General features: G+C 38.0%; 3 protein-coding genes and 1 long non-coding RNA gene across 5 annotated transcripts; 2 read left to right on the top strand and 2 right to left on the bottom strand.

The window, feature by feature from the left end:
- The first annotated feature begins 10,564 nt into the window (after window positions 1-10,564).
- Window positions 10,565-16,577, top strand: LOC143856525 (very-long-chain aldehyde decarbonylase CER3-like). Of its 2 annotated transcripts, none has more exons than XM_077366775.1 (12): window positions 10,565-10,820; window positions 10,964-11,052; window positions 11,170-11,390; window positions 11,484-11,716; window positions 11,813-12,032; window positions 12,369-12,490; window positions 13,464-13,720; window positions 13,825-13,932; window positions 14,540-14,746; window positions 15,055-15,165; window positions 15,267-15,440; window positions 16,185-16,577. In XM_077366775.1, the coding sequence occupies exons 2-12, from the start codon at window positions 11,002-11,004 to the stop codon at window positions 16,338-16,340; spliced, it is 1,860 nt and encodes a 619-aa protein (XP_077222890.1). In that variant the 5' UTR covers window positions 10,565-10,820; window positions 10,964-11,001; the 3' UTR covers window positions 16,341-16,577. The 2 variants fall into 2 exon arrangements, with proteins under 2 accessions (XP_077222890.1, XP_077222889.1); XM_077366774.1 differs by having other exon boundaries at window positions 10,566-10,862.
- A 22,006-nt stretch (window positions 16,578-38,583) lies between these two features.
- LOC143856658 (protein FAR1-RELATED SEQUENCE 5-like) lies at window positions 38,584-39,642 on the bottom strand. Its single transcript, XM_077366923.1, has one exon. It carries the CDS (start codon window positions 39,640-39,642, stop codon window positions 38,584-38,586), a length of 1,059 nt encoding a protein of 352 aa, XP_077223038.1.
- A 16,922-nt stretch (window positions 39,643-56,564) lies between these two features.
- LOC143856780 (uncharacterized) lies at window positions 56,565-62,931 on the top strand. Its single transcript, XR_013238350.1, has 4 exons — window positions 56,565-56,638; window positions 58,454-59,403; window positions 62,348-62,508; window positions 62,638-62,931. It is a non-coding gene; the product is annotated as an uncharacterized LOC143856780 (long non-coding RNA).
- A 7,739-nt stretch (window positions 62,932-70,670) lies between these two features.
- Window positions 70,671-71,836, bottom strand: LOC143856415 (transcription factor IBH1-like 1). The gene has a single exon (XM_077366615.1). It carries the CDS (start codon window positions 71,407-71,409, stop codon window positions 70,873-70,875), a length of 537 nt encoding a protein of 178 aa, XP_077222730.1. The 5' UTR covers window positions 71,410-71,836; the 3' UTR covers window positions 70,671-70,872.
- Between the last annotated feature and the right edge of the window lie 253 nt (window positions 71,837-72,089).

The following is a 72,089-nucleotide window of genomic DNA, read 5'->3' as shown; positions in this document are numbered from 1 at the left end:
AGTTTTCTTAAACAACCGTATTCTCCCTCCTCATAGTTGCCATTTCTATTTCAACTTGGGACCCCCTATATCGGATTTTCACTTGGTATCAGAGCCTTGGCTCTTAAAAGATTTTAAAATTTTTGTGAAAGTTATTTCAAAATCTAACTAGGGAAAGATTTTATTTGGCAACCTCTAATTGTGAAATGGCACACCAAATTGGAACCGGACTTCCGGAAGGCCATTCCACAACTAGACCTCCTTTCTTCAATGGGTCAAACTATGGACATTGGAAAACAAGGATGCGCATCTATCTTCTTTCGATAGATGTGGAACTTTGGTACATTGTTGAAAATGGATACAATGTACCTTCCAATCCTTTTGAAGAATGGAATGTGGTAGAGAAAAGGCAAGCTAATTTGAACTACAAAGCAATAAATTCCTTGTTTTGTGCCTTAGCTACCGAGGAGTTTAATAGAGTTGCTCTTTTTGATTCCGCCAAGACTATTTGGGATACCCTTGCAACTACCCATGAGGGAACATCACAAGTCAAGGATTCCAAAATAAACTTGTTAAAGAGCAAGTATGAAATGTTTAGAATGAGTCCAAACGAGAGTATTTCGGAAATGTATACTCGTTTTTCTATTATTTCTAACGAACTAGCTAATCTTGGTAAATCTTATCCTAACGATGAGCTTGTGAGTAAGTTACTTAGGTCTCTTCCTCCCCATTGGGATCCAAAGGTGACCGCGATTCAAGAGTCAAAAAATCTCAAGACGCTAACCATAGAGGAGCTCGTAGGATCTCTCATCACCCATGAGATGCTCCTTACTAGCCGACAAGAGGAAAAGAAGCCAAAGGAGAAGGAGAGGGAATTTAGATCCCTAGCACTCAAGGCTTCCAAGGAAGACTCATCAAGTGAAGCGGATAGTGACGAAGAAGAAGCTTTACGAAGATTCAAGAGCTTGTGGAGAAAGAAGCATAAGAAAGATAAGAAAAAGAAAGAAGAAAGTGATGTTGATGGAGCCTTAAGATGCTTCAATTGCAAGAAGATAGGACACAAAAGACCGGATTGTCCACTTCTAAAATCAACTTCCTCTAAGTACAAGGGTAAGAAGGATTGGAAGAAGCATAAGGCTCTTGCCGCCGGTTGGGATGCGTTAAGCACATCGGGCAAAAGCTCAAGTGAAGGGGAAGAAAATAAAAAAGATGATCTTTGCTTCATGACATTCGCCCATGAAGTTGAGGTAAACTCTAACCCCTCATATTCTTCATCTAGTAGTAAAAGTAATAGCATACCTTATGATGAATTATGTGAAACCTTGCATACCCAAATTTCCAAAAACAAAGTTCTAAAAAAATCCATTTTAAAGTTAGAAAAAGAACTTGAATTTTTGAAAAGTGATTTATCTTCTTCCATATCTCAAGAACAAGTTACACTTGAAAATCATAAACTTGAGATTAATACCCTTAAGGGTAGTTTGGATGAGAAAACTTGCCAACTTTTAAAATTTCAAAATATGGCAAGCTCCTCCAATTCTTATGAAGATGAAAGAAATGAGCTTTTAGTTCAAACATCCCATCTTCATAATGAAAATGAAAGACTTAGATTATGTTTACATGGATTTCTAAATGGAAATAAAATTATTGACATAATACTAAGTAAAACTAGTCTTAGACCTCAACATGCTTATCATGATAGGACTAATGTATCTAACCCTCTTGTTAGATGCCATTTTTGTGGAATGAATGGTCATTACCAATTCCAATGTGCATCCAAGAGTAGGGCTAGATGTGGGACCAAGAAATCTTGGGTTCCCAAAACCCCCATATGATGATATTCATATTGTGTAGATTAGGGGTTTTTGAACTTAAAATTGAATATATTTCATTTGTATGTTTTTTTTTATAACCCCTCTTGTATTGTAAAATTATTTTAACTAGGGGGAGTTAAAATTGAATTTTTCTTTGAAAAAGGGGGAGCTTTAAAATTGTAAATTTTAAACCCTTGTTTTTCTTACCCCTTCTTTTTGTTGATGACAAAGGGGGAGAAGAATCTAGAGTAAAGTCTCTAGTGTAAGAAAAATGTGAAAAGAGTATATGCTTTGATTTGTAAATCTCTTGTGCTTGTCATCATCAAAAAGGGGGAGATTGTAAGCCCAATGGTTTTTACCTTGGCATTCCCATCTTGTTTTGATGATTCCAATACACAAGTGATCATTAATCACTAATGTGTTTGTTTGTCTAAGTTGTAGATCTTGATAAAGTAAGATCAAGGATGCTTGGATTGAAGGCCAAGAAGCCCACATTGGACCACTAATTGGAAGGCCAAAGTCATCAAGCAAGAAGTCATGAAGACTTGAAGACATGAAGAAATTAATATTGAAGACCATTTTTTAATGTAATTGATCCAAACCTAGATTAGGTTTTTAGAGGCATAATTAAGGTAATCTCACACACCCTAAATAAACAAGTGATTGTATTTGTGGAATTCCAACACCTTGGAACCCTCATAGCAATCCCATCTTGGTTGAGAACTGGAAGCCCAAAAACAGAATTGAAAATCTGCTCTGCATAGGCTTCTCGGAACTCCGAGAGTTTTTCTCGGAACTCCGAGAATTCTCGGAACTCCGAGAAATGGTCCAGTAGACTTTTTCCAATTCCTGTGTGGCTTCTCGGAACTCCGAGATTTTTTCTCGGAACTCCGAGAAGTCTCGGAACTCCGAGAATTATTCTCGGAACTCCGAGAACACTCCAACGGTCTGAAAAAGAGCCGTTTGGAATTTTGCTGGAATTACCGTAATGCCACTAAACGGTCATATTTTGTTTTTCCTATAAATATGGGTGTTCTAAACATACAAACTATCAATCCTAACACTCTTAAACTTCATTGGAATACCCAAGAGTGAATCAAGCTTCAATTGTGCCTCTCATCACCATCTTTAGGATTTGGATCATAGGCTCTCAATTGTACATCTTTTGTAACCCTTGTGAAGGGATTTTTTAGTTCTTTCTTTCATCTTTCAAGATTTGTATTCGGGCGAGTATTCGGAGAAGCGGAGCCCTTTTTTCTCCGTGGTGAGGATTGCCACCAAGGTTAAAGCAATTGTAATTGGCACCGATCTTCGCCAAGGTTAAGAAGATCAAATAGTGAAGCCATCAACGGGTTTGGTTGGTGGAGTGGAGTAGGCCTCGGGTTTGAGGACCGAACCACTTTAAATCTCGGGTGCACTCTTTCTATCTCTTTGCTCTTTCATTTGCATTGCACCATTAGATTTAACTTGTAAGCTTAAAATATTGTTTTTGATCTCTTAATCGGTTTAAGTTTTTCAAATTGGTAAATTCTAGTTTTCTTAAACAACCGTATTCTCCCTCCTCATAGTTGCCATTTCTATTTCAACTTGGGACCCCCTATATCGGATTTTCAAACCCGTTAAAGTATAAAAGATAAATAACGCCTTTCTCCAACAGCTTAGCTATTGGAGAAGTTGGTAAGTTAACATAGTATCAAAGCCAAAGGTCTCGAGTTCAAACCTCCCGAATAGCAAAAATCCACATGCGATAGTCGGCCCAAAGTGGGACCACATGTGCCACGTGTTTGCCAAGTGAGCCCTTCCTCCAACAGCTTAAGCTATTGGAGAAGTTGGTAAGTTAACAACCATCCTTTTATTTTCAAAAAATTTCAATTCAAAATATTCCTAGATTTGATTAACGAAAAGATCATAAATCATTTAAAAAAATTTGCAACATAATTATTTGATAAAAAATAAATTTATTTAATAATATATTAACTTTGAAAAAATTATGTCACTAATTTTCGGCAAAAATATTTTCTAAACAAAATCCTATTTTACCATGATCATTGTCAAGTATGATCAGGGCAAATATATTCAATTATCATGCATTGATTGAGCACTCTAAACATATTTAAACTAAAGAGTCCTGCTAGGGATATGACTATGAGGAGTTGGGGACCCCTATAATCCTTGCTGTCCACCAAGCTAGCATTTTTAGGTTTCAATTTGGATTTAAAAAGAAAAAGAAAATTAAAAAAAATTAAGAACATCATTTCTCCAAACAACATAGCACATGGTGATTGTTGGTTTCTTTGCTACTTATTCTCGGTTCCCAAACCATTTTCCCTGATTAAATATAAATTAATTAAGAATTTCACAATTAATTTCTTAACTTCGATAGTGTGTGGGCAATCGTTACTCTATGTGTAGTAGCCTATGTTCCACACTAAATTCATTGCAATGGCTTCTCTAGTTAAGTATACTGCGTATAAATTGTTGTATATAATTAGTGCATACACAATTCAACATATTCTAAGGATTGAACCTCTAGTTCAATCAAGGCTATATTCATCAACCTTGAGGCCGGAGGTTCAATCCTAGCGTACCTACCAAAAAAATCAACATATTCTAAAAAAAAAATGCACATGAGATTATACTTTTGTTGAATTATTTTTCTATCCCTCTCTCACGTGTATATTTTCACATGTTCTGAATGAGAGTCGCTCAGCATGAGAAGTACACCTACACACAGATCCATGTATTTTCTTATATTCAGAGGGCCTCACTGTTCATGAGTCGATCCCATGAGACAAACTTCAGAGGAATATGTTAGGAATTAACAACATAGCAGAATAACGATGCAAAGATAAAACAAAAGATCACACACAAAATACACAGATTTACGTGGTTCACCCAACCAGTTTGGTATGGGCTACGTCCACGGCAGAGCGACAAGCCAACGATTCCACTATTCTGAAGAAAAAATTACAAACCCTCACACCTCTCTGTAGCGTCTCCTGATATCACATCCCTTTTATATGGCGTTCAGAAACGCGTTACAATAAAGAAAAATCCTAATTCATGAAAGTACAAAACTACCCACAGATTAGACTGAGATCAGGCTTCACCAATAACAATCTCCCACTTGAAGACTGATATTTGCACTTCCACTGAGTAGCTTCACTCCTTATGACTTATCGCTCTCGCATCTGTCAATCATACATGAAGATCAATCAAAGTTGAGCAAAGGCTCAACTTTTCCCTGTCAATCACCTTTGTCAACATATCTGCAGGATTTTTGTTGCCATCTATCTTGTCAAGCTTCAGTTGTCCATCCTCCAAAACTGACTGAATGAAGTGATACCTCAACTGAATATGCTTAGTCCTCGAATGAAATGATGAGTTCCTTGCTAGATGAATAACACTTTGACTGTCGCTCCACAGTATGTTGTTCTCTTGCTTTCTATCCAACTCTTCCATAAATCTTTGAAGCCAAATCATCTCTTTACTAGCCTCAGTAATAGCAACATATTCTGCTTCTGTTGATGAGAGAGCAACCACCTTCTGTAAATTTGAAATCCAGCTAACTGTTGCTCCACCTACAGTGAAAACATATCCCGTGGTGCTTCTTCCTCTGTCTCTATCACCTGAATGATTTAAGTCAACATATCCTTGCACATCTGTGTCAGCTCCCCCAAAACATAAGCAATAATTGGATATACCTCTGAGATATCTGAGTATCCACTGAACTGCCTTCCAATGCTCTTTTCCTGGGTTCTGCATATACCTGCTGACAACTCCCACTGCATGTGTGATGTCCGGTCTCGTGCTTACCATTGCATACATCAAACTTCCAACGGCTAAAGAATATGGCACTTTTGCCATGTACTCTTTTTCTTCCTTTGTTGATGGACACAGATCCTTTGAAAGTTTAAAGTGACCTGCCAATGGAGTAGCTACTGGCTTCGCCTTATCCATGTTGAACCTCTTTAATACTTTCTCGACATAAGCTTCTTGAGATAATCACAGTTTCTTCTGCTTTCTGTCTCTCCTTATCTGCATGGCAAGAATTTGCTTCGCCTCACCCAAATCTTTCATGTCAAAGACTTTGGAGAAATTCTTCTTGAGTTCATTAATTCTTTGCATATTTGGTCCTACAATAAGCATATCATTTACATACAATGCAAGAATTATGAAATCTCCATTTTCAAATCTTTAAAAATAAACACAGTGATCAGACTGACATCTAGTAAAATTTGAAACCTGCATAAACTTGTCAAATGCAAATACCACTGCCTTGGAGCTTGTTTGAGGCCATACAAACTTCTATTTAATTTGCAAACCAGATTCTCCTTTCCCTTGACTTCAAACCCTTCAGGTTGATGCATGTAGATCTCTTCTTCCAAATCACTATGGAGAAAAGCAGTTTTAACATCTAACTGCTCAAGATGTAGATTTTCTACGGCCACGATACTCAACAAAATATGAATTGAAGTCATTTTAACAATAGGAGAAAATATTTCTTTGAAGTCAATACCTTTCTTTTATGCAAACCCTTTTACCACAAGCCTTGCTTTGTACCTCTTCGTTCCCCTGATTTCATCTTTCACCCTGTATACCCATTTGTTGTACAATGCTTTCTTTCCAGCTGACAGCTTCACTAAATCCCAAGTTTTGTTTTGTTTCAATGAGGCTTCAATGAGGCCATCTCCTCATTCATGGCTTGCTCCCACTTTATTCTGGAATCATCTTGCATTGCTTCCTGAAAATATTCTGGCTCACCCGAATCAGTATACAAAACATAATTTAAAGCAGGAGAATACCTTTCAGGAGGTTTACTCTATCTTGAAGATCTTCCAAGAACAGAAGTTTCTGGTTCCTGCACTTGAAGATTATCACCATAACTGCTTGCAGACTCAACATCTGCATTTCCAAAATCATCATCTGAACTTTCTGGAATTTCTTGCACACTAGGTCTGACCCCACCTTCAATCTCATCGAGTTCTAAAAACTCTGATTCATCTTTTCTACTTTCCTGTTGCCTATCTTTGTACGTGCAATTCTCATTGAATATAACATCTCTACTCCTAATGATTTTGTTATGTTCATAATCCCATAAACGATAACCAAAAGCATCACCACTATATCCAACAAATGCACATTTAATAGACTTACGATCAAGTTTCTTTCTATTTTTTATCAACATGAGCATAAGCAATGCAACCAAAAGTTCTCAGAAAAGAGTAATTTACCTGTTTCCCTGTCCATACCTCATCTGGAATCCCTCCATCTAATGCGCTAGATGGACTCCGATTTATCAGAAAAACAGCAGTGTCAACTACTGCTGCCCAAAACTGTTGAGGTAACCCCGAATGAATCCTCATGCTCCTCGCACGCTCCAGGATGGTTCTATTTATTCTCTCTGCAACCCCATTCTATTGTGGTATCCTTGGAACTGTTTCCAATCTTCTGATTCCATTGATTGAACAGTAGCTCTTAAAGCTTCCATCATCATACTCTTTGTCATTGTCCGTCTTAAGACATTTGACTTTGTTTCCTGTTTCAGTTTCTACAAGAGCTTTCCACTTCTTGAAAACATCAAACACATTAGATTTATTTTTAATTGCAAAAACCCATGTTTTTCTACTTGCATCATCTATAAACGAAACAAAGTAAGATTTTTCACCAAAAGAATTTACCTGAGCTAGTCCCCAAACATCTGAATGTACCAGTTCTAACCTTTCCGTTTTCTTCTTGTTCTCTCATTTCAGAAAGCTAACTCTCTTCTGCTTTCCATATGCACAATCTTCACAGGACTCAAAATCCACCCCCTTCAAACCAGGTAACAGATTTCTTAAGTGTAGGTTCTTCATACCAGTCTCACTCAAATGCCCAAGCCTGTGATGCCAAAGTGTAGTGTTCCCATCTGTGGAAGCTAATGAAACATCATAATCATTAGTGCCAGTAAACATGTACAAAGTACCAACAAGATTACCCTTGGCCACTACTAGAGACCCTTTTGTAATCTTACATTGACCGTTACTGAAACCAACATAGTACTCTTCACTGTCCAGCTTGCTTGTTGAGATGAGATTTTTCTTTAAGTCGGGAACATGGCGTGCCCCTTCCAACTTCAAGTGGCCACCATTTGAAAATTTTAACAAAATTGTGCCTTTTCCTATAATCTTACATTCTTGTCTGTTTCCCACAGTTACATGTCCATAATCACCATGAACATAATCATGAAAATAATGCTTATGAGAAGTACAATGAAAAGAAGCAGCAGAATCTATAAACCAAACTTCAGATTTAACATCTACTGATGCAGATAAAAACAAATCACCATATATGTCTTCATTCGTAGACACCATGTTTGCTTCGTCATCACTATTCTGCTGACCTTTTTTCACCTTTGTTCTTCTCGTTCCAGCAATCTTTCCTCATGTGTCCAGTCTTGCCGCAATTCCAGCATTTTCCTTTGATTTTTCCTTCAGTTTTCCCTTTTCCACTTGACTTTGATCTGCCTCTGGATTGTGACTTTCTGCCCTTCGAAGTATTTCCTCTATGTTGTTGTCTGCCCCCTTGTTTCAACTGACAGAATAGTGCCAGATGAGATCTCTAAACTTTTTCTGCACATCTCATCACTCAGTATACAACCAACAACATTGTTGAATACTAACTTTCCTGTGATTGTATTACTTACAGCCATAACCAAGTTATTCCAACTTTCTGGCAAAGAACACAAGAACAACAGAGCCACAACTTCATCATCAAAAGTCAAATCAACAGATTATAATTGACCAATAAGCATATTAAACTCTTTTAAATGATTGGCTACGGAAACGCTATAAGACATCGTCATATTAAATAACTTTTTCAAGAGGAAAACTTTATTTGACGGAGAGGGTTTTTCGTATAACTTAGCTAGGGTTTCCATGACTCCAGCGGTTGTGGTTTCTTTGGAGATATTGAAGGCCACCTGCGACGTGAGAGATAACCTCACCGTAGCCAACGCCTTTTTGTCCAAAATCTTCCAATCTTCAGCCTTCATCGCTTCCGGCTTCTTGCCCAACGGAAGATATAGATCTTTCTGATAAAGACAGTTCTCGATCTACATCTTCCACCACTGAAAGTTCTGCCCGTTAAATTTCTCAACTTTCGATTTTTTATCTTCTGGCATCGCTCCCACTCAAGCGAAAAATCTTGTCAGATTAGCTTTCCAACCTCGGCTTTGATACCAGTTGTTAGGAATTAACAACGCAGCAGAATAACGAGACAAAGATAAAACGAAAGATCACACACAGAACACATAGATTTACGTGGTTCACCCAACCAGTTTGGTATGGGCTACGTCCACGGTAGAGCGACAAGCCAACGATTCCACTATTCTGAAGACAAAATTACAAACCCTCACACCTCTCTATGGTGTCTCCTGATATCACATTTCCTTTATATGGCGTTCAGAAACGCGTTACAATAAAGAAAAACCCTAATTCATGAAAGTATCAAACTACCCCCAGTATAAAAATACCTTAAAAAATTCGGGTCGGGGCCTACCGCCCCCGAACCCTCGCCTTCGGGCAGGGGGGCTCCCGCCCCCTGCAACCGTCCGGCCCGCTCCCGAAGTCAAGATTAGATTGAGAACAGGCTTCACCAATAATAGAATATTATAAGTACCATGCTTAGAGGCTATAATTGCATTGACAAGTATCATCGCCACAAATTACTTGATGTTTTCTTTGGACTTATCTTGCCCTAATTAGGCCAGTACGCATTCTTGGCATCCCACTCACCGTAAAAAAATAGGCTCCGACCAGCTAAGAGGACTTTCAATAATTTCATCAATGGCATAATGAATATTAGAGTACACATAATGTATATTAGAGTACAATAGGGGAGAATTAGATTGCTAACAATAAGAAATTTTGAAAGGCCACACTATATGTCTTAAAATCCTAACAATACGTACATACATAGGCATCAAGTTATTCCTCCTCAAACTTTGAGGGTTCAATTTCTAACCTCCAAGGGCATGATTTGGGAGTTCACACATGTGCTTGCCCTTGAGGTCTCCTCTTTGATTATGATACATATCAAAAGCTTTGCATTTCTGTAAAACCTCAAGTCCCTCTTCGTTTCAGATTATGACAACCAATTGTCAGCCCTAAACCTATTATTGGACTCGAATTTAAATGTAATTTTGAGCCCAGTAATAGGTTTGGGGCTGACAATCGGGTGTCATAATCTCAAACGAACAGGGCTTTAGCCTCTAAAGCTTCTATTGAGTGTGAAACAATGTCGGTGAAAACTCGAAGACAATTTCATAGTCCTTTTTTTTTTGGAGCCCGGAACTGTACACTACGGCCCCAAAATTTTTATTAATATTTAAACGAACGATAAACTGATTTTGTGGAGCCCATGTAGACGGGACCCGAAACTAATCTAAAACAGATCTACAGTAGACACATATAGAATCTGATTAAGGAAATACCATTAACAATCTTATATATTCCATTCCAATTTTGGACCACTTCTAAAGCCCCACCCTAACTTTGCATGGACAATATTTATCTCTTATTTGAACCTTGGAAAGCAAAGATATAAGTTACCCAGTACTACATTCAATTACAAATTAGGACTACTAGTAGTAAAAAAGGGTGGGAAAGGGAGAAAAGGTGAGAATCAAAGGAGTAGTTTTGTACTTTTGTGTTGTTAGGTAGGGTAGTAGTTAAAGCTTCTTTTATTGGTTGTTGAGCTCCCCAATGAGCCACACAAAACCAATGAAGGCCCCCCACCCTCTTAGACCCCTTCTTTGGTTTGGTAAAAAATGGCATTTCCCAAGTAGTGTAGAGAAATCCAACCCAAATCCCTCTCTGTCTCTCATCTCTCTCCCCCCTCTCTCTCTAAAATTGATTTCTTGTCATCTAACCAGCAATGTAGCTTAATGTTGGCTGGCTCGTGATGTGAAATAATTCTGAATAAAGAAAAAGAAAAAGAAAAATCAACGCCAGGAAAAGCTTTAAGTAGGGGGGTTTGAACTTTGAGGTTAGGAATGGGGTGGAGCATTGAAAGCAAGAGCTTGAACAAGTATCTTATATTTAATCTTTCTCTTCTTTTTGTGCTTCTGTGAGTCTCTGTTCATATTTTTTGTTGTGGGCTCATCATCTTTCTTCTGGAACATTATTTAGGGAGGTGTGAAACAGAAGATCTCACTCTGCAGGGAAATATGGCAGCTCCCTTATCAGCTTGGCCTTGGGATAATTTGGGTAGCTTCAAGGTATGTAAATATGGGCTCATCATCTTTCTATTTGTGCTTCTTTCTCTTTATCTGTAGTGTTATTCTTCTTTCTGTCATGTCTGATTAGATGTGTTTTTTGCCTTTCTTATTGGGCAGTATATGCTATATGGACCTCTTGTGGCAAAGTTTCTTTATTCTTGGGTATATGAAGATGGCCAAACAGATAACTGGTGCCTACATGTTCTCATCCTTTGTGGGCTAAGAGGCCTCATTTATCAGCTTTGGACCTCTTATAGCAACATGTTATTCCTTACTAGGAACAAAAGAGTTCTAAAACAGGGTGTGGATTTCAAGCAAATAGACAAAGAATGGGACTGGTAATTTCATTTAATTTTATCAATTAAAGGGGCTATCTATATGGGTTTTCTTTACATTGATGGGATTGTATTTTGTTAATCTTTTTTGGGCAGGGACAATTTTTTGATCCTTCAATCTTTCATAGCAACATTGGCATGTTACAGCTTACCAGTCTTTAGAAATCTTCCCCTATGGCACTTGGGAGGATGCATCTTTGCACTGTTTCTCCACATGGGAGTTTCAGAGCCTTTGTATTATTGGATACACAAACATTTACACACAGACTATTTATTTACCAATTACCATTCACTCCATCATTCATCTGCAGTACCTCAGCCCTTCACTGGTACAAACCACTAAAACCCCATTTTCTTTTTACCCATTTCAAACTAAATCCTACATTTTCTTTCTTTATTCACTATTTTTTACTTTTGTTATGCAGCTGGTCATGCAACTCTCTTGGAGCACCTTATTTTGAGTGTGATCATAGGGATCCCTATACTTGGAGCTACTTTGGTGGGATGGGGATCTATAAGTATGATCTATAGTTATTTCTTCATATTTGATTTTTTGAGAAGCATGGGGCATAGCAATGTTGAAGTTCTTCCACATGAGCTTTTTCAGTCTTTTCCATTCCTTAAAGATCTTATCTACACCGCAACGTAAGTGACTATTTATTCACACTTAAAACTCACATGTATATATGTAGAGAGTATGGGAGAGAATTCAATTTTCCTGAAATTCCAAGGCATGATCTAGATATGACTTACTTTCTCCATTATTAGGTTAAAACCTATAGGTGGGTTGTTTTTTTAGTTAGAGGGGTCTAAGATTGTGATCATGGTAGCTAGTGATTAGTTAGTATTGATATTTTAAACGTCTAAATTCGGAAAATTTTCCAGGATTAGAACTAGCCCCCAAACCTACAAGTTCAAAAAAATATGCATATTCAATTCCACGATCACATTTCATATTTTCTCTTTTGATTATGTATGCAGATACCATAGCCTACACCACACCGATATGAAGACGAATTTCTGCCTCTTTCTGCCTATCTATGACAAGTTGGGAAACACTGTGAATCCAAAGTCATGGGAGCTGCACAAGAAGACAAGTTCAGGTTCATATGAACTAACCCAAACCACTGTCAATTTTTAAGAATCAATATTGATATCCATGTAAATTCAATATTAGATTCAATTTGAGTATAAATACTGGATACCCAATTTCCTATTTCAGTTGGACGATTCGAAATAGTATTTGCAGATCAGCCTCTGCATACCTGTATATATTATTGGGTATAGAATTAAAGATAGAGTTAAAGAAAATGCAATGTCACTGTCTTTGTAGGTTGGTTTTATTGCTTTGGTGTTTCAACTTGCAAATCTCAGCTCATTTTGTTAAGCAAGTAATATCTTTTTAGGTGTAGAATTAAAGATATTGTTAGAGCTTTACGTACAGACATCATCACATTATTATTACATCAAAGAAAAAGGTGACATCACTGTCTCTGTAGGGTGGTTTAATTGCTTGAGTTGTTGTAGTTGCACATTTCTCTTTCTTCTACTGATAAGCAAGTGGGTTTTTCTTTTCCATTTTGTTAACATTGTTAAATTCATTATATGACTAAAACCTTTTCTTGTGATGGTTCTAAAATTGTTATAAGTGTTAAATTTTCAGCGAATTTCTAAAATTACCCTTATTTGGTGTTGAAGTGTAAATGATTAAATAACACCAACTCTAACAGCTTAAGCTTTTGGGGTAATTGGTTGCTTCACATGGTATCAGAGCTATTGCCTCGCGGTATGTCCTGGGTTCAAAACCCAACAAGGCCTTGATATTAAAAATCCACGTATATGCCAACCCAAAAAAGTGGGGCCACCGGTGAGTGGGAGTGTTGAAGTATAAATGATTGAATAACATCAACTCTAACAACTTAAGCTCTTGGAGTAATTGGTTGCTTCACATTTGGTTTGGTTTTCTAAATCTGAAATTCAGAATAGTGGATAAATTGATCGAATTGCACAATATTTCAAACACCAATAATCTCAAATTAAAGTCCAATTATGATTAACATACACATACAAATGCAGGGGAAAATGATAGAGTGCCAGACTTTGTTTTCTTAGCACATGTCGTGGATGTAATCTCATCCATTCATGTGCCTTTCGTACTGCGATCCTTCAGCTCATTGCCCTTCGCACCACGGCTGTTTTTGATTCCCATGTGGCCCTTTGCCTTCCTTGTCATGCTAGTGATGTGGACTTTATCCAAGACCTTCTTGATTTCCTTCTATATGTTCAGCGGTCGATTGTGCCAGACTTGGGCTGTTCCTAGATTTGGTTTTCAGGTTGGCTTTGAGTAGCCTCTTTCAAGTTCAGATTTGCTAAATTTGGAGGAAACCAGTATTTATTTAGGTGCTGATGTTTGTTTCTTGGTTTACTCCTTTTGCAGTATTTCTTACCTTTTGCTACAGAAGGAATTAATTCCCAGATCGAACAAGCAATTCTAAGGGCGGATAGAATTGGTGTCAAAGTTATTAGCCTTGCAGCATTAAATAAGGTGAGCTTTTTCTTCGTTGACCCTCTTTGATTGTGACCATTGTTGGTTGGGGTGGCACCATTAAGAAGGAAATAAATGAAACAGGCCTCTCTCTCTCTCTATACTTTTTTACCTGCTCTTGTACATTGAATTGGCATATGAAGATGGTTGTTTTGTTTTGTTTTGTTTTTTTTTAACATGGCTTGTCTATATAAATCAATTGGGCCATGACAAGTTATAATTATATGATAACGTATAAATGATTAAATAGCACCAACTCTAATAGCTTAAGCTTTCGGAGTAATTGGCTGTTTGACATGGTATCATAGCCTTAATAGCAGTTCCTGAGTTCAAAACCCAACAACTCCTTGATATTAAACATCCACGTGTACAGCCAACCCAAAAGAGGGGGTCACATGTGCCACATGTACAGCCTACCCAAAAAAAAAAGAGGGGCCACATGTGAGTGGGAGTGATGAAGTAGAAATGATTAAATAACACCAACTCTAACAGCTTTATCTTTTGGAGTAATTGGTTGTTTCACATTATAACCATGTCACAAATAAAAAAATTAGTTCTATTTTTCAGTGTTAGTTTAAAAATGCGTGAAATTTGATTGTGATTACAGAACGAAGCTCTCAACGGAGGCGGGACCCTTTTCGTGAAGAAACATCCGAATCTGAGAGTACGAGTCGTTCATGGAAACACCTTAACAGCAGCAGTCATTCTCAATGAGATCCCAAATGATGTCAAGGAGGTGTTCTTAACTGGGGCAACTTCTAAACTAGGAAGGGTCATAGCTCTGTATCTCTGTCGAAAGAAAATTCGGGTCATGGTAATCCCTCAACACCTTTATTTCTGTTTTGTGTTGCCAGTAAAATTAGAGGTATAATTATCAGATGATTGATTAGCATTACCAACTATTCACCATTATTTATTCATTCATGTACTATCATCTCAAGATTATGTACTATCTGAGTAACTTTTGGATAATCTTGGTTGTTAGAGTATTGACTACAATGAAAAGTGGTGTATGATTCATGCACAGTTATTCCTCCTATTACTATTAGAAAGATGAACAAAAAATTGCTTATTTTTATTTTCATAATTGGATTTTGTAAAATAACATGATGGGCATGGCAGATGCTAACACTATCCAAGGAGCGATTCCAGACGATTCAAACGGAAGCGCCCATTGAATTCCAGCAATATCTAATCCATGTAACAAAATACCAAGCCGCGCAAACTTGCAAGGTAGAAAATCAAGGAGCATGTGATCTTTGCTTATTTTAACATCCATTGAATCTAATCTAACCTTTCCACATTTTTTGTCTGTTTCACTTCTCCTAATGTAGACATGGATAGTTGGTAAATGGCTCAACCCAATGCAGCAGAGGTGGGCGCCACGGGGTACTCACTTCCACCAATTTGTGGTCCCACCCATCTTATCCTTTCGGAGAGACTGCACGTACGGAGATCTCGCCGCCATGAGGTTGCCTAAAGACATTGAAGGGCTAGGATCATGCGAGGTAAACATTTTTTCGTTACAAAATGTATCCATAATGTGTTGAAGTATAAATGATTAAATAACATCATCTCTAACAGCTTAAGCTTTAGGGGTAATTAGTTGTTTCACATGTATCAGAGCTATTGCCTCACGGCTAAGTCCTAAGTTCGAAACTCAACGACTCCTTGATATTAAAAATCCACGTGTGGGCCAACCCATAAAAGAGCAGCAGACGTGAGGGGGTGTGTTAAAGTGTAAATGATTAAATAACACAAATTCTAACAGCTTGAAGCCCTGTTCGTTTGAGGTTATGATAACTGATGGTGAGCCCCTGAACCGATTATTGGACTCAAAATTAATGAAAATTGAGTCCAATAATCGGTTTGGGGACTCACCATCAGTTGTCATAATCTCAAACGAACAGGGCCTAAGCTTTTAGCGCAATTGGTTGTCCCACATGGTATCAGAGCTATTGCTTCACCACAGGTCCTGGTTTCAAAACCCAACAACTCCTTGATATTAAAAACCCACAAGTAGGACCAACCCAAAAGAGCGGTCACATGTGCCACGTGTATTGCCAAACCCAAAAAGAGGGGCCACACGGGGGGGGGGGGAGTGTTGATGTATAAATGATTAAATAACACCATTTCTAACAGTTTAAGCTTTTGGAGTGATTGATTGTTTCACATAATGATCTTACAAAATTGAACTACTGTCTCACTTAAATTCCTTTGCTTCTCTTGTGTCTCCTTTGAAAATTGGATAGTACACTATGCCGAGGGGGATGGTTCATGCGTGCCACGCGGGTGGCATGGTTCATATGCTAGAAGGTTGGACCCACCACGAGGTCGGCGCCATCGATGTGGAAAAAATCGATTTGGTGTGGAAAACTGCCTTAAAGTATGGTTTAACGACAGCTTGATTATTTCTCTATTACGCTCTTTCTCTGGGTTGTTCACATTGGTGTTAAAGATAGATGGGATTCATGAATGTAACCAATCTCACAGGGAACAAGTCCTTGTGGATTTTATTTAAGAACAGACAACAATAATTTATGTAATGAATCTGGTGGTTGTGATTTGTTCAGAATATTGTGTTACGTGTACTTGTGTTTTACTCTAATAAGAAAGCAAAGCGTCTTTTGTTTGTATTTTCCCAACTGATCTTTTCAATGCGATGTGGAGTTAGGTTTTCAGGCATTTAATTTTGTGGGCTTTTTGTTTTGCATCTCTATCATTGATTTTAAAAATAGAGCTGTTAGCAAAAAGTAAATCCTATTTGCAAAGAAAGATGAAGTGGGCACAAATCCCGACAAAATTCCTATGGAATGCCAGCACGAATCCCCACAAAATCCCCACGGAATGTTAAAAGCACGGTGGAAATGACCAAATTGCCGGTCATTTCACTTTCATTTTTATTTTTTAAATGTGTTCTCCTTCAAAACAAATGGTAATCATGTAGTGTGAAACTAGAACATGTAGCCAAAGCAAATCTTAGTAGACAAGGCGTGGCCCAATTAAGTACTCGGTTGATGCGACTGAGTCCTTGGTTGGCATGATTGAATACTCGGTCGATGCGGTGGAGATAAGGGTGTCAATTTTGGCTCGAGCTCGGCTCGAATCCTTAACGAGCCGGCTGTCCAGGCTTGTTAAGCTTAACGAACTGAGCCCAACATAGGCTAGGCTCGGCTCGGCTCGGCTCATTAAGGCTCGTTAAGCATTTAATATATTTAAATATATATGTTATATATTAATATATACACTAAAAGGGTTGTCAGTGAAAGGGAGAGGCAAAATATGTCACTTCTTTTTTGGAACCCCATTTGTTACTTGGACCACCCCCCGTAGTGTAAAAAGAGTAGTCGAATTACACTAGATAGGGCTGTCCAGGGAAGATGAGGGGTGTGAACTTAATATAACAAAAGCTCGTTAAGGCTCGCGAGCAGCTCGCGAGCCTGGCCGAGCCTGACCGAGCCGAGCCTGGTTCGAGCTCGAGCCGAGCTTTGGAGCTTAACGAGCTGAGCCGAGCCTGGCCAAGCTCGGCTCGGCTCGGCTCGGCTCGTTTACACCCCTAGGTGGAGAGTTAATGGTGTTTGGTTAACTTTGTAGGGCAAAAGGCGGACTTATACAAGAACATAACAAAGGTAAAGGGATTTGGCTCCAGCGAGTCAACAATGCTGTGGGAGAGGTTTGAAAAACATAGCCGCCACCATGAAAAATATTCCATGAAATATTTGTTTGGCTAGTTGTGAGCATGGTTTTAAATTTCAGTTTCGGATTAAATTTCGGTGTTGGCCGAAACCAAAATTTTGGCCAAAATCTGGTAATAATAATAATAATAATAATAAGGGAAATGATATATCCGCCCCTTTTGATCACCAGGACACCCCCTGTCAGTGTATCAATGACTAAAGAGGGGATGTTGTACTTATGTCAGAAGAGTTCAATGCCCCTGATTGCTGCATACACTGACAGGCGGTGTTCATGGTGATGAAAAGCAGCGGATATATCACTTTCTTAATAATAATAATAACATTATTTAATTAGTAAAACTTTAAAATTTCGGATTTCAGCCGAAATTAAAACCACGGTTTTGAGAGATGGCTAGAAATTGAGAGAATTGAGAGGGTGGGAGTGAGGAGAGCATGATAGCTCCTAAAAACAATCAAAAGAAAAACTCAATTCTAAGTAGGTATTATATTTTCACTAGTCGTCAAGGATTTTTTATGCATCTCTAATCGCCCAACTTAATTTTCTCTCTCTCTCTCCTTCTCAACCCCTCTAACACATTGGACCGACGAATATTCAATGGAATATTCTTAGGCGAACAAAATATAGAACATGATTAAAGTACCCGAGCTTATGAAAAATGAACAAAATATAACCAGTAGGAAAATGAACACCTTACTCTTATCTCATGGAAAATATCTAAAATACAGTTATCTCATTAAGATACCCCTATCAAATGAAAATTGACCAAAGTACTATTTTCACATGAAAAACCCCCCAAAACCCAACCTCATAGAAAATGACCAAAATACCCTTGGGTTATAAAAAATGACCACTCACCATTTTTTAAATGGGAAATGATAAAAAATGACTAACGATTTCTGACGTCAAATCATGTCACAAGGGGCGCATTATCCTACAGGGGGCGAAAAATTCATCTCCCAAAAAAAAAGGTACTTGATATTCCCATTCCCCATGAAGCAAACTCACCTTACCTTTCATTATTTATAAAGCTATCAAACGCTGTAACTAGGGGCGGACACGGTTCTGGTTCAACCCGAAGAACCAAATTGAACTTGCCTATTTGGTTTGGTTCGGTTCGGTTCTAGGATTTGGTGGTTCGGTTCCAGTTCCGGTTCTCGGATCTTGGAACCGTGAAAATTCGGTTCAGTTCTGGGTTTGGGATCCTAGAACCGAGAACCGAACCGAGAACCGAGTAGGATTATATATCCCCCCAAGTCATAGTCATAAAAAGGACTCCTTACGATCAGTGGAGAACTAAAGTCCTGACGATTTGAATGCAAACTTGATTATTTGGTGGCTTTGCTATAGAGATGCTCTAATGTATTGTTTGGATCTTGTCCTAACCCGTAATCATAAAAAGGACTCCTCGGGATCGAGAACTCAAGTCCTAATGATTTGAATTTCAATTTGATTATTAGGTGGCTTTGTTATAGAGATGCTCTAATGTAATGTTCAGCTAAGCTATCTACTGACAGGAGAAATTTTTTCAGAAAAACCTGTATGCTATATTAAATTTAGTTGAACAGGTTGATACATGATTACATGGTGGTTTATTAAACTTACATGGTGCTTTATTAAACTTTCGGTTCTGGTTCGGTTCGGTTCCAAAGATATATGGTTCGGTTATGGTTCCAAATTCTGGGAACTGATTGCATATGGTTAGGTTCTGGGTATACCCCGGAACCGAACCGAACCATGTACACCCCTAGCCTGTAACAATTCCCTAAAAACTCTCAGCATTCAATTAAAAGGAAAATGACAAGGTAAGTTTGTCTCTTTGTCAAAACAAGGTAGTGAAAATATCAGTAGCCCAAAAAATATTGAAATAGATCAAGGCTACTGATATTTTCACAACCATGTTTTGATATTTTTTGCGCTGCTGATATTTGCACCATCTTTTTTGATAAAGAGACAAACTCACCTTGTCTTTTCTTGTTTAATTGGCTACAGAGTAGGGGTGCAACTTGGGTCGGGTTCAACCAAAAAAAAAGTTGGGTCGGGTGGGGTTGAGTTCGAGTTGGGTTCGGGTTCGGGTTCGGGTTGAGTTTGCTTTCCCAACCTGGGTTGGATTCGGTTGAAGGTGTGGGCAACTTGACCCGAGTAAAACCCTACATTTTTTATCAATTTTTTTTTGTAAGCTTAAAAACTTGCGTTGGGTCGAGTTTGGGCTGGAAAAAAGGGTTCCTTGAGTCGGGTTGGAAATCGGGTCTGGGTTGGACCCCTACTACTGAGAGCTTTTTAGGAAGTCTACTAATATTCGCACTACCATGTTTTGTTAATTGCGCCTACACAGTTTTGTCTTTTATTATTTAACCAACTCTCAAAGGTTATTAAAATTTCTAAAAAGCTTTTTAAGGCCAATTAAAAAAGAAACAGTGAGTTGTCAATTATTAAAACATAGAAGTGCCAAATTGCCAATATCTATAGCCTTAAGGAAATGTAATAGCTTTTTACGTCCGTTTAAATACTATAAGACAAGGTGACTTTGTGTCATTATCAAAAGGGAAACAGGGGATGAGCCCCGGTTCCTCATAAATCAGCCTTTCTACCTGACATTTGTTATTGAAGTCTTATACCCTCATCATCATTTACTAAGACAGTCATAGCCCCCATTGAGAAAAGTGAACACACATGCAGAGATTGAAGACTCCCAGCAACACTTCTAGGGCTAGAAAATTTCACATCTGAGTAGAGAAGCTAATACAGACTATCTTTCAAAAACAGTGCCCTTGTAAGCAAATGAATATTCCTTTCATATCCCCTCCCATACTTATAAACACTGTATACTATGCAGTGAGAGGAGTATGCAAGAATGCAACTCATATTTCATTTTCATTACATGCGGCAGGGACGAGCACATACAACAAACCTCTTGCCCATCAAAGAAATGAGAAAAACCCACCTCTTGAGAAAAGTTTAAGATACCCTTGTCCCGTGAAAGTCACCAAAATATGGTATACTCGTTGAAAATGAATTTGTCAAGAAAATGACCTATGTATCCATGTCTCATAGGGGTGCAAGTTTGGCCCTGTGAGCCAGATCCGCCCTGAGCCCGAACAGGATACGGGCTAGATTTTCCAACCCACAAGGCGGGCTTGTGTTCACTTTTGTAGGGTCGGGTCGGGCTCAGGGTTGATACTTTGAGCCAGCCCGACCCTGTTTAAACTATATGCCATTTTTTGATATTTACACCTACCCATCTTTTCTTTTAGCACTTTCCAAAATGCCTCACAAGCAAAAGCCAGCCATGAAATGGCTTTATGCGAAATTGGCTAGTAAGTCATTTGAAAATTTGAAACTATGTTGAATAGATATATATTCACTTTCGGGCCGACCCCGGCCTGGCCCAATCAGGATTGGCCCGGGCAGGCTTGGGTGACTCAGAATCAGGTCAGCTAGGGCTAAGATAATGGGATCCAGAGTTAGGCTAGAGTTTTGAAAAGCCGAGACCAACCCGACCCTCGTGCAAACTTGCAGTCTTGGAGCTCCTAAACTAACCAAAATACCCATATCTCATTTAACACGACAAATATACCCTTATAAATGACCAAATTAAAAGTAAGAGACATTTGCATTTGACCAAATTAAAAGGAGTTGGGCATTCGCATTTCGCGTTCGGCATTAGTTTAAAAAAAAGTGGCTTTTGTATTTTCTCCGCGGACAGGTGGTTATTTATTAATTCGTCGTACAACCTGTGGCGAAAAGTTAAAACCTGCATAGAGAAAGAGTACGAGTTTCCACATAGGATTCCTTTTTAATGTAAGAGATTTGATTGGACGGCTCAGATCCGTAGAGAGTGCTCTTCCGCAGTCCTAATGGATAGACACGTGTCAACATGTCACAATTGTTCCTGATTTGGTTTTATGAGTACTACACACATATCGGGGCACACATCTTATGTATTATCTAATGGAAGCTGATAAATTGCACCCACTGTAGGATAATTCGCACCCCTCTATCGTGACAGGGGAGCGACTTATCCTGTAGGGGTGAGAATTTATCATAGCCTTAATTTAGGCATAAATAAGTTTATGAAAATACATTGGGAAGTGATATTCCTCCCCCGCCCCTAACAGTTTTCGTTGACAGTCAACTCACAGCCAGAAGGGGGGGGCGGGGCGCGCCTGGGGATATCACTCCCCAATTACATTTCGCTCCCTTAGTTTTGTTATTAAATACTTTAAGGGCCCATTTGGATGCCAAGAAGATTTTGAATTGGAATTCTCACATTTGCAGCCCTTTCTGGGTTGACATTTGGATCCGGATCAAATCCTTGAATTTCCAATTCAGCGGCTGATAGTGAAAAAAATCAAATTTCCAAATAAGCTGTGGAAATAAGTAATTAGAAATCCACAGATATGACAGTTTCCTTCACCCTCTTGGCTCAACCTCTCCGCTGCAGGAGGAAGTACCCCCTTCCCTTGCCTTCTCCCTCAACATGAACTGGCGATCTATTCATTTTGTACTCAAAACTCAATTCCAAATCAACATTAAAGGGGGGAAATATCATATCCCTACTTTAAACCTTATTTAAGACATTATAAGGCAAATATCCTACTAATTATTAAATGCCTTATGACTTGTTTGAAATCATATGGGCTCTGTTTCTTTCAACGTAAAAATGGATGTAAAGTTTGTTTTATATTGAACATAAAACAAATTTTACGTCCGTTTTTACATCGAAAGAAACGGAGCCATAAATGTAAATTTTTCATTAGTTATTTAAGGCTTATCTATACCACATGTGATTTGCGAGGCAATTCCACATTTAAGCCATTTCATAACTTAAGTTCCACATGTTTTGAGATTTTATTATCAAATTGATTGCATTTTTTTCTTTTCCAATGCACCTTAACGAGTGCCCTTAGCAGAACCCATCACCTTCCATGGAGGGTCTATTTATGTGAGACATCTGCACTTTTATGATTAAATTTTTATGAGTTAAAAATAGAGTTGGAGCTTAAACAAGTAAGGTATTTGACAGCTATTGTTTTACATCTATAATGTATTTATAAACTACAAAGAATTTCTATTTATATGTATACGATATTTAATATATATACTAAAATTTATGTGCAAGGCATTTACAAATGGAACTTTACATTTATAAGGTTTTAAATAACATTAGTGTCACCTGTTTCAAACACACATGGTATTTGATAGTTATAAGCTATTTTAATAATTAAATGAAAGTGTACATTCATAAGGTTCTAAATAACCCAGGGTGGCCACTGATGCAGATGAAAATGATAAAAAAATGTGTGGTGTGAAACAAGTTCCTTATTCTTCAACTTTTGTTTTTATTTGTAGCCCAACTTTTTAGGTATCAAATCTTGTTCGTTTAGCTTGATTTTGGTAAGGGTGCAACATGAGTCGTGCTCAACACGAACCCGATGGATCAGACCTGATTTTGGCTCGGGTTGGTTTGGGTTAAGGGTGGAAAAAGGCCAACCTGATTTAATTTTGGATTGGCTTAGGGTTGATACCTTGGAAACCCAACTCGACCCAAACCCGACTTCTGTCCTCTAATTTTATGTGATTTTCTTATATTTTCTGTTTGGCCCTAGATGAACTCGAACCCAACCTGACCTAGCCCGACCCAATTTGGGAAAAACATGTTAGATGGGTTGGGTTAGGGTTGAGAGATTTAGAGGGTTGGGATAGGGGCTAACCATCCTCGACCTGAGGTTCGGGTCGGGTCGGGTTAGGGTTGAGGGAATGTTGTCACGGGTTGGGCTAGGGTTGGCCTCAACCAGCTCCAACTTGTCCAAAGTTTTACCCTATATCTTTTTTTATCATTGGAAAGGTTTACCATTATATATATGATATATTTTGGGTTGCCGTGTTGATTGTCCTAATTTATTGAAAACTTTATAACTATAAATTTCTATGTATCTATTGAATACTTTATAGATGAAAATTTCCAAGTAGCTATAAAATTATTATGGGCCTCTTTGGATACGGAAAAAATTGGTACCTAATGGTTGGAAGAAACTTTACATTTATAAGGTTAAAATAACCTCGGGCCACCCAAGTTTTCCAATTATATATATATATATATATATATATATATATAGAGAGAGAGAGAGAGAGAGAGAGAGAGAGAGAGAGAGAGAGGAAACTGTTGGTGCGCTTAAGCTCACCAACCTTATGGTGCGCTTAAGCGCCCAATCACATGGGTCCCACATTTTCTGTGGTGATCCAAACCATTCATTTGCAAGGTCCTTACATAGATGGGGGGTGTACCAAAAATCAGCTCCATAGAATCATCCTAACCCATCCATTTTTGGAGAATCATCCTAACCCATCCACAAATCTGCCCAGTTTTGTCCTTCACAAATGGAGGGGTTAGGATGATCCTATGGAGCTGATTTTTGGTACACCCCCTATCTACGATAGAACCTTGCAAATGAATGGTTTGGATCACCACAGAAAATGTGGGACCCATGTGATTGAGCACTTAAGCGCACCATAAGGTTGGTGGGCTTAAGCGCACCAACAGTTTTCTCATATATATATATATGAGAAAAATGAGGAAAATGATTGTGAGCTTGAAGCTCATATAGCTTATATGAGCTTGAGGGCCCAAACACATGGGTCCCACATTTTTTTGTGGTGATCCAAGCCATTCATTTGCAAGGCCCCATCATAGATAGGGTGTGTACCAAAAATTAGCACCACTGGATCATCCTAACCCGTCCAAAATCAGAGGGCAAAAATGAGCAGATTTGTGGCAAACAGTGTCTGTCCATTTTGCCCTCCACTTTTGGATGGGTTAGGATGATCCTATGGAGCTGATTTTTTGTACACATTCTATCTATGTAAGGACCTTTCAAATGAATGCTTTAGATCATCCTAACAATGTGGGTCCACATGTGTTTGGGCCCTCAAGCTCATATAAGCAATATGAGCTTCAAGCTCACAATCATTTTCTCTCTCTCTCTCTCTCTATATATATATATAGAGAGAGAGGGAGAGAGAGAGAGAGAGAGAGAGAGAGAGAGGTTCCTACACACTTTTGTAGATAAGTTATCTACACACTAGCTTAAAATACAGTGAGGCCCACATTGTTTGGGTGATCCAAAGCATTCATTTGAAAGACCCTCACATAGATAGGGTATCCACAAAAAAATCAGATCCATAGGATCATCCTAACCATTTGAACTGTGGAGGCAAAAAATGGACTAATTTGTGAAGGTTTATACACGTCCATTTTACCTCCAAAAATGGGATGATCCAATGGATCTGATTTTTTATGGACACCCTATCTATGTGAGGGCCTATCAAATGAATGGTTTGGATCACCCAAACAATGTGGGCCCCCACTGTATTTTAAGCTAGTGTGTAGATAACTTATCTGCACAAGTGTGTAGGAACCGTTTTCTCATACATACATATATATATATATATATATATATATATATATATATATATATATAAACACACACACACACACACTTATGCCCTATTTCCTTCCCACTCCAAACAAAAAACACGTAACTCCAGTTGAAGAAGATAATAGCAAAGGTGAGTTTCTTAAATACAAAGTGATTTTAAATGTTAGCTCCCAACCTCACTTTGTAGCACGCAAATTAATTTTTTTCCCCTAATGTTCTGCTTCACAAGACAGTTTTTGGGACTTTTCTTGGAGGAACCAACCTTTTTTAAAGGCTTATGGTCAACATATAAACAAAGATTCAGAACGGTTTCCTAGGTTCATTACGATTTTTTTTGCAGGAAAAGAGTTGAAGACGCACATCAACTGAAAACTACTGGGATATGCATCTCCTTTCAAAAAGCTTTTTCTCTTCTTGAAAATCATTTTAATTGGAATTTTCTGCCCTCTGAGTTATCCTAATTCATATTTACTTACTAATTCAGTTTTGATTTGCTATTACCAATTGGGCCCCTAGAATTTTGTGTTATAGCTATTAATACGGTGTTGAGGATAACCAAAAGAATCGCCTACTAATTTAGTTTTTATTTACCATAACTAATTTGCCACCTTCAAATTTGTTTTCTAAAACTGTTTCCTGCTACTAATCATATTCTGGGGCTAATATTAATTTCCTATTGACCTTCAGTTTACTACAACAAAATCCGGTTCATAGGAACCTGTATATTCTCGGAATTCATTATGCAGTTGTAAATGCACTAATATTCAATTTTATGCAACTAAATCTGTTTTCACTGAAAGTGATATATTAGGCAACGGCAATCGACAACCATTTGATGTAATACGTGTAAGTGTTCATCACAAAAGGGACACGGGCAACGGATCTTTGGCGGTCCAACTTTGAGAAAATCACAATTAACCATATGGATTGAAATTGAAACAGTAAAGGGAACATACCGAAAGCCGAATATCGTTTTGCTATCACGTACTGGAAGGATTCCATTCCGGTATTTCTCCTCACTCCACAACAGACGGTGATGGGGACCGACTTCCTCTCTCTTTTTGCCGTGGATTGCCGAGAGAAGGATGTATAAATTGTTGTGTGCAAGTAGGGACCGGATGAGAGAATAAATAGACATTTATGGGAAGAAACACAACTCCTCATCACGCTGGTTCCCTCCTCAAAAGTCTCTTACATTTACACTCCTTCTTTTATGGCTTTTCACTTAATGCCTTTTCACAAAACCAACTAACAAAATGATCTAGGCCGTTGATCTTGCACATGCCACATCCACCGTTAGGATAATTTCCTAACATTCTCCCACTTGGCCAGCAAGATCTTTGAGCCAAACATAAGGATCATATCTTTAAGTTAGTTAGATAATAAACACAACATTCCGTTCAGCAAAAACTACTAACAATAAACCATGTAACCATTGGGTCACCAACTCTACCCAATAGCCTACCCCACGATTATATCATTAGTAATACTTACCAACATGAATGTAAATGCATACATGCATAAGATGTAAATATGGTCCAAAACAGTCTACAGACATTCTACCTCTTACTCACAATCCATTTACGTAATGTGCACAAAATGGAGCGGTAGAAAATAATATATATCAGAATCATAAAATAAAATGTGATCACAACAGTGTATCTCAATACCTAATGCAAACTCCCACTGTCATAGGCTATCAAAAGTGTCAACCAACCTTATGGGCGCTACGTGCTCTCTGAAGAGCTTTAGTGACAAGCCCTCAGTCAAAGGATCAGCCAACATAAGTGCGGTGCTTATGTAATCTTCATAAACACACTGATTCTGAACTTCCTCACGACAATATGCCAATACATTGACCCCATCACTTGATTTGTCGTTCTTGGAACTGTAAAACCGCAGCTGAATTATCACAATACATTCTCAGTAACTTGTCGACTATCAACAAGATAAAATCCTGAGACAAAATTCCGCGACTTCAAGGCATAGTACAAGGCCTTGAAGTACACAATAAATTCCGTACCCAAGGTGGAAGCAACTGAGTGTCAATTTGACATTCTTCCACGATTTAAGACTTTCTGCAAAATATACTAGAGCAGAACTCTAGGTGTTCCGACAACAGTCGGAATTAGATTAACCAATCACACTAGGGTTATCTCATTTACTTTATGGGAGCATTAAACCTTTAGTCCCTTACAGACAATATATAACATTTTGGCAAATTTCCAATGATCCATACATAAATAACATTGGCACTTTCTAAATTTGCCCACCATATAGGTTATACACAGATAGGTGCAGATTTAAACATTCAATAGACCCCAATTGCGGAACTATTAGGGAACCTCTTTATCTGCTCCTATAATGAATCGATCCTGGGACCTTGGAACTGACTGAATATATCACCCTTAACTATAGGAACACTACAAATGGAGTAATTTATCCATGTTCAATACTTAGGACTTTACCAAGATAGGCTTTCTACAATCTTAGCAATCCTCGAGTCCCAACTAGGTGAATCTAAACTCCTATTATGTAGGACGCTTCACCTGAATTCTTTTGTATGAATATCATTGAACATGGCTAAGTACTATTAACAAGTAGTATACCATCAACACATAACACGAGGAAAATAATATTACTCCTCTGACCTTAAGATGTATCCATTATCCTGTGACAATTTCTTAAAACTTAACATAGAGAGTACTTGATGAAACTTTATGTACAATTGTCGGAAAGTCTGCTCTAAACCTTAAGCAGAATCTCTAAGTCTACAGACTATGTGCCTCTTTCCTTAGCCTCAAGGATTGTTAGGTAGCCGTCACTACCAAAACATCTATAATGTGGGTTGTTAACTTATATGTGTCTTTTAATGTTCCAATGAGCATTGGTACCACCTTTTCTTGGATCACCAGTACCTGTACTACAATCTGGTTCTCCTTAAAGGTGATTTTACTAAAGACACTACACTCCCACTAAGGTCACCATCCTTTAGAAGTCTTGGCACATTTAACCCGACAATATACGTACTATGGGTCAATCAATAGAACCTAAAACCGTTAAATACTTTAAGATAATCTACGAAATTATAACTTATGGTCATAGAGCATAATCACTATATTCGTGGGTTATAAACTTTTTCCTCATATAAACAACCCAAAGTTGCATGTTTCCCAATTTCAGCTTCCTTATGACCCATAAATCTTAAAGGGTCTTAGGCACAGCCTTACTTGGATCACAAAATACATGGGTGTTTTAAGAGTTTTAACCCACAATCTTAGGCAACAGAGAGTTGCATAAATGACCCTTATTGTTTTGATCGTTTATATCAAGTTAATTCTCGACTCTTACCTTATTGATCACAAACAAAGATAGGGCCTCCTACTTCTGATTAGAGAGACACATTTAAATATGGCTAGAAAATTTAACCAAAAGGGTAACACCTTCCGCCACCAACTGTCAGAGTCCAAAGATCCAAGATGTCATTGTGAATGACCTTTAGTAGATCAATACTCTTGGTGACACCCTAAACCGATTAATCTTTGTATATTTCTCCTTCAATGCACCCCGTATCATTGTTTAAATCGGTAAAATCAAGTGAATCTAGAATTCTTCTTTTACCCAACTATCCTCAGATATGTGGTTAAAAAACTTAAGCCACTGATTGGATAAATTCTTGTTCACGCAATTTCATTTATTTCTACAATACTGATTATCTCATTCTAATGCAAGGTGGGCCAAGTCTGACCTTGAGAGAAGTGCAATCCAAGTCAATAAGGATTGCCCTGAAGAGAACCAAAATTACTAAATGGGAAATGAAAAACTAGAGAGAATCCATTATACTTCCAGACCTTGATAGCCAAAGGAATCAAGTTTTTCTAGAATAAGGTTTCTAGTTCATATGAAACCAAAATTTCAGAAAAGAGTGGCGAGTAATAATGGATTCAACAGCCACCTTTATTCTATTTCCCGATATAATGGTATACTCTCCTCTACTAAGCACCTAACTCGCACCAAGACCTCACATAGAATTCTAAATGTGAATAGTAATGCCTTAATCTATTCACAAATTTTTTTCCGGAGTACTTACGAAATAGAAATCATAATATACAAAGATATGGTATTAATTCCAGGCCATATCGAACTTAAGGGATCCATACTTTATGTGTCATTTATTATTCAAGATAATGACACTTGATACTAAGTTCACTCTCTTTAATTGATAATGCTAAGACTAGTCTATATCTTCAGGACTCTAATGTTGCCATTTAAAATAACCAAGAGGTGTGTCGAAAGTGAGCACAACCAAGGTTCTGAATCTAAAGCCTTTCAGAGTGTGCTCAAAACTACAACTTTGGTGAATATACTTTAAGGTTATCAAAACACATCATAAGGGTGTTTGCAAGTGCTTCCAATGATCCTCTAAAATATTCACTAACTACATTCAAGAACTCCTTTGCATTTTCGAGTCTTAAAAACATCTCGAATTGCATAAAAAATGGAGGTCTACCATTACTACTAAAGTGATACTAACATTGAACTCCCACTATTCATAAGCATCTTTTAGATGTGGGTTTAGTGAGCCTGTCATTCAATGATACACAGTCTAGCCTTTTGTAGTCTTGAATTATGCAGATCTATTCTATCACTTGCTAAGGTTTCTGACCCACTAAAGTAGTCACCATAATTTGTATCTAGAAAAGACACTAAGATACCAACAACTTCAATGTCACAGACACAGACTTGTAGTTCCAAACATGCTCACTTCTTATAATACCTATTCAGTCCACAAATGGAGTTTAATTAACTCAATCTACGATTTTAATCAATCCAACTGAAAAGAATGACTAAAATGTATAAAATTAAACTCAAGGCCCACTTTAAAAAATCCAAAAGTTATAAAATTACACAGGAATTTTAAAATCTAGACTCCGAACACCAAAACAGACCTTGAAAACGGGTTCAGAATGGTCTAAAAAGATAGGAATGGTCTAACCCAAGTCCAAAACCCCAAAATATTTGACTTAAAATCAAACTAACAAAACCAAAAGTCTTGATTTTACACTGTAATTGTATCATACAGTGCTTAAATACAAAAAATGACCTCAAAATAGGTCTAGAACGGTCTGTAACCTTAGGAACCAATCTAATCCGAGCCCAAAACTCCAAAACTTTTGACTCAAAACGAAATTTATAAAGTCAAAAGTGTTAAAAATACACTATAAGTGTATTATACAGTGCTCAAATGGCAAAATGGATAGCAAAAATGGTTTCAAAGGGTTGCAAAATGTTCAGAACTAGTTTTACTTGGGCTAAAACCCTAAAATATTTGACTCAAAAACCAACTTGAAAAATCAAAAGTTTTTGAATTTACACTATACCTATATGATACAGATACCAAATGCTAAAACTGACCCAAAAAATGAGTTCAGAAGGGTACAAAACCTCATGAACTGCTATAATCAGGCCAAAAATCTCACAAAAATGGGCCAAACCGAGTCAAACACAGATTTGGGCCGTTTGGGCCAGTTCAGGTCAGGTTGGGCCAAGCGGTCTGGTGGGCTTATAGGGTCTACTGGGCCCTTTTTAATTGAAAAGCGCCTCGCGAATCCTTGATGGGCCCGCGCGGCCTGGTTCGGCCCGCCAAGCCCGACACTATTCATCGTCTTCTTTATTAAAATAGTGAAAATTCCAGCAAAATCAGAAAAAACACTCAAAGTTCGATTTATTATTGCGGCTTCGTTTGAAGTCCGATTGAGGCTCACAATACGTTGTTGGACTCGTCTCTCGACGAACTTCGCAACCACGCCGGAAAATCTCCTGTCGGACAAGCCGGTCGCCGGCGGTACACTGTTTTCCGGCGAGGTCCAAAACTTCCCCAAAAGTTAAAATTTTCATCTTTAAATCGCCGCCAAACGCAATCCAGACATCGGATCGACGAACCGTTTGTTGTGTTGGATTCATGGGAGCACAAGCAACGTTTCAGTGCCCTTTAATCATCGATCTGACTCCAGAATTGATGGCGGCACTCAAAATACAAGTTTTCACAAACCCTATTTCAATAACTTTTAATGCGATTTTCTCGCCATTTTCTCGCCGGAACCGTGGCTCTGATACCACATGTAAGTGTTCATCATAAAAGGAACACGGGCAACGGATCTTTGGCGGTCCAACTTTGAGAAAATCACAATTAACCATATGGATTGAAATTGAAACAGTAAAGGGAACATACCGAAAGCCGAATATCGTTTTGCTATCACGTACTGGAAGGATTCCATTCCGGTATTTCTCCTCAGTCCACAACAGACGGTGATGGGGACCGACTTCCTCTCTCTTTTTGCCGTGGATTGCCAAGAGAAGGATGTAGAAATTGTTGTGTGCAAGTAGGGACCGGATGAGAGAATAAATAGACATTTATGGGAATAAACACAACTCCACATCACGCTGGTTCCCTCCCCAAAAGTCTCTTACATTTACACCCCTTCTTTTATGGCTTTTCACTTAACAAAATGATCTAGGCCGTTGATCTTGCACATGCCACATCCACCGTTAGGATAATTTCCTAACAATACGGCCCACCACTTTATACGGTGCTTTGATAAGGTGAGGCCTCCCCGTGGGCCCAACCATTTTATACCATTTTTGGTGGGTGGATCTCACAGACTCTACCCTTACCCATGCATCGTGATATCCCAACCATTTTATATGATCCTTTGATGGGTGCCACAATGATCTCCACGCAAGCCCATGCAGAAGGTGGGCTCCACCATTCTACACCTCATGTTTTGATGGTATGGGGGCCATCATTTTACACCCACGCATATCATGGGACCGGAACACTAGTGTGTGTTTCTATATATATATATATATATATATATATATATAAGAGTGTGCGGTCGAGCGGGCCTAAACACATGGGTCCCACACTTTTTGTAGTGATTAAAACCATTCATTTGCAAGGCCCTATCATAGATAGGGTGTGTAAAAAAAAAATCAGCTCCATTGGGTCATCCTAACCCCTCCAAAAGTGGAGGGAAAAAATGGGCAGATTTGTGGCAAACGGTGTCTGTCCATTTTGCCCTTCACTTTTGCATAGGTTAGGATGATCCTATGGAGCTGATTTTTTGTACACACCCTATCTATGATGGGGTCTTGCAAATGAATGCTTTGGGCCATCCTAACAATGTGGGCCCACATGAGTTTTTGGCCCTTGACCGCACCTAAGCTTGGTGCGGTCGAGCGCACACTCTTATTCCTCTATATATATATATATATATATATATATATATATATATATATATATAGAGGAAAATGATTGTGAGCTTGAAGCTCATATATCTTATATGAGCTTGAGGGCCCAAACACTTGGGTCCCACATTTTTTTTGGTGATCCAAACCATTCATTTACAAGGCCCCATCATAGATAGGGTATGCACCAAAAATTAGCTCAATTGGATCATCCTAACCCCTCCAAAAGCGGAGGGCAAAAATGGGCAGATTTGTGGCAAACGGTGTCTGTCCATTTTGCCCTCTACTTTTGGATGGGTTAGGAGGATCCTATGGAGCTGATTTTTTGTACACACCCTATCTTTGTAAGGGCCTTTCAAATGAATGCTTTGGATCATCCTAATAATGTGGGCCCACATGTGTTTGGGCCCTCAAGATCATATAAGCTATATGAGCTTCAAGCTCACAATCCTTTTCCTCGTATATATATATATATATATATATATATATATATATATATATAGAGAGAGAGAGAGAGAGAGAGAGAGAGAGAGAGGAAAAAGTTTACACGGTTGACCGTTCTAATGTTGGGTACGCTTGAGGTTTTAAACTCTCTTCCATTGGTTGTTCGACCGGGCTCCACTTATTCCTCATATGTAAAATAAAAACCCAAAAACCCAACATCGACGAGCCTCTCTTCTTCTCTCGTCCCTAAAACAGTGTCACCAATGCTGCTCTCTCTCTCCGATGACCGCTTTGGCTCTCCGACGAGCGCCCCAAAGGTTATAGCCATTATTTCCTCCGACGGGCCTCAGGTATGTGATTTGTTTTTTTTTTTTTTTGGGGAAGAAACCTATCTAGGGTTTCATTTTTTTCTCTGGAAGTTGCAGAGAGAATGAAACTCTCTCTCTCTCTCTCTCTCTCTCTCTCTCTCTCTCCAACTCTGCTCTCTCTCTCTCTCCAACTTCCAGAGAAAAAACAAAAAAACCCTAGGGTTTCATTTTGGGGTTTTTGATGTCACATCCTATTTGGGGTTTTTCTTTTCTTTTGGATTCTTATTTTTTTTTCTTTGGATTAAATGGGGTTTTTGTTGTGTAGGATTTTTTCTTTCTTATTAAATGGGGTTTCGTTTTTTTTATTTGCTTTTTTTTTTGGCAAGAAACCTATCTAGAGTTCTGTTGTTTTTTTCTTTGGTTTAAATGGTCGCCATTGCAAGTGTGAGAAATCCCGAAATCCAAAAAAAAAAAAACAAAAATGGAGAAACTATTGCAGGTTTAGTCTTTAACCACTTGCTATAGGCCTTGTTTGAGAAATCCCTGAAAATTCTTAAAAACATATTTTTTCTTTTTTCATTTCTCTTTTTCCTCCAGAAAGCCTCTGGTTATATATAGATTTTTCTTAAACCATATGGGTTTCTAAATTTCGGGATATCAATTTGATTAATTGCTGATTATGGTAGAACAGATGCCAACTTTTCATACTGCAGACAATCAAATGAACACTTGTAAATTGAAGAAAGCTAGGACCGAAAGCAAGCTCTAATGGCATGGCTTGATTTAGTTTGTGAAGTCTTGAAGAGTAAGAGTTACAAAAGGTTTGAATCAGACGATTCTTTGTTTGTGAAGGGATCCAAATTTGGTATGGTCCTTCAAAAACAAGAGCTACAAAAGATCTATGAATATTTCATCATTCATTTTATTATGAATTCACTGTATGTGCAGTTTAGCCCATTCCAATTCATTTTATTACTCGACCCAAATTGCACCCTACTCCCAAGCTTCGAATCTTGAATCTTTGGTCAAACCCTATGCTTTTATCTCCAACCTTTAGTTAAGCCCGGATCTTCTGATCTCTAATATTCAATTAAAATGACTGCAACTTTGATTATGTGCCAGATTGATTTCTGCCCTTTGGCGGCTGGTCCCTAGTTTATTGTGCTAAGCCTTCCGATTGATGGTTTTGTTTTTTGGTTGTATTTTTTAGTCTTGTTCTGTAGGGATTGAAATATGAGGAATCCTTGGGGAGATTTCTGACTATTTCATGTATCTAGGGTTTTGTTATCTGTTGGATTCCTATTTTAGGATTTTTTGTTCTTATTCTTGTTCTGTAAGGATTGAAATATGAGGAATCCTTGTGTAGATTTCTAGCTCTTTCATGATTTCTTTGAGGCTACAATGTGGTCCACTTTATCTTATTTTTTCTGCCTATTTCACAACTAGTTTGAAGGTTTGCTGTGCTTGGAGAATGTTGTTCTGTTTACTAACAAATTCTCCCTTTCTTGATTTGAATGTTAGATAAATTAAGCATATGGATTCTTCAAGCCACAACAGTGCAAACACATGCAGCACAAGAGCAACCTCCAGGAACTGTTATTGTGAAGTACCAGCAGTTCGAAAAATTACGCATAGTAATAGAAACAATAACAGAGGCTGTTCGTATTACAGTTGTGCAGGAACCAATGTAAGTAAACTTTGTAAAGAACCTACTTTGTTGCGGGAATTGTTACTTTGTTGCTAATGTGTCAAAAAGTTGTTGGTAACATGTGAAATTGGTATTTTTGGAACAACATGCAGGGGTACCCGTGCAAATATTTCCTATGGGCTGACCTTGGGGTAGACATGCCCGAGGCAAGTAGGGGGTCATCATTTCACAACGAACACAAAGTTAATGGTGAGAATAGGGTGATCGAGGACCTCATTAAAGCACTCCAGTATGAAGTTAAAGCACTCCATGATGAAATTTTCATGCTGAAGAATGAAAACAAAATGCTTAAAGTTTTAGGAATTGTAGGGGTTTTATTTTTGTTTTTGTTGTATCTTTCACTTGTGTTTGTTTTTCTTGTATCATTCTAAATATGGATGTGGTTTGTAATGGATGAATGTAATCAAACTCTCTAGGATGTGGTTTTTGTTCTTAGTATGTTTTGTAATCAAACTCTTGTGGATGAATGTCACCCTGGTTTGCAGACACTGTGCCTGTTCCACCTACTTGCTTATTCGAATGTGGTTGGTTACAACAAATGTTGATTCTTAATTTGTTGTATTTGATTAATAGGAATATGAGTTTTTTTTATGATCAAATAGGCCTGCAGTTTTTGTTCTCACTGGCCCTCTTAAGTTTTTGGGAGAGGGAGAGAGACTTGAGAGGGTACTAGTGATTGGAGTACTGCCCTTGATATTTGATCTAACAGCATGCCCTTTAAAAGATGAAAAAGAGGGCTGCTGCTGGATCAAATATGAAGGGTGGCGCCCAATTTTGAGCCAAGAAATTAGGTTCGGTGTATCAACAGAAGAATTACATAATTGTGAGCCAACATAACTGTGAGCCAACAAATGAACCCTTTCATCTTATTATATTGTTAAACAAAAACTCATGGGCTTGTACTTGCAACGGTTACAAACATGGTGCCATGGTCTAGACTATCAATCAAGTGAGCCCAAGACACACCAAACATAGGTGTACTAGCATTGCTGGTCTTCAACCATTTTTGAACCATTGACCACTAGCAGACCTGACTTCCTAAATTCAAAAATATTCCAAGATTTACAATAATTGTCACAAGTGAAGGTTCCACATGCCCTCATTTTTAGTTTCATTTTACCTTTTCTTTAACTTCTATGTTGTATTAGGTTTTATATGCCCACTTCCATAAACATGAAGGAAATCATGCAATAGTACAATGTACTCAATTTAATCCTAAATGGCATACATATTTTGACTTTTGATTTCTCATTTTTAAATGTTTACATTTTCCAGCTCTTTTAGACAGAAGAGATTCCTATTCACCCAATTATTTCTATTATATTTACGTAGTCTTTACTCTTTACCACAAAAAGGATACTGCAACAACCTTCAAGGCTACTCTAGGCTTCGATCTTCAACTCCTTGCTTGCAGTTTGAAAAGATAATCTGTTGCCTTTCCACCAGAAGTTAATAAAATGATCTAACTCTACTCCGAAATCACTTTGAAATGATGCAGAAGATAGCCCCAAACCTCTGAGTTGGACTAACCGAATGAAGCTAGCTCTGGGAGCTGCTAAAGGATTAAATTATCTTCATGAAAACAACATTATCCACAAAGACATGAGGCCAAACAGTATTCTTGTAACCCATGACTATGAACCATTGGTAATAATCTCAAACTATTAAAGCTTACAGCATAGAAAATCAACCCAAAACAGAAGCAGATAATATGTTCTAAAGTATGTTGGATGCAATTCCATTCTTTTGGGTAAAAAATATAATCTGTTGCTGGTATATAAGTGTTGGATGCAATTCCATTCTTTTGGAAATGTTTGTCTGCAATTCCATTCTAAAGTCTGTTGGATGCAGTATTCATAAATTACAAAATACTAATAATATCAGAATCTAAACCTGTTCTCAGAAATACTAATAATATCATTTTAAGAGTGCCAAATCCCACTCCATAAGCTTCTAAACCTGTTCTCAGAAACCTTCTTAACAATCCTCTTTGCTTCTATGACTTCAGTCTCTGCAAGTCTTTCCAAGTGTTTCAACACCCAAAAATTGCAGCATCAGCCATCAACACCCAAAAAATGCACCAGCAACAGGTTTTGATAAGTCTTCTCTAGCCCAAAATGCCTGCAAGGATGGAGAAAGACAGAAATATCATCACCAAGACAAAACATTCTGACATAACATTCACAGAACAAGATAATAGTGATTGTTGGAATGGAACATCCATGTATTTATGATACTAATAACATCAGAAATCGAAACAAAACACAGACTAACCTGCTTGGCGTCTACTCTTGCACCCGCTCATCTTCCTCTTCCTCCTCCTCCTCACCCTCTTCTTTCCCTTACCGCTTTCCTTTTTGTTTCTATTACCAAAAACAAGAACAAATTATTATTAAAAAATAGTTTAAGGAGTACAAGGGCCTTATTGTTGTAAGGCCTTGCACCATATAATTTCTCCGCTTTAAGAAACTTATAACTTAAAAAAACACCATATATAGACCTTGGAGTTCTTTTTACAAGTCAAAGCATAATGTCCTTGTTTCCCACAAGATTTGCACATCCTCTTCTTTGGTTGCGTTGCAGAGGTTTCTATGTTAGATTTCAAACGTGTAGCATTCTTCGGTCGGCCATTCGTCTTAGCAACTGGGGGGTCTCGAATTGTAATTTCAGGCATTTGACTGACACAAATGTTAGACTGGACTTGGCTACCAATCACTGCTGACTCACTTTGCACCAACTCATCTTTCTTCCTTTCTTCTTCTTCAACCCAAAGTGCACTACAAAAATCTTCCATCCTTTTCATTACATCTTCCCTCTTACCTGGTCCATCTATAAGTCGTTGCCATATTGAGATTAGGCACCACCTCTTAAACGGATTCATGCCATTAGTCATTTGTATGCTTGTAGGTAATATACCCCCCTCGATATCTTGCCTCAATAGACTACCTCCTTAACATGTAACGCTCAGGGATCTTTCTCAATTGTTTAAGGCAAAAAATACGAAGGATATGTTAACATAATATCCCTTCCATCTCAAACATAGCGCACTCACATGTCACTGTCACTCCGTCAGAATCATCATACTGTACCCTGCACCATCTACTTTTCTGATCATTTCTGCGACCTACAGAATACTCTTCCATTGTCCCTTCACTGCTCAAATAATCATGCCAACAGTTGGTACTACCCTTCAACTCATCCTGAAATTTGTTAAAGATAATACTTGTATAGAATTTACCGGCCTCTTCTTCCAGTGGGCTATTCGTTGCATCATAGGAATCAAATATTTTGACTTGAAATCTTCTTCGGCTTCGGCTTTACGGCGTTGAACAAGTGCCCTTTCATAGGCATTCAAGAACTCATGTAAGCTAGTGTTGTTGTTCACAAATCCATCGAAGAAGGAATTCATTCTTTCGCTGTGCTGACTTGATTTCATGCCTGCAGTGAAAGTGATTCTCCAATATGCCCACATCCAATGCTCTCGCTGCTCCCACATCCTACACAACCATTCATTACCATCAATTCCATAATTGACCACCAATTGTTGCCATGTGTCCTCACACTCCCCTATTTTTTTCGAATGAAAACACCGATTATAATCACGGTAAAAATCACTATCGGTATCCCGCATTTCTACAACTTTCTCAAGTAGATGCTTCCATATGTGTCACTCGCAAAACCTATGGCGTGTATCTGGAAAAACTATTTTAATTGCGTTTTTCATAGCCAAGTTCATATCGGTTATTATTGCACTCGGAGCTTTACCATGCATGCACGTCAACCACTGCTCAAATATCCAACAAAATGTCTAATCCGTCTCGTCGGCTAGCAGTGCAGATCCAAAAAGGGTCGACTGTCTGTGGTGGTTCACTCCTGTAAACGGTGCAAATGGCAGAGAGAGTTTATTTGTTTTGTAGGTAACATAAAAAATAATGACATCATTGAATGTCATGTACGCATCCCTCGCCCTAGCGTCAGCCCAGAACATGGATCGGAAGGTCCCATCCGTGTCTAACTCCATCGAGAAAAAGAAGTTTGGGTCTTCCGATCGTTTCTTTTGCAGATGGTTGGCCACTAAGACTGCTTCTTGCCCCAAATTGTTCTTCCTTTTTGCTCTCAAATGGGCAATAACTTGATTTGTTGAGAGCTCACCTGTTACTCTATCGTGGGTCGAATTAATGGCCTTTACGATCCTAGATTTAGGCATTTGTGTCTCATTGAGACAATCCATCAAAACCTTAATACCTTCACTCTTATGAAAGCGGTTATGGGAACGAAGCATTTTGGTTTTCAGTGGGGAGGTCAACTCATGAGAATGGATGTCTTCAAAACTATTCACAACCCACTTCTGATTTCTAAGTTTAATGATCATCCTAGCTTTACAATTTACTCTCACAGCGCGACGCTCCCTCATTTCCTTGACATTATCTATCTTGCCCTTATCCCTTTTCACCCCCTCTCTATCACTTACAAACGTCCTCGATATGACCACCTTTCTCTTCATTGAAGAGGATGTACTCCACTTCCGTACCCCAAACCCAGTGGCCAGCCCATAAGCATTGTAAAACTCATAGGCAGATTCCCATCTATCAAACAATCCTACAAAAGGCATATTTACAACACCCTTCTCACCATCAACCCTCTTGGGGGTACTAAATGTTCTACTGCCAACCTCATCTCTGTCATCCACATCTGTCTCGGCCCATTCTCCAATATCTTCATCCAGATTAACACCATCATCACCTATTAGTAAACCATGAGCATCAACTTCTTCAATAGCTAAGCCGCATGCTTGCGACATAGCGTCGTCAACCAAACCACAAGGTCTACCATCAACTCCTTCAATAGGTACCTGTAGACACCCCATTTTGACCGTGCCCTAAATCTCTCTTGTTTGAGTAAAACCTAACCAAATCAATCAACTAGGGTCTCAAATTTCACCCCAAGCTAGCTTAGGGTCCTATTTAGGTCCCTGCAAAATTTCGTCGACATCCGAGCCCGTTTGCCTAAGCGAACGAACCAAATAAGTCTCTGTAGTGTAAACCAGAAAGGGGGGTGAATGTATCCAAAAAGGGGGGTGAATGTATCCTGAAAGGGGGGTGAATTTATCCTGGAAGGCTCGCGGCCTGGGGCAGAAAGGACACGATTCGGGCGTGCGCTCATCAACTTTTTGAGCGCAAATCCGCACGCCTCATCCACTTGGAGTGTCAATATCAATTTCCAAAATGCCTATAAATACCCATTTAACCCTCATTTAAAGAGGAGGGAAAAGAAAAGATTTTCTAAACTAATTCTAGAGAGATAAGCTCTGAGAATTTAAGAGAGAGAGTAGATCTTATCATTTTCTCCGATCGAATTCCGGCGGGATTAAGAGCTCTGGCCGGCCAAATTCTCTTGCTATTCTTGTTTTTCTCCTTTTAAATTCATCTCCTACACTAATTGTGAGCCAAAGGTCTGTTGATTAACAGAGATCTGATCTTTCTTCATCTGAAAACCTAACCTTTCTTTCTCTTCTCCGACAAATTGCCGGCAAGATTCTATCTGGATTTCTGCCATTTTTGCCGTTGATTAGCTTCTCTCTATCTCATTTTCATCTTGTTCTTCCTTTATACTCTATTTCTTTAACCTCAAACCCTAGATTTTCTAACACAAGTTTGAAACCCTAACCTTTGGTTCTTCATTTTTCTGATTTGATTTGATTTTCTTCGGTGAATCCTATCGGATTTCGGCCAACAATTTCGGCCATTTTCTGGAGGAGATTGTAAGCTAATAGACGAAGAAGAAGGAGGAGAAGGTCTGACTTGTTTCTAGCTTGATATTTTTGGTAAGTATCATCATCATATATTTTAGATTTGTGACTAAATTCATGCAATTTCTAGATCAATCGCTTATATAAGTTTAAATTTGTTATTTGCTTTTCTTAGATCATGAAATTTGTTTTCGTTTTGCTTTAAATGAAAAAAATTTAAGTCTCTGTATTTCTAATTTCATTCTTCAACGCTAAAACCCTACTTTTCCTTTATCTAATGGTTCTTGTTGAAAATCATGTAGTTTGAGTAAAAATTTTAATCTAATTTCATTAGATGTAAGCGCTAGCTTTTATTAGACCTCGTTTATTTAGTTTTGATAGATCTCGCAAATAGAAGATGTGGAATATTTGTGTGAAATAGCTCATTTTTGTGGAGAATCTTTGTTTACGGAATAGTCAAAGGGTTTTCATACAAAAGGAGTAAGTTCTGATTTGGTAGTCATTAATTTATCCTTTGAATTGTTTGCGTTGATATAAAAATAAACGTGCATTTAAGAGATTTTTTTTTATAAGAAGAGTATAAGCTTTAAATTGATGTTATGTGTTGGAATTTAAGAATAAAGGAAAGAATTGATGTTCATAAATACCGGATATTTATATAGCCTTCAAAGAAGATTTAATTCATATATATATATATATATATATATATATATATATATATATATTTTTTTTTAAAATTTTTATGAGAGCATACTAGTACAATGAAAATTGAATCCAGTCTTTTGTTCTCTTTGTATGTTACATTAGAGTTATGTATTGAAGGTTCAGAAGTAAGTTGCCTCATTTTGTCATATTTTTACAGTCCATGTCTGTTAGGTGAATGTCAAAACGTTTGATCATTGTGTTGATTTTATCCTATTTGATATATCTTAGGCACACACCATTATATGATATCTTTCTGTTCATCTTTATTTTCATTGTAGTATTTTATATAGGTTTAGATTTGAGCTTTTGTACCATGTATATTTCTTTTCCCATCTGCTGAATTGAATTGAAATGTGGAGCTTTAGAAATGGATCTTCACAACATGGCCATTTGGGGCAATGTAATGTAATATTCTTAAACTTGTGATTGATCGGTGACTAGATGGCTAAAAGTAATATTCTTAAACTTTGTTATTTTGTCATATTCTCCTAGTTTACTTAGGTTTTAAATTTAAATTTCATATTAGATTTCTTCATTTTTCTTTTATACATATAAGCTCTAGTCCAATACATATAATATATTACTTTCTTTCTTCTCACATATCTATGATATCAGCAGCCTTCATTTTGATGTGAAAACATAGTGACTTTAGTAGCAGCCCCTCTTCTGTTTATTCAGTCCATGGTTTGAGTCATGTTTTTTCTAGCTCATTGACTTGTGAGGTCAGCTCATTCATTTGTAGTTCAAGGTCTGTCTTGTTGTATAATTTTAAGTACATAAAGCCTAATTGAAATATGCATTCCTTTCATTTTTTAATGATACCTGTCATCCGTGTTTAAGGTTTGATTTTATCTGAATACAGTTTCACTTTTCCCATTTAAAGTCCAAATAACTGACATTTTGTTTTAGCAAATATAAAATACTACTCGTTTTGTAATATGTTTTGTTAGACATCACCTGCGCTTATAAAGTATTCTGCTTCTTTGTAATAGTTGGTGTTGATTTGAGTTATGGCCTAGAATATTTGATTGCACAACCATCAGTTATGGTTGTTTATGTTTTTAAGGCATTGTTTTGTGATTATTGATACTCTTGGTCTGACATGTCTTGGCTCTAATTGTGTTTATTGCCCAACTATATTTTATTAAATTAGATTTATAGGTCCTTGAATTTCTAAGAAAGAAAGTACAGATGTATTGAATGGTTGTTGCTAGGGGTGTAAATGGATATTCAGAAATTCGATTACCGTTCGCATCCGAATCCGTTTAAATCGAATATTATCCGAATCCGTTTCAAGCGGATATTATTCGAATCCGTTTATGAGATATCCGGCTCTTAGCGGATGCGAATCTGGTAAATGGTATATCCGATCCGTTTAACATCCGAATCCGAGAAGTAAATCCTTTTTATTTATCATTAATATTTATTTTTAGTAATGACACACTATCTTTTGTTTCTATAAGAAAAGTGAATATTCTTTTTAGAAAAATAAAAATAAAAACAAAAATAGCCCAAACCCATTCCATCAAAATAACCCAAACCCATTCCATCATATACAAAAAAAACCCAAAGACCACTACCAACACTATCATCCACCCCATCGCCTCCCTCTCTCTCTCTCTCTGCCTTTGTTTTAAAAGGAAGAAGATTATCTCATATATTTTAGGGTTTGAGAGTTAATTTTGTGAAGAGAATGTAGAGGTCTAGTTTTAGGGTTTGGAAAATTCATTCGAGTAAGTAGGAGAAAAAAGATAAAGTGCTGCAATAAAATGTTCGAATTTATCGGATAAACGGATACGGATAATATCCGAATTCGAACAATATCCGACGGATACGAATTCGGTAATAGATATTAAATATCCGTCGAATCCGAATCCGAATCCGAATCCGAATTCGGATAGTGTATACTGTAATTGAATTCGGATATAGCCATATCTGCTCCGAATTCGATCCGTTTACACCCCTAGTTGTTGCTATGGTAGGTTCAACTTGGATGAAATTATTGTCGACCAGTTATTCTATATATTATATTTTGAGTATAAGATTGAGGATTGGATAGCTCAAGAGAGGTGTATATCCTGTTGCAAATGATGAGATTTGGTTTTTTAATATTAATTGTGCTCTGGGTTTATTTTATTTTTTTATTATTTTTTTTAAGTTACAGTTGGGTAAACTGATTTGTTCTGAACATCATCTAGATTAGGTCATTGTCATCTAAAGTATGAGTTGTTTATCCCTACTGGTTGTGATATATCGTTTATGATGATTGGTCGATACTTTGTTTCAATTGTAATAAATCTGGAGCTTCGTTTGAATTGTAAAGACCATAAAAGTGATTATATGAAGGAATTGACTACTCATGATATTCTAATTGTCAATATCATATTATGAAAATCTATGGTTTGAGTTCTTCTTTTACCTTGCTCATAAGTTTGATCCCTTATTACATGACTTATTACAAATAGTATGAGTACAATCATGGCAGTACTGTTTTCTTTAATAAATTATGTCTCATTTTGTTTAGAATTATATTTTTTGTCTCTCTTCCATTTGGATCAATATCCTCTATTACTTTTTCTCTCCTTTACTATTGTAAAAGGGCGATGAAGGCACTAGCCCAAGCTCATCCTTTAGGAGACTTACACAGTCTTTATAGCATTCCCCTCTTTATTAGGTAGACTTTTTCTTAGTTTTTTAGACATTCTTAGACATTGGTCCTCCGCTCATTGCAAAGGCAACGATGACACTAGCTGGAGCCTTCCCTTTTTAGGGAGACAAGCTATGTCTTGTGTAGAAATGCAACACCTTTTAGAGACATGCTTTGTCTCATTGGTGAGTCTGCCCATAGGAGACTATCCAAGTCTCACGAGTAAAATACCCTCATTAGTAGAAGACCAACTAGGTCTGTTAGTTGCTTATATCCTTATTCTATCATTGCAAGGGCAATGATAAGGTTACTTGGAGCCCACCTCGGTGTTTAGGAGACTTGCCCAGTCTCACTAACACCCTTCTTTATCTCCTCTTCTTTTAGGAGACTAGCCTAGTCTTATTGGCACTTCCCTCTTAAGGCCGTGCACTAAGAATATGTCCTTAGTCAGAAAATATTTCCATTACCATAGGAGTCTGTCCTTAGCTAGGAGTCAGTCATTTCGTATATGAGTCAGTCTTTCAATATCAGGAGTCTGTCCTATCATCATAGGGGTTAGGATTCAGTCCAACCTCTCATCAAGTTATGTGATTTTCTATCCAGTCTTGCAAGGCGTAGGATGTTGTCCAACCCTTGCAGAGTCGTGATTCTGTCCAATTCCTCCGCAAAGTATATGATGTTGTCCAACCTTTGCGGGATATCATGAGTCTGTCATGCCTTTATGATGATAGGATTCTATCCCCTTGTGTCAAAAAACATCAAAAATTCCAAAAAACATATGAAAAACCAAAATCTCAAAAGCTTGAGTCTTTAGGGGTAGTTAGGAGATTATGTTCCGAACTACGTTGGCTTGATCCCTTTTCCATAGGGTACGTATGCAGCTTGGGATCCACATCCTAGGTCTAGCCAAACCTTTAAAAAATAAACATTTCAAAGTTTTCACAAATACAAAACTTCTTCAAAACCTTTTCAAAAAGATCTTCCCCTAGAGTTAAGAGTCTGTCCTAGATATTTATGGTGTTTTAGAGTTAGGAGGCTGTCCTGTTTGTGTTGATATGGTGTGTCTTGTCGTGTGAGTGTCCCTAGAGTTAGGAGGCCTCGAGTCTTGGTCGGTTAGACATTTAGTCGAACTGATGGCTAGACTAGGAAGCATTTAGTCAGCCCAAGATTTTTCTTAGGATGCACAGCCTAGTTACACATAGGATGTAGGGCTCACCTGCATTAGCTTAAGGCTAATAAACTTGCATTAGTTAGGGCATATAGAGAGTCCTAAAAATTACAATTCACTTGAATTTAAGCAATCGTACAAAAAGCCTTAAAAATCAGTCGAGTATAGTGGATCGAGTCTATGATAGCGGTTCTAGATGGTTAGGTATTGTAGTTTAGAATAGGTCATCGAACTACGTTGATTCTGATTCTTTCCGAGCCCGGGATACGTAGAGCAGCCAGGGTGGATGGCCATTCTAGTCCGAGTCAAGTATTGCATTAGAGTTTTAGGATTCGTCTTGTCGAGTCGTGTATCGAATTGAACTGTGTTGTGTGTTTTGCTATGTTTTCTTACTTTCATGTACACACCTTATACTTTAGCTGTAGCATGCATGTGTTTGTACACCAGAATTTAGACACCAATTAGGTATGACACTCATAACCTAGCTATTCCTAGGTGAAACTTCTCTCATTTATTTTGTGTGTACTTATTATTCATCTCCGAGACATGCATGATTAGGTAGATGTCTTCTCGGAGATATATGTTCCCATTTCATATGACTTTCGCCCAAAACTCTTCAAAATCAATAAATAAATGGCATAAGAGACCAGGTGTTTGCACATGCGCGGATGAGGTGCTCTTCGGACCTTCCAAATTCGTAACTAGGCACGACCCTTCTTTTATATCTCTGGTTATCCGTTGCAACCGAGCATAGTATGGGATCTAGGGCCTACTTCCTTGGATGACGACTCTTCTTTATTTAAGGTACGTCTCAAATCTGGGCTAGTCCCTGAATCGAGAGGTATCTCACCTTATATCGCCACTCATGCTGTGAGAGGCATATTCTTTCGAGAGTTCCTTGGTAGAGCTCTCCATTAACTTGGATGACCTGTAGAGAGAGACTTCGTAGTGTGGGGCTCGTCCCCTGCCTCTCTCGGATCGGGGTCCACAGGCTGGCGACTCTGTTCGGGAAATCTTTCGAGATATTGCCTAACTCTGTTAAAATGTCATTTTTTACTAATTTTGAAGAAATTTGGGCTAAAATAATGTGAAATGAGAATTTAATCGCTTAGAATCCAGGGGCACCAAATAGGTGTTTAAAACAAGGGATTCACACACTGCACAACATACATCATTTTATTTTTTATTTTTCTTTTATTGATTTTATTATTATTGGCTCCACGGGATAGATACAGTGCGTGCCAGTTGGGATGTTATTACCCTGATGGTGCTGTTGTATCTATTTCTAAACTATGCGCCAGCGCTACAGTCGTAAACACTCGGTGTACTTGTGTTTACAGCAGCCGGTGAGCAATGAAGCATACTGTATATAACACTGGGTGTACTTGTGTTATACACTTAAAGTATGGATAATATGCATAGTGCCCGATATATTGAGTCTGGAGCTCTACTTTCATTTTACATATATTATGCACATGGATATATTTGTTGACTTAGTAAAACCCAATTAGGAGTCGCATGTGCTTATATGTGTATTACATTCGTATATGGACAAGCATGTGTTGCTACACATGTGAAGCCTAGATTTAGGAGCCTTGTCCTGTCTATAGATTATTATAGTTCACTTTATGTGGCTACAATGCGGTCCTAGTATACTCACATGTCTGTCTTGAGTCAAGCTTCTTGACTCTGCGGAATTATATTTAGGGCTGGTGCCCCTGGTTAGGATATATATGTATATTTTTTGATTATTAGATTAGAGCCTACTCATTAGTGTGGCTTCCTTATCTAATCAAATCAGTTATATCAGTCCGTTTTTCAGATTTAGACCCGACCAGTGGCTTTTGCTTGCCTCTCTCATGGTTGTGGCCTATCTTTTGTTCTATTCATTGAGATTTTTGTCCATATATCTCTTGATTATAAGATCAGGACCTACTTTCTAGTAGCGATTCCTGGCTTGAATCAATCAGTCGTGTATATTCATCTCTCAGATCTAAACCTGGTTAGTGGCTTCTACTTGTCACACTCATAGCTATGGTTTATTCATTGACTTAGTAATGATAAATTTTTCCTGTTATTATCCTTCAAGTTCAAACTTCAGTCATCCATTCTTTTGTTATAGATTCATATTGTATATGTATTACTCAAATTGTTGTTTGTTTTGTCTTAGATATGGCCGATAGCTTGTCTGCTGTCTCTATGACCATAGTCTATCATTATTGATCTTCTTGATCGTACATTTTTGTCGTCCATCTTCCAGATTTAGATCCGGTCTATGATCTACTTTTGTCATTTTATGACCGTGGTCTCTTCCCTGAGTTTCTGATCATCTTTCAACATCAATGGAACATTTGATGTCGCCAATTATATCATTCTTGTGATTAATTGCTGAGTTTATCATTATTCTTTGTTTATTCCAAGTTATTCTCCATTCCCTAATTATCCTATCCTATTCTTTATGTTTAGGTCAAATCATGGCGAACAATGTGTTGAAAGGCTGGATAAATGAGACTATTAGGGCTCTTCCGCGAGAATCTTCGGAAAGGAGTATGGCTGATCAGTTCATCTGTACCTTCAATCATTTGAGTGTATCTGATATAAATTGGAAGTTTCTTCAAGCAGCCGCTAGATTTTGGGATCTCAATCTTCATGTTTTTCGATTTGGATCCTTCGAGCTTTGTCCTATATTCGAGGATTAGTGTGCGTTATTAGAGCTCCCAACAGAAGGACTTTGGATACGATCTTCGAATATAAATTCCTCTCATTCTCTTTTTTGCAAGCTTTTCAAAAATCAAACCGTTGATGCTCTTCCATGCTTAACGGATACGTGTGTGCAAGTTCAAAACCTCATTACACTTTTTTCCGAAAACGTCGATCCTACTAACTCCCGTTTTCAGAGTTGTCGACGCAATGCTTTGATTTTTAGTGTCTTTGCGCGATATGTCATTCGGAAAAACCCTCGTGTTGCTCCGTTAACCTTGTTAACCGTGGTAGACCAAATTAACGAAGGGAGGAATCCAATCCCCACCATGTTAGCAGAGACCTTCTTGGGACTAGATCTTATTGCTTCCCAAGAGATCAAAGACAATTTCTGTGGGTGTGTCAAGTTGTTGTATGTCTGGCTTGGTGAAAAACTTCAAATTCTTCAGCGCCAATTCTTCCCTTGGATCTACTCCGATTCCAATAAGTTCTCCGTTTAAACCCTATTTTCTCAGTTTTTCCCCATTCGGTGAGTTATTTTCTGTATTTTGACAGCTGATTTTCTTCATCAATCATCATGGGTTTTGTTTCTGTTCATTTTTAAAAGTTGAAAAATGGCAACATGAGTGCTTTTAGGGTTGGTTTTCCGTTTTCTTTCCCCCTATTTTTTGTCTTTCAGATTTTTCAAGCAAATGGCTTTAAGGTGATTAGGATTCATGACCTGGGATCCATGACTTTGACGAGGTCTTTATTTCAGACCTGGTTTTTTCCAACCGACTAAACCATTTAATCAGGCCTTGTGTAGGCCAGTTTGACGGAGAGGGAGAAGAGGGTACCTCGAATTTGTTTAGGGGCTTGTATATTTTTCTTCACTAACGTATGTGGGTCCCTTATTACGAGCCAATGGGAGACAAAATAATGAGACGTTCGCAGATAAGTTTCCAGAGAGAGAGAGAGAGAGAGAGAGAGAGAGAGAGAGAGAGATTCCTGAGGTGGCACTCACAAAACATAGGGGCCTACTTTGTTTGGATGATACATATCATTCATTTGATAGGCCCTCACATAGATATGGTGCCCACAAAAAATCAACTTCATAGGATCATCCTAACCCTTCCATTTGTGGAGGTTAAAATGGATGGGTATAAACCTCCATAAATCTAAACCTCCACAAATGGAAGCGTTAGGATGATCCTATGGACTCGATTTTTTGTGGGCACCCTATCTATGTGAGGGCCTATCAAATGAATGCTTTGGATCATCCAAACAAAGTGGGCCCCCTATGTTTTGTGAGTGCAAAACGGTTTGGAGGTACGTGAAAATAGAAATATGAAAAGATCTAGAAAAGATAGCAACTATCACGTTTGGAATTCCAACTTAATTGGGGTTTCTATTAGTATGGAATTAGAGGATGCAAATTTGGCTTAGGATTAGGATCATCCTATGGAGAAGGTTTTCCAAGCACACCCTAGTATCATAGATTAACGAAATTATTGATTAGAGTAATGAAATTGGCTTAGATATTTACCGCGTTTTGGGAAGGCAATAAATCTTATAAATTTTTGTTTTGCAGGACTCCTACTCTCATATATATTGACGCTGATTTTTTGATAGGAGAATAAATAGAAACGTTTTTTTATATACGAATGGGGGACTGTCCATGTGGGCGTGAACAGTGAACCCCATTCAAATTCTTATGCCAGATAGGATCGATGCCGGATGGGGGGACTGTCCATGTGGACGTGAACAGTGAAACCCCCATTCTGCTATATATATATATATATATATATATATATATATATATATATATATATATTTATTTATTTATATATATATTCACACCCTTTTATGCCTGGGGGCTGGAGCTACCAGTAGTGTATTTACTACTACTCTTTTACACTACAAGAGGGTGGCCTGCGAAAGAAAAGAGGGAGAATATGTCATTCTCTTGGTATATTATCTCCAAACAATTATTAAAAGAGGAATGCTAAACTAAAGGGCTCCCTTGCTAAAACCAGCTTCAAAGGATGACCCCATTGGACCATCTCATCAATGTGTAGATAAAATCCAGCTTTTGTTGCATCCAAAGAGTCCCCAGAGCTGTATTCTCCCTGGCCAAGAATTTTTTGTGGCGCCTAATTTATTATAGTAATGGGTCGCCCCTTCAAATTACAACCTAAACGAAGGTGACACCGAAAATGGACTCATTTTAGGTGAGTCACATTCAGCCAACAAATTCATGAGCAGAGGGAAGCCAATTTCTCAACTCACTTAAATCGGTGATGAACATAACACTTTGAAAGGAGTAGCTCGAGTTGACTCATTGAGTACCAAGATCCTAAAGGGCCAAGCTACCCATCACTGGAGTAATGAAGGAAATGTCTTGAATGATGCAGATGCTTTGATCTTTATTTATTTTTTGCAGTTGGATGGGACCACAGTTTCAACTGTATCACAATAAGAAAATGGTGTACTTCAAACGAAGTTAAGGGCTTTGAGGCATTGACGTCTAAGAAGATGCTTGTGGGCTTTCTCTTTCTTGAGGCTGGTCTGATGTTTAGGTGAAACCTTAATGAGATTGAGATTTTGGTTTTAATGTGATGGATGAATGGCCACCTAACTTCATTGCTCAGTGCCGAAACCTTTGCTGAGGTGGTGCTCTATGTCACAACTCACAACTCATACAACATGGTGCTTTGTCTCACAACTTTGGTCATTGGCTAAAAGGGACTCTAGGGCTATATGGTTGTGACATTTCTCGTTTTAACCCTACAAAAACACATGCTCCACTAGGCCTGTTAACGTACCCGGACTATATGCTGGATCTTTTGGTTCAACTCTAATTAGTTATGACGTAGACAAAATATTATGGGCCCATTTGAGTGTCTGATGTGGGATGTAGACACAACCCTTAATTAATATCTTGGGACCCAGATATTGCTGACAATATCTGGGTATGCATTTTTGGTGTATAATATCTAGCATAGATAAACTAAAAAATCTCATTCGAATGGATCAAATCCAAAGAAGTCTCCATTGAGGCAAATTAATCGCTAACTGTTGTATCAAATCACAGCTATTTGCTGTCTACCTTCTTCACTGAAAACATAGTAATAGTAAAAATACATATTATATTCTCTTCGTAGGGGACTGAAAGCACACTGAAAATTCAGACTTCCTTCAATTAAATTTTTAATTGTGTAAAACATTAGCAGGACCAACGACACTCTAACATAATATCTGAATCTTAATGTGATCTTGAACTAATTCTTGGATTATTTGCAATAGAGCTCAAGGTGTGCTTATATTGAGCACATACATGATAAACATAGAAAGAGATCAAGCAGACTATGTAAAGAGATAATGATGGAATATTCTAATATAATCTACTTACTAATTAAATCTAGCTGCCTATTCTAGTGGGTTGCCTCATTAACCAATTTGCCTAATCTCCCACAAGAAGATCTAACGGTGAGATCTACACCTAATCCAACGGTGGATCTCACATATCTTAACACACATGAACAGAAAATAGGATCTACGAATCTTACCCTGTAAGACCCAATCTAATTTCGATTCAAATGGATCGTGACGCACACAAAGGTGGATCTATTATTGTATGTGAGATCTCACCGTTCAATTGAGTTGAGATTTATCATTGGATTATCTTGGTGGTAGATCTAGCAAAGTAGGTTAGATTTGGCAACCTCAATAAATTAGGATACTTGATTTGATTTGAAAGGCAGGCTTGATTAGGTAACCAGATTAGATTGAAATTATCTATTTTCTTTTTCATCTTAAGTCCTTTCCGTGTTTAACCTTTCGAGTGTCCTATTTAAACACTCATTTGGTTCATTATAAATCATCCAAAATTAATAGATTTTTTTTTTTTGATTTTATTAAGGTCTGATTCGAATGGGCCCTGTATGTGATTGGATCCCCAACAGGAAAACCCAAATCCGATCCATTTCCAACACCCCCACCTTGATATCTTATGGAGGGATTATCCATTTGGCATGATGGTCTCCTCTTGATGTTCAATCACATTGGAACTCTTGATTATACACATATTCCCATAGGGACACATTGCTGATAGTTAGATTTGACCCCAATTGTGATTGTCCACACATCCAGGCTCTACCATGGATGCCATTGATGTCCTGTTCAATTATTCACCTTCAAATCAAGTTTAGAGATATCCTCCATCAACTACAATTCCCCCCACCTCCAATGAAATGCAAGTTATTTACGGGTGCAACTTGGTTGGTGTTGAGTCGGGATGAGGGCAATCCTAGTCCAACCTAAACCCTAACCCGATCCAATCTGAGCCTCAGGTTGAGGATAGCCAACCCTAACCCAACCCGTTTAGCCAATTTTGGGTTGGGGTTGACCATTGGCAAAACAATGAAAAAATACAAAAAATTGCATAACCCTAAAATGTTTTGAATCTAGCAATAAAATCACAATAAAATTAGGGGGAGGGGTGATTGGGTTCTTGTAGGGTCAGGTTGCCCAAGGACACCAAACCCAAGTAGGGGTGTCAATGGACCCAGTTGAGGACCATCTAGGACCATCTGAATCCGAACTTAATTAGACAAGATCTAGACACATTATGATGCAGGGAGCGTGAGAGCGGCAATACCAAAATAAAGATCGACACGAGCAGCACTAAAATAATCTCGTGGGGGTATGAAAACCCATGCCACAGTTTGGAGGAAAACTCCAATATCACGTGAAAGAAGCGAAGCTCCTTCACTTACTTGACAGAGCCAATGCTCTCTTCACAAGTGATATCCCAAAAATAAACTTTATTCAAATCTATCTTTCTTTCCTCTTGCCATTACATTATATAAAAAGCCAAAACCTAAGAATAACAATCTTAAATTCTGGCCTAACTCAATCTTTTAACTAAAGCAAGAAAAATAAAAAGAAGAAACATGACTAAAACTTTCCTAAAATAGTAATCCCGTAATATAACTATACCATATCCTAAAACTGCCTATAACTTAGCCAAATCAACTCCAAATAGCATAATCTTGGGCTCTTTAGATAGGTAATCGAAAAACCTTTCTAAAAACACCAAAATCATGCTAAAAGAACAAGATTTGACGTACCAAAAAAATACAACAAATAAAATGACAAAAATAAGAAATTAAAAATAAAAGATTTGATCCACGCCGCACGTTCTGCATCATTCACCCCCGCTTGAAGAAAACTCGACCTCGAGTTTAGGCCATCGTTCTCCAAATCTGATTTTCGGCGCCGCATCAATCTTCTATTCTTCATTCCCCCTTTATTATTATTATTATTGTTTTTTATAATCCCTTACATGAAACATAGCCATGAAAAGGGCACTCGAAGGCACTCTCAGATCCATGGCCGTCATCTCATAGATGCGGGCTTCGAATAGTGCTAACTGTGTGAAAGTCTTCACCCGTTGTTGGAGTTCTTCGTTTTTCGCGGCTAGATGAGGCTGGCCGACGGTAGGTGCAACTACTTCTTCATCCCGTCGTGCATTCGTCGGAGATCCCTTGAGCTCTGATACCAACTGACGTAGGGAGCGTGAGAGCGGCAACACCAAGATAAAGATCGACATGAGCAGCACTAAAATAATCTCATGGGGGTATGAAAACCCATGCCACAGTTTGGAGGAAAACTCCAATATCACGTGAAAGGAGCGAAGCTCCTTCACCCACTTGACAGAACCAATGCTCTCTTCACAAGTGATATCTCAAAAATAAACTTTATTCAAATCTATCTTTCTTTCCTCATGCCATTATATTATATAAAAAGCCAAAACCTAAGAATAACAACCATAAATTCTTGCCCAACTATTATTCTCAATCTTTTAACTAAAGCAAGATAAATAAAAAGAAGAAACATGACTAAAACTTTCCTAAAATAGTAATCCCATAATATAACGATACCATATCCTAAAACTGCCTATAACTTAGCCAAATCAACTGTAAATAACGTAATCATAGGCTCTTTAGATAGGTAATCAAAAAACCTTTCTAAAAACATCAAAATCATGCTAAAAGAACAAGATTTGACGTCCCAAAAAAATACTAAAAATAAAATGACGAAAATAAGAAATTAAAAATAAAAGATTTGATCCACGCCGCACGTTCTGCATCATTCACCTCCGCTTGAAGAAAACTCGACCTCGAGTTTAGGCCATCGTTCTCCAAATCTGATTTTCGGCGTCGCATCAATCTTCTATTCTTCATTCCCCCTTTATTATTATTATTTTTTGTAATCCCTTACATGAAACATAGCCATGAAAAGGGCTCTCGAAGGCACTCTCAGATCCATGCCTGTCGTCTCATGGATGCGGGCTTCGAGTAGTGCTAACTGTGTGAAAGTCTTCACCCGTTGTTGGAGTTCTTCGTTCTCCGCGGCTAGATGAGGCTGGCCGACGGTAGGCGTAATGACTTCTTCATCCCGTCGTGCATTCGTCGGAGATCCCTTGAGCTTTGATATCAACTGACGCAGGGAGCGTGAGAGCGGCAACACCAAGATAGAGATCGACACGAGTTTGGAGGAAAACTCCAATATCACATGAAAGGAGCGAAGCTCCTTCACCCACTTGACAGAGCCAATGCTCTCTTCACATGTGATATCCCAAAAAAAAACTTTATTCAAATCTATCTTTCTTTCCTCATGCCATTACATTATATAAAAAGCCAAACCAAAGAATAACAACCCTAAATTCTTGCCTAACTATTATTCTCAATCTTTTAACTAAAGCAAGATAAATAAAAAGAAGAAACATGACTAAAACTTTCCTAAAATAGTTATCCCATAATATAACTATACCATATCATAAAACTGCCTATAACTTAGCCAAATCAACTCCAAATAGCGTAATCTTGGGCTCTTTAGATAGGTAATCGAAAAACCTTTCTAAAAACACCAAAATCATGCTAAAAGAACAGGATTTGATGTCCCAAAAAAATACCACAAATAAAATGAGGAAAATAAGAAATTAAAAATAAAAGATTTGATCTACGCCGCACGTTCTGCATCATTCACCCCCGCTTGAAGAAAACTCGACTTCGAGTTTAGGCCATTGTTCTCCAAATCTAATTTTCGGCGCCGCAACAATCTTCTATTCTTTATTCCCCCTTTATTATTATTATTGTTTTTTGTAATCCCTTACATGAAACATAGCCATGAAAATGGCTCTCGAAGGCACTCTCAGATCCATGGCCGTCGTCTCATGGATACGGGCTTCGAGTAGTGCTAACTGTGTGAAAGTCTTCTCCCATTGTTGGAGTTCTCCGTTCTCCGCGGCTAGATGAGGCTGGCCGACGGTAGGCGGAACGACTTCTTCATCCCGTCGTGCATTCGTCGGAGATCCCTTGAGCTTTGGTACCAATTGACGCAGGGAGCGTGAGAGCGGCAACACCAAGATAAATATTGACACGAGCAACACTAAAATAATCTCTTAGGGGTATGAAAACCCATGCCACAGTTTGGAGCAAAACTCCAATATCACGTGAAATGAGCGAAGCTTCTTCACCCACTTGATAGAGCCAATGCTCTCTTCACAAGTGATATCCCAAAAAAAAACTTTATTCAAATCTATCTTTCTTTCCTCATGCCATTACATTATATAAAAAGCCAAAACCTAAGAATAACAACCCTAAATTCTTGCCTAACTATTATTTTCAATCTTTTAACTAAAGCAAGATAAATAAAAAGAAGAAACATGACTAAAACTTTCCTAAAATAGTAATCTCGTAATATAATTATACTGTATCCTAAAACTGCCTATAACTTAGCCAAATCAACTCCAAATAGCGTAATCTTGGGCTCTTTAGATAGGTAATCGAAAAACCTTTCTAAAAACACCAAAATCATGCTAAAAGAACAAGATTTGACGTCCCAAAAAAATACCACAAATAAAATGGCGAAAATAAGAAATTAAAAATAAAAGATTTGACCCACGCCACACGTTCTGCATCTCATTACCTGGATCCATGGACACATTTTGTTTCCCAATCATAGGATTTGAAATTATTTCCGATAGACAACTTAAAAAATATGTGCGACAATCCTAAATCTGATTTTATTAAATTATTTTACAAAAATACCCTCCAGCTTTTTATAGGCCTAAGTATTATTTCAGGCGCATTTTAGTACAATTTAATCATATACATATTTTGAAGGGAAGTGATATCACGCCCCTTTTGATCACCAGGGACACCCAACGCCAGTGTACGTGACAATCAAACCCATTGGATTCTTCTAATGTTGAGTACAATAGCGCCCCTTGAGTCATTGATACACTGGCGCTGGGTGTCCCAAGTAATTAAAAGGGGCATAAATATCACTTCCCTATTTGAACCCTTCTTATTTTCAGTATTTTGTCATTAATCTCTCTTTACGCATCAAGTAACCTTCTTATCCATCTTCTCTAACCTTTGACCTCTTATATGAGAATTTCCACTCTCCCTTGCCCGGTTACAATAATTTTTGGGAAATGATATTTTCAGTCCCCTTGCATTATGCATGCGCTCCCCTTATAATGTGATTTGACGTGAAAAGTAGGCAACTTTTCATGCTTTTTGACGTCAAATCACGTCATAAGGGGGGCACATACATTATTGAGGGGGGGGAGTATCATTGCCCTAATTTTAACTCTATACAATGTAAGTGGGACCTACAAGGACACTCTGATGGACGGCCAATCTGAATACAATGTAAATAGGATACTATCTGCAGCGAATTCGTGTAAGAATCTATGTGTCTTATCTTACTCAACGACAAAGTAAAAGGAAAACGAACAGCTAGGGTTTCTCAACTACAGGAAGGAAGCCTCAATGTGGTGTTTGATTACCTGACCTCCAATTCTTATACATTAGTTCCAATCGATTCTATCATGCGGACTGGTATGCTTTATTCTCTCCTTTAGATTACTGTTAGGATGCTTGCTATCCTAACTGATATATTAAAACACCTAAATTTTAGAATAGGTGCGTTTCTCTTAGCTATTATGATAGATTAGCTTTCTTTGAGGGTGTTAAAGTATCAAAGAATATAAATAACACCTTCTCCAACAGCTTAAGCTTTCGGGGTAATTGGTCGTTTCACAGAGGGAAACGAAGTCCTCTTATGTGAAGAATTCTAATCGGCGTACTTAACGACCTCCATAACAAAATCATGGCCATGGATGCGAAATATGATCAGCTTTTGCAAGAGTTATCCACGGAGAGAGAAAACAATTCGATTGGCCGATCGAGTAAATCGAGTATATATAAGATGCTCATCAAATGACCACAGGGGTTACTATTCCTACGCGCACTTTGCAGTTGTATTGGATTTTCCTAAATTTGATGGACAAGATGGACAAGACCCTTCAGGGTGGATCCATAGATTGGAGCAATTCTTTGCTTATTGTAAAATATTGGTTTTCACTAAATCTCTTATCGTTACATTCATGTATAATCATTGCTTATAAAATCACTTAAAGATAAGGATGATAAGATAATAATAAGCATAGAAAAAGGTAACCATAATCTATCTTAACTATCTAAACTAGTATAAGTAGCCTAATCCAAGTCCCATGATCCAACGGATGGATATGCTCTAACATGCCCCCTCAAATGTATGGGCATTGAAATTCTACATACATTTGATTACGATAGAGTATCCCCAAAAACATGATAAAAATTCACCAATTTGATGCACGCGGTAAATATTGATGTCCGATACCCGCTAAAGATGTTGGCTGATGTATGTTGCCGATATTGCTGAAGCTGAAGCTGATGATAGCTATCTGGTTCTAAAGAATGTGTCGCTTGGAAGATGAGCCGCGAAGAGCCTCAATGGACTTGATGGGGATTAGCCTCGATATTCGAGTCTTCATAGACCAATTTTTTATATCGATCTTCCTAGAAATGGGTCATTATGAACCAGTGCCTCAATGAACAAGTCATCATGGGTCAGTTTTACATACGATCCTCGTGAGATCAAGCCACTATGGACTAATGCCTCAATGGACAAGTCATCAGAGGTCTGGTTTAGATACCGATCCTCATGAGAATAGAGAAGACTTTTTTAGGCATGCACTTAAAAAGAAGTGAAGTACTTCAACTAAATAGAGTTTATATTTCAGACACGCACCTCAAATAAAATAAATCAAAAAAGAAAATAAAAAAAAGAAATTAGGATTTGAGAGGAGGATAAAAATAGAGAGAACGAAAAGTAGAAAGGGACAAGTAGCAGCAAAGAATGGTCGCAACAATTATTGACAATAGTAGAAAACTTTGGACAATGCGCAAAAAGGAGTGTAAATATCAAATGTGGGGAGTGTATTTTACGTTGGACGAGGGGGTGATTCGATCAAGATGGAAGGGTATTATTTTGGCTTAAGATGAGAAGAGAAGGTGTGTGGAGATTAAGAGAAAAACTAAGAGTGTATTGTGTAAAGTGGTGAGGGTGAAATTTCTTATTTCTACTTTTTATATTCCCAACCAGTGGGACACTTTTGTGGGACAGTTTTCTTCCCTTCTCCTTTTTTTTCTATTTTTTGCTTGTATCTTATTCACATCTCACAAAAGAATGAGTCTTCCAAAGGATGAGGTATCTTGGCCACATCCCATAAAACTTTGGTCATATCCCAACAATCCATTTTGATGTTTCAAATAGTGTGAAAGGATTTGGAATATCGTTCAAGCATAATTCACCATTTTGCTTTCTTGCAGGTTTAGTATGAAGAATGAAGAATATACCAACCACTAAGCAAACACCTTCTGGGAGGTGCAACCAACGAGCATGGAAAGGAGTTGTGTGTTGTTGTGGTTGTGTCGATGGAGTTTGAACACGGATGAAGGTCCTTTGAAAGAGGGTGGATCGCTAAGGCAAGGGTAAAGTCGCAGTGATGCTGGTATTGATGTTGATGTGTTGGCGGTGACAGGGATGATGATCCGGCAGGACAAGCTCTCAACAAGGTGGTGAGACCATGTAAGAGGAAGACCGTGACTGTCTGAAGATGATAGTGGGCTCGCGAGGATCAAGTCGATGGTGCCATCTTCACATAAAATAGTACTTCCAGGCTTGATGGTGCCATCTGTACATAAACAGGTATTTACCGACTTTACGTCTATAAAAGGTTTCTTGTAACTCATGGCCATAGGTGAAGAAGGGGAAACGGGGGCTGGTGAGATGAAGGGTTCGGGCGACAAGTTGATGCAGAAAACGGTGAACTGGTAAATGGAAGGCCGTAATCACCCAGGATTTCTCGGATCAAGAGTCTGGGGATAGTTGATGGAGGGAAGGGTTTTTCAAATACGAAGGCAGAGATATGCGGCAGATTTTTTTTATATAGAATTTTCTGTGGAGGTGATGATAGGAGGGATTCCTGGATAGAGTCTCCTATGTTATGTGCAGATGGTACCATCAACTTGATCCTCACGACCCTAGCATCATCTCCGGTCAGACATGGTCTTCCTCTTACAAGAGCCGTCCCACCACCTCGCCGAGGGTTTGTCCTAGCAAGATCTTCGTCCCTGTCACCGCCGGCGCCTCACCGCCACCTTGATTGTACGCTTGCCTTAGCGATCCATCCTCTTTCAAAGGATCTGCATTGATGTTCTCCTTCGATACAACCACTTCACCACGCAATTTCGTTCCGTACTCACCAGCTACACCTCCCGTAAGGCGAAATTTTCCAAGTTTTGTACTATTGCCTTTAATTGTTGCTACCATTCTTAGCCGCTAATTGTCGCTTTATTCAGCTAGGGTACTTTATTTCTTTTGAATTGCGTGTCTGAAAGAGTCTTCCTTATTTCCATGAGAAAATGTATGTATATAAATCCGACATATGATGACTTGCTCTACTTTATTTCTTTTGAATTGCGTGTCTGAAAGAGTCTTCCTTATTTCCATGAGAAAATGCATGTATATAAATCCGACATATGATGAGTTGCTCATTGAGGCATTTATAAGTGAAAATCAAAATTTTACACTTAACACCATTTAATCAAAGGTTGGTAATCGCATCTTTCCATATGGAAGGGCAAGCTCTGCAATGGTATAGATGGATGGAGAAAATGCAGGTTGCAAGAGACCTGCTAGCTCGTGGTCTTGCATGTATCAAGTTGGTCTCCTCCTACTGAGCTAGAGATATTCCTTGACATTTTCTGAACACAAGCTGCTTTATATAGAGAACAGATCCTAATCTACTCCTTAGGGTAACCAATCGATAAAGATTGACTGACTCAGTGCAGTAAATGAAACCTAAACTACTAGCATAATCTAGTAATTTGAAAGCTGGAGCAGATCCCCTTGCTGACGATAATATTTCTGAATTATACAGTGACAATTTCTAATCTCAATTCAAGTCTCCCTACAGACTGGACTTGGAGTCCCAATGGTCCGATGGGATGAAAATCTGGGAATCATTGAAACAGTGATGCCCAATTTGCTTATGACACAGACTACACAGTCATCTGAAGAAGTACCAACCCATTGATCCAGAATATGTGTGATGGCTCTATTGTTTTTAATGATCAAACACCGTTAAAGGATCCGAGCAGGCTGAACCTCTAATGCACCTGTTTCACTAAGAGGTGGTAAGCAGAGGCTCCAATTTTTTCAACAATTTCGTAAGGATCAAAATATCTTAGGGACAACTTAAGTGAGATCCAGAGCACTGTCAAATTTTGCCTAAAAGGTTGATACGGAGTCTCCAACTTGGAATGGATACTCCCTTATGAAACCGGGATCATTCAAAAGGGATAGAGTACCCAACTCTGAAGAGCAGCTAAAATTACCATTTAAAAAAAGCCCAATAAGGATAAGAGTGGTTTCAGCATGACATAGCGTGTTAGGAGGTGATAGTCAAATCTTTTTATTATTTTTCAAAGAGTTTCATGATTGAGATCACCTAAACGAGGGTCTAATGCAACATTTATCACAATGTTCCCAAATTTGGAAGAGGTGGTGTAAACACTAAGGACTTTAAGGAATTTAATTTGTTGATTGTGGTTATAAAGTTGTAACTGAGGTATTTTTGGGCAATCATTGGAACAATTGCTGATTATATCATCTCTCTTTGATGCGGAAATTTCATCTAAGACAAATCTTGGATCAGGCATTAATGGGCTGTGGCTTCCTTGACTATTTGTGTGGAAGGATGGTGTTTGGGAATATGGAGGAGATGCATTAAAGAGTATCTCTTCAGTTTCTTTCTTGATATTTATCAATAGTTCCTCTATAACTTGAGAAGAAAGTCAACCAAGAACCCTACCCCCTTCTTTTCATCATTGCTGCAAGAGGGCATAGTTGAGGCATCATAGTGGCTTTGGTTCATGGGCTCTCAGGAGGTTTCAAAATGGATATCTAGAGATATCATTGTCTCATCTTTAGTTTGCAGACTGTATGCTCCCAAGTTGTGAGAAGAAGATCGTGATCATATATTTCATATAATAAATAGAATGATGTTTAGAGATCTTAGAAGGGTGGGGTTTGTAAGGATGGGGTTGGAAGAAATGTGGAGACGGAAGGCATGTCTTTATTGGGTAAGTGGTTGTGGAGAGTCCAAAATACATGTTTGCTTGTTAATATTAATTGGTGTGGAATAGAATACATTCTTTGTGAATGTGCTCTGAGGGTGATAGTTAGGGAAATATTGGCGTCCATTAGCAAGGTTAGGGAGACTTTCAGTACGAAGTTAGTGGTGGGAAATTGAGTCAAGTTCTAGGAAGGTATATGGTTAGGACAGGGGCAGATTTTGGAGTCTTTCCTCCGAAGATCGTGTGCTTTATAAATAGGATTCTAGTTAAGAAATGTTACAGTCCTTGTAATGTGCTGCGAGTAGCACATTACAAGGAGATTTATCTACTTGGGAGTTGGAGGCAGGCAGCTTTGGTTTTACTGGTGGATTATGTGGAGGATGCTCCCCTTTGTAGATCCATAGTTACCGGAAACTTCTTATTTGGATGAGAAGCTTGCTTCCCCATAAACTCGCTTTGGAAGCTAAGTTCTTCTTGCTTCCCAAATTTAAGGGAATCACGTTTAGGTGACTATTTCTTCCTAAAAGAATATCTTCTCCTTTTGATAATGCTAAAGGGTCGTATTTAAGAAAAAAAGTGCATTTAAAGCTTAAAAATTCATCTTAAGTTTCAAATGAAAATTATGTGGTTCTTTTTACAAAAATTTAACATTAAGTATACGCGAATAAAACATGTGAAACAGTAAATTCTTAAAACTTGTGATTCTAAGTTTTGAGTGACCTCTTATAGAAGTTCAGGGCTGTGTTCATAACTAAATTAGACTCATAATACTTGATAAATGCACCCACATGCCTTGTTCATAACTAAATTACACACAAAATACTTGCTAAATGCACATGCCTTGGAATGGGACCTTGACCTGGTTAGAATTCAAGATGGAAACAAAATGATTGGTGGCAGTTTTATGAATATAAGCTTAAGATGAGAGGTTACCTTGAGGGGGTAGAGATGGAACTGATGGGATTTGAGGCTCTTTTCACCTTTGCTGTACTATGAAAAAAAAAAATTCTGAGTTCCTGTTGTGCTCTCCTTGAACCATCTGATTTTTTTCTTGTTGATTCCGTTGGACATTTTTCCTTGCAGATACAATGTTTGTCTGAATTGAATTGTTTGAAGGAGAACAATTTCCTGAGAGTTGAAGCTGATGGACAACCATTTCAGTTTGAATTGCAATGGCCCAATTTTTGCTGAAATCTGAATTGGCATTGCCAACGATCAAATAAGAAAGCAATTCTTCCACAATCGTAAGGAAATCTGTGTTTTGAAGCCAGTTATTTATGAATTTAAATGGAATTGGGTGGTTCATGACTTTGTTGATGACCTGGACCAAAATTGGACTGTGATCTGATGCAAATTTGGAATGATGGCAATAGGTGGTGTTGTGAAATTTGAGGAGCCAATCATCATTCAGCAAAGCTTAGTCAAGTCTAACAAAAACTGTGGCATGGCCCAGCCTGTGATATCCCAGGTGAATTTCTTACCTGAAAATCCCACCGTCAATACCTACATTGATGGTGATTTGATTTAATTAAGAGACAGCTATACGGGTGTGCGAAGACCCTGCTTTTTGGAAGGGGATATAGCACTGTCTTAGTTGCAGTTACATTCCTACTCTCGTTAACAAAACCCCTTGTTTATATGTCGTGCTTCAGTTCTAGGAAAATTTTCATTGAAATGTGCTGAAAAACAGAAAAGCCAACTGATTCTTTTCTTTCATGAGATGTTAGTTACACGTTCTATACCTTAAGAATTCTATTCATGGGATATAATGTTTGATCTCTCTCTCTCTCTCTCTCTCAAAAAAAAAAAAAGAAGAAAGAATATAGGGTTATTGGATTTGGGCCTTTGTTTCCTTTTAAAATCCTTATCTATATATATATATATATATATATATATATATATATATGAGAGAACATTTCCTACACACTTGTGTAGGTAAGTTACCTACACACTAGTGTAGGTAACTTAATTTGTGAAGGTTTATACACGTCAATTTTACCTCCACAAATCGTAGGGTTGGTATGATCCTATGGATCTGATTTTTTGTTGGCACCCTATCTATGTGAGGACCATTCAAATGAATTGTTTGGATCACTCAAACAATGTGGGCCCCCACTGTATTTTAAGCTAGTGTGTAGGTAACTTACCTACACAAGTGTGTAGGAAATGTTCTCTCTCTCTCTCTCTCTCTCTCTCTCTCTCTATATATATATATATATATATATATATATATATATATATATATATATATATATATATATATATATATATATATATATGAGCAATGATAGTTACAAGGGAGCCCTTGCATAAAGAGCAAAAAAAGGGCTCTAAATTTGATCCACGTCATCAAATGTAACTGATTTTACTTTTTCAACCAATTTTAAATTGTAACTGAAAATGAAGTGGATCCAATCCAGAGCCCTTTTTTGGCTCTTTATGCAAGGGCTCCCTTGTATCTATCATTGCTCTCTCTCTCTCTCTCTCTCTCTCTCTCTCTCTCTCTCTCTCTCTCTATATATATATATATATATATATATATATATATATATATATATATATGAGATAACGGTTCCTACACATATGTGTAGAGAGTTCTCTACACACTAGCTTAAAATACAGTGGGGGCTGACATTGTTTGGGTGATCCAAGCCATCCATTTTAAAGGCCCTCACATAGATAGGGTATCTACAAAAAATTAGATCCATAGGATCATCCCAACCCTACGATTTGTGGAGGTAAAATGGATGTCTTTAAACCTTCACAAATTAGTCCATTTTTTGCCTACACAGTTCGAATGGTGAGGATGATCCTATGGATCTGATTTTTTGTGGACACCCTATCTATGAGAGGGCCTTAAAATTGAATGGTTTGGATCACCCAAATAATGTGGCCCCCACTGTATTTTAAGCTAGTGTGTAGATAACGTATCTACACATGTGTGTAGGAACCGTTCTCTCTCTCTCTCTCTCTCTCTCTCTCTCTATATATATATATATATATATATATATATATATATATATATATATATATATATATATATATATGGGAAACGTTTTCTGTGCGATACCTCAGATAAGGTATCTGAGCAAGAGCACAAAAAATCATGTGGGCCCACATTGTTTGGATGATCCAAAGCATTCATTTGATAGGCCCTTACATAGAAATGGTGTGCCCAAAAAATCAGCTCCATAGGATCATCCTAACCCTTCGATTTTTTGAGGTTAAAAATGGACAAATTTGTAGAGGTTTATACCCATCCACTTTAACCTCCACAAATCGAAGGGTTAGGATAATCCTGTGGAGCAGATTTTTTGTGCACACTCTATCTATCTTTGGACTATCCAAATAAATGCTTTGGATCATCCAAACAATGTGGGCCCATATTTTTTTTTGAGCTCTTGCTCAGATAACTTATTTGAGGTATCGTGCAGAAAACATTTCCCCATATATGGGAAACGTTTTCTGTGTGATACCTCAGATAAGTTATCTGAGCAAGAGCTCAAAAAATCATGTGGGCCCACATTGTTTGGATGATCCAAAGCATTCATTTGATAGGCCCTTACATAGATAGGGTGTGCCCAAAAAATCAGCTCCATAGGATCATCCTAACCCTTCGATTTTTGGAGGTTAAAAATTGACAAATTTGTAGAGGTTTATACCCATCTACTTTAACCTCCACAAATCGAAGGGTTAGGATAATCCTGTGGAGCAGATTTTTTGTGCACACTCTATCTATCTTTGGACCATCCAAACAATGTGGGCCCATATTTTTTTTGAGCTCTTGCTTAGATAACTTATCTGAGGTATCGTGCAGAAAACATTTCCTCATATTATATATATATATATATATATATATATATATAAGAAAACTATTTCTGCGCACGTGCGCAGGGAGCTCTTGCTCAGATAACTTAAAAAGTCACCGGTTGGTCGCTTTTTGTGGACCCGTAGAGGTAGACCCGGCATACGAACCAACCGGTGGCTTTTTAAGCCACTTGTGCACAGAAACACCTCTCTCTGTGTGTGTGTAGAGAGAGAGAGAGAGAGAGAGAGAGAGAGAGAGAGAGAGAGAGAGAGAGAGGATGTGGTTTCTGAGCTCTAGCTCAGGCTGAGCTAGAGCTTAGAATACACCATCTCCCATAGTAGCTTGACTCATCCAACCCATCAACTTTATACTACCTCACATAGATAGGGTGTTCCTAACAAACCAGCTCCATACCATAATCCTAACCATCCGATCTATTGGACCATAATTTCTACCCATCCATTTAAACCCTCAACAAATCATAACCCTAATCTATAATCCTAACCATAACCATAACCATAATCCTAACTATAACCTATAGAACTAATGGGTTGGATGACTGAAACAACAATGGGAGATGTGGTTTTTGAGTTCTAGCTCAGGCTGAGCTTGAGCTCAGAAACCTTTTCTAAATATATATATAAATTTGATAAGATCCAGTTAGAATAAAAGATTAAATCTAAGTTGTTTCAGTTTCATGAGCTCTGTGAAATTATTCTACCGTCTCTCGAAATATTTGCAGTGTTCAAACTAGCTTGTGCTTTTATAACATTTGTTAAGAATTGGACCCCGTGATATGATATCGACATCCTGTTGTATTATCACAGATACCATCAATTTTATTAATTGGATTACATGATGATAACTGAAGGAGCCCTTGTGATGGGAGGGTCCCATTTGATTAAAGTAACTCTTCCATGGTTCCTTCACTTTCACTACTACTGCCTCAAACTTGAGGGCTGACTCATTGCTTTTTGTTTTGTCCCTTCAAATGGAGAATAAACAGACATAAGAAACTCAAAAAATATTCCAAATTTCCATCTGGTGTGTAGAAATGAACGTCTTGAATCATAATAGAAACACTGTAGAAATAAAATGCATATGTTTTATTACATGTGGAAGTAAGAATAAACCGAAAAGAAGAGAAAAACCTCTGATGTAAGTTTTGTACATTTAGAAAGTTTAGAAGACACAACATGGGAATCCTTTGATAGAGCAACCTTACTCTATTAACTTGTACTAGCATAATTAGGGGTGCAACTTGGGTGGCGATCAACCCGAACACGATGGGTTCAACCCGATTTTGGCTTGGATTGGGTTCACATTTCTTTGGGAAAGCCAACCTGATTTAATTTCAGATTGGGTTAGGATTGAGCTCTTACGTACACTACTCGAACCCGGCCCCATCCTCTAATTTTACTGTATTTTTCTAAATATTAGGATTTATTTTTATTTTTTGTATTTCTGCATTGGACCAACCCGAATCCCATGTAACTTAACCTGACTTAACCTGATCCAAATTGCAAAAAGCGGGTTAGAGGGGTCGGGTTAGGGTTGAGAGATTTAGAGGCAGGTTGGGTTAGGGTTGACCCTCCTCGACCAGAGGCTCAGGTTGGGGCATGTTAGGGTTGAGGAAATGCTACTTTGGGTTGAGCTAGGGTTGGCCTCAACCGGACCCAATGGGCTAGGGTTGGCCTCAACCTGACCCAACTCAGCCCGAGTTGCACCTTCCTTGATTGCTGGGCAAATGTCATGCTTTTCATGGCAGGCCCATTTGGCGTGATTTGAGTAGACTGGCCAAAACAAAAGCTTTGAACATGGGAGAGGAGAGTGGTGGGATCCTTTAGATTCAAGGTGAGTGTCATGTCATGGCAGGAAGATCCAAGACTCAGTCAATGTGGATCGTGGGAGAACATGGGATGAGAAGTAAGCATTAGCTGGATTCCTTTGACACAAAATTTTGAATTTTTCTTGTGTACCTTGGAAAGGTAGTTTAGCGTTTGTTCATGCCATAATAAGCCAAACCTCCTTTAATAAAGTTCTCACCCTTCTTTTACTTTTTTTAGGTGAGTAATGTTTGTATCCACATTCTCATTGATTTTTTTCTTAAATCTTTGTTTTTTTTTTTTCCAGTTATGAGGAAAGAAATGTAATCGTTTCTGTTAATGTCACCATTGATTTTGAAATTGTCCATTTCATTTTATAGATATCTAAAAATAAATTGCACATTAATTATCTTATATTGAAATGGTTTTGAAGTTAAATGTGATTATTTGTAAATGATGGCTCTAGTAATTTTAGATGACATGTGCAAATAAGATAAATTGAACTTAAGATCTAAAAACACTTCAAAAATGGGATTTCGTATGGAAAATAAACACTTCCAAACGAAATCCCATTTTGGAAGCAGCCCTCTTAATCTTATTTGCAAAAAAACCAAATTTTGTGGCATCCAAGAGGGGCCAAGTGAAGCTCATTAGGGTTTAAGAATGGGATTATGTGATGGATGGGCATAATTTCTGAAGAAATATGAGAGACCATAAGAGGGCACACATTGAAAGACTCGGGACGGGCTTATGAGTGGATCCTTAAAAGATCCTGTCTTCTCATTGGTTCATGCATTTCCCATAGGGTTGTGACTTGGGTCTGGTCAGGTGAGCTTTTGCTAAAAAATGAATTGGAATCAACTCAAACCTAACCCGATTTTATAGTAAAAGCTCAACCCGAATTCCCAAAATCGACCCGAGTTGCAACCCTAATTTGCTAGACCAGAAAGAAAAATAGCAATGCCTATGAGATATACGGGTTGTATCATTGAACTAGTAGTCCCACATTTATACTTCTTACCGCTCATATTTTCAAAGGAAAAAAATATGGGCACCCATGTGAACATCACCAACAAATGGATCATTAGCCTTGAACATGAATTTCAACAGAGAGAGGTTGTGTATTTATAGGCCTTTTGCTTGTCAGGGAGGCTTGGCTACACTGAAAAACCTTCCTTGTATAATTAATGCCTTCATAGAAAGTCAGATACAACCCGAGAAATGGCGCTTAAGACAAAGTTAATCAGAAGACTTCATATGCTAGAGGATGAAAAAGTAAGGCAGCAATACTCCCAAATGAAAGGACTTTCTTTCTGCTTCTGTGACGACTATTAGACCACGAAAAAAATTTGACTAGTTTTTTGTGTCTGATATTTCTTCTGAGATCTTTGTGGCTAATCCGTTGATTGATCGTTCAAACATGTATTGCCATTGCCAACCAGTCATTAATTAATGCAAGAGAATGATAAAATCAAAGAGGATCTCCAATGGAATCGAGTATTTAAAAACACTGGTTCTAAATTGAAGCCAATGCCGGCATTTTTTGCCGGCGTTTAACGAGCGCCGGGTAATCCTCCCGGTGTTCCTAAATGCCAGCAATACTTTGCCCGACACAAGTAGACCCGGCGTATTTCTAAACGCGGGAAAACTTAAGCCGGCGTTTATTTGAAGTTTACCCGGCGTTTAGAAACGCCGAGAAAACGCTCTTTTCTTGCAGTGATGAATGTGGGCAAAAATGCGGCGAAAACAAATCCTATATAGTCAACTCGGCGCGGCATCATCGTGTGCTCGGTTGACTCGGCCGAATACTTGATTGATGCGGTCATAACTCGTGAGAGTCTGTTAAAAGTATAAAAGACTAAATAATGCCTTCTAGAGCGGCTTAAGCTTTTGGAGTAACTGGTTGTTCCCATGAGCAAAGGTCTTGAGTTCAAACCTCCTTGATAGCAAAAATCCACATGCAATGGCCAAACCCAAAAAAGGAGCCACATGTGTCATGTGTAGGCCAACCCTAGAAAGAGGGGCCACATGTGAGGGGGAGTGTTAAAGTATAAAAGACTAAATAACGCCTTCTCCAACAACTTAAGCTTTTGGAGTAAGTGGTTGTTTCACAGAGTCAAAGGAGTGTTGATTGACTTTGTAGGAAAAATGAGGACTCGAACAAGAACTCAGCCAAGGTTAAAAAAAAAGGGAGTCGACTGGCGAGTCAGAGGATCACGCGGAGGAGTTTTGGAACTATGGTTAAGACTATATGGATGGATGGCAACTATATCTACAGAAGGGATTGCTCAGTGTCACTCAATGGTTGTCTCCACCTTCAAACGTATTACAACTCGAAAGCAGACAACTTATCAAATTTTTGAGTAGATACTGTGGGGCTTAAATTTTGAGACAATACCCAGATATGTAATCTTACTCTTAGATCCTTATAGCCCGTCCTCTATAATTTTTTTTCCTAATAAAAATTTTCATTCAATAATAGAACGAAGGGAATTCGATAATCTAGTAATAATCCATGTACTCTACCGAAGTGAAGGTTCGTACTCTTCATTCCGGAATGTTCTTATTTTAGAGATCTAATGGAAGGCAAGCTAGAGATAGAAGAGGATTCTTCAAATGTCATTTCTTGGGTTCAAGGATCAAGCATTGGTCCATAGAGATTAGCTAGATTTTTGGATGAGATTAGTTCTATGTTTAACTATATATAGCTTCCTCTCTTCTTTTCATATCCCTACAAGTCGTTAGCTAAATCACGGCCATTAAGGGATACGGTTTATTCCAGACCTCCCCACTGATGTGAATCTGTAATATCCTTTTATTGTCTAAATATAGTTATGTTTCTTCCAAAAAATTATCTTGTAATAATCATGACTTGAGTGACAAAGGGAAATTAAAATATCACTCAATGTAGTATGATACTCTATAATATGGTAAGAGTAATCCTTGCCATCTAAGCTTCCAGCTAGTATACATTACTGATTATATAAAAACATATTAATTGATTTCTTAGTTTTAAAAATCATGAAACCCCATGTTGCTGTCACCATCTAATACAAGACAGGAGTGTACGGGGGTCATCAGGTTCACCTTCCCTATCACATGTGATACAGAAGCCATCTCCATTTTCTCCCCTAAACTTAGCAAAGAAGGTAGCCATCAATGATGCTTTAAATGGCAGTATTTGAATTTCTTGCTATTGTTTTACCTGAGCATTACTATGGCAATGCATCTGCACTGGGTCATTCCCATCTCACATCTTGGAGCTTTCTCACTTACCAATCATAAAAAAAAGGAGAAAAGATTCAAACAATTGAATACCTTCAGCAACATAAAATCATCTAGCCCCTTCATTCTTTCCAATGAGATGTTCGAGAGAAACCAACTTACTTTCCATTCAAAAAAAAAAAGAGAGAGAAGAGAAACTAAGTTAATTTTTCGTACTCGCATTTGTCACACATAAATTCCTTCTATGTTTGTCAATTTCACGCAAAATCAAAAGTGTATGTAGTAGAACAAAGAAGTTGGGTCATTCCCATCTCACCTCTTGTACCTTGCTCACTTACCAATCATTAAAAAAAAAGGAGAAAAGATTCAAACAATTGAATACCTTCAGCAACATAAAATCATCTAGTAACTTCAATCTTTCCAAGGAGATATTCAAGGGAACCCAACTTACTTTCATACTCTCATTTGTCACAAATAAATTCCTTCCATGCTTATTAATTTCACTCAAAATCAAAGTAAAAAAAAAATGGTTGCACAAATGAAAACGAAAGGGAAAATATATATAGCAACATCTCATTAGATAATTCAAGCCATATAAGTGAGTTAAAATAGAAGACAATAGTAAAGTAAACTAAAAGCAAGCTGGAATAATATTTCATCTGTACATGCCTGAAATATTTGTTTCTCCTCCACAAAAAACTTATAAACGAAAAGGAAATTGATGCAAGAAAACCTTACTTGCAATTGGATCACTGGAAAGCATTAGCCAAACGTCGCATTACATCCACCTGAGCTCTGAGGGAGACAATATAGTCAACTGTTTCATCTAACAAAGATAACTCATCCATGGATTCTCCCCCTGGTATCAGAAATTTAAGCACTTTTGTTCTACTTTTGAGAAGTCTCTTAGCAAGTGCACTTGCTAAAATTCTCTTTGGTGCACTCTTCCTTATCCTACGCACTGTGTAACTCCTTCTCAAGATCCTCTTGCTCCTCACCATCTTGCTTGTGAGATTTTCATTGCTTGGCTTTGTTAGCCTCTCAAATTCCTCCCCCAAAATACTTCTCACAAGGGTCTTGTTCTTCTCTTGTTTGTATACATTTCTGATGAGCGCGCGGCTCCAATTCGCTCCATCTCTAGCAAAAGCCAAGGCAACATCTGATGAGATTTTGATAGCCTTTTTCCTCTCCAGAGAGCTCATATTTTTGGATTTAAAGTCATTGTGTTGGAGACCCACCAGTAGTTTTTTGAGAAAAACCCGTTTGAATGAGTTTGAGTCTTGCATGGCTGTGAAAGGAGAGGGAAGACAACCAAAGTGCTGTTATTCTTGAGAGAGTCTTAAAACTAAAAAGTGAGGTTGAAATGGGTATTGCTCAAAATCATGGAATTTCAACTGATCTATCTTGAGAGAGTTCCAAAGCCAAGAAGGGAGGTAGAAAAGCTTCTGAATTGAAATGGGTATTGCTCAAAAGGATGGAATGTGTATGATTTACCAGTATCTGGTTCAAGGAGAGGTTGTGTGTGAGTGTATGACATTGCCAAGTGCTCTTTTCAAGGGTTCTTAAAAATAAGAGGTTGGACTATAATGGAAAGAGAAAAAGAACCTGAGAATTAAAGTACAAGGAGAGAGTAGGCGTGCAGGGGAGTTGTAGATGGGCCTTTGAAGGATCTGTCAAAGTATTAGATGCCATGAAAAGGAAAAAAAAACACAGAGGGAGTGAAAAATCAAAGGATTGTGTAGAAAAATTATGTATTTGCTCGTGGGCCCTCGGTAGAACAGACACATCACATGCATGCACATGCTGCTACAGGCCCACCACCATCTGATGTAGATGTATAGACATTAAGGACTGAGGAAAGAAATCAAGTGCTAAATGAAACCTAGGAAATGTATTATTGTGATTTTTTCTCTTTTCCAATTGCCAATATTATGACATAAGAAATGACTGTTGGTCCTTCTAGGGT

Source organism: Tasmannia lanceolata, unplaced genomic scaffold (assembly GCF_043159265.1).
Source record: "Tasmannia lanceolata isolate RefF3 unplaced genomic scaffold, GAP_Taslan_0.1 ptg000023l, whole genome shotgun sequence".
Taxonomy (NCBI): Eukaryota; Viridiplantae; Streptophyta; class Magnoliopsida; order Canellales; family Winteraceae; genus Tasmannia; species Tasmannia lanceolata.
This window is presented reverse-complemented; position numbering and strand designations above follow the sequence as displayed.

Bases quoted from the DNA above. Each gene is read 5' to 3' on its own strand.
- LOC143856525 (XM_077366775.1), top strand. From the start codon at position 11,002: ATGGCAGCTCCCTTATCAGCTTGGCCTTGGGATAATTTGGGTAGCTTC. The intron at 12,033-12,368 runs GTAAGTGACTAT...TTATGTATGCAG, and splicing joins GATCTTATCTACACCGCAAC to ATACCATAGCCTACACCACA. The intron at 14,747-15,054 runs GTAATCCCTCAA...TGGGCATGGCAG, and splicing joins GAAAGAAAATTCGGGTCATG to ATGCTAACACTATCCAAGGA.
- LOC143856415 (XM_077366615.1), bottom strand. From the start codon at position 71,409: ATGCAAGACTCAAACTCATTCAAACGGGTTTTTCTCAAAAAACTACTG.
- LOC143856658 (XM_077366923.1), bottom strand. From the start codon at position 39,642: ATGGGGTGTCTACAGGTACCTATTGAAGGAGTTGATGGTAGACCTTGT.